This window comes from Pseudophryne corroboree, chromosome 5 (genome assembly GCF_028390025.1).
Source record: "Pseudophryne corroboree isolate aPseCor3 chromosome 5, aPseCor3.hap2, whole genome shotgun sequence".
Taxonomy (NCBI): domain Eukaryota; kingdom Metazoa; phylum Chordata; class Amphibia; order Anura; family Myobatrachidae; genus Pseudophryne; species Pseudophryne corroboree.
The window spans coordinates 345,397,999-345,470,087 of NC_086448.1; the positions used below are offsets into that span (position 1 = coordinate 345,397,999).

The window sequence follows — 72,089 nt, forward strand, 5'->3', positions numbered from 1 at the left end:
ATATATCTATACAATATATATATATATATATATATATACAGAAGCTTGGATGATCAGGGTAGAGTTGTAGGTGGGAAATGTATGACCTAGTGGGATAGTAAAAGCATGTATGTATGAATCCATGTCTGAGGGGCATGTATCATCGTGCTGTATATGTTCTAAATAAGCTTTGAGGTATTGCGAAGTATACATTAAATCCTTCTCATCCCGTACTAAGGGTCTGTAAATGGGCCAACAAACACTACCGAGCTCTTTTCGGCTTTTTGTTCCAACAAGTGGGGTGCACATTTAGTTGATAAGACATGGAGGGGGAACATATGTGAGTGCTAGTATATGTGGATATCACCTGTCGACTATGTGTGCCATTAACTGGAGGTTGAAGAGATGAAGATAAGACACATATATACAAATACATTCACATAAACATTTTGGGTAGTGCTGACATCTTTTCCGGTTGGATGTATCTGGGCAGAGGGGGAGACAAAGAAAAAACGGGTGAAAGAAACAGGCCATGAAATTCATTGCAATCCTTATCATAACACTGTCTCTATGGATGGATCATAAATTAAATCTGCTGCTGTAACAGTGCCCTCGTTCCTTAGACTCATCAAATTTGTGCCGTGCGTGCGTTGCGTTAGAATTTGAACACACCTAAATATTAAACCAATAATTATGATGACTCCCAGGATACAAAGGAGAAACTTCCCCACGCTTATAATGACATTTTGAGCCCACTCTCCTAAACCTGAGAACCATTTGCGTGGGTTCAACCATGAGACCCAGCCGGTCAGTTCATTACTCACAGTCGCTAAGGTAAGGTTGTGCTTCCTCCTGAACTCCCACTTTAACTGCAAGATCTCGTCCATCTTCTGATCGATGATCTCCATGGGATCATCAGTGCTGTTTGTAATATATGTACAGCACTTCACACCATATTGAGTTGCCAGAGTAACACAGTACCCACCTGTGACATAATTAAGGACCATCCTGTGCTGAATCAGTTCCTTCTTGTAGGCTTGTAACTCCCTTCCCGTATACCTGAATGTGTCATCATACATCTCAGTGATATTATCTATCAAGTTCGCTAGCGCATGGATATACTTATAATTTATAGTTCCTCTGGCAGTACGGGTGATGTCTAATGCGAGAAGGAACTGAATCCCGGTGGATTCGTGGATAAAATCAGAGGCTGCGTGCTCTGCCCTATCTATGAGGTGTCTCTTGATGATGTGTTTTTAGTGAGTATGAGTATAAGGAGCCTGAGCACTGCGGTGAACGTCTTTCATTTTATCATGGGTTATGGTCATGACCTTCGGTAGTACTCTCCCAATATAAAACAATCCCTCTGAGCTCGGGGCAAGGCACTTGTACGCTTTCCTCCCACATATGAAATAGGCATCATCTGGGAGAACATATGGGACAAAATATAACATCACCATATTACAAATTTTCCAAGTAAAGAAACCAATACCTAGTTCTCCCATCTGCTCAGTACAAGTATCGGGCTGGATGATATGGGCACAATACCCTGACGATACTTTTCCAACCCACATGGTCTTGCTTCCACGGGTATACCTATACTGAAAATACCTCCCACTGTTGGCTATTTGGCGTACAAGTTCAGAGTCTATGGGTATCCTATCAGCTCTGTGTGAAAAGGTCATTGTCTGGTTATTCCACGTCACTTCCCAATTTCACGGTTTTCGGTAATTGGAAATATTAAAATACAATAAGGACCTGTCTACATGATACTGGTGGAGCTTCAAACTAGGGGGCCTAGAGATATTGAATTTCTTGTCCACCGGTCTCCCACCCCGTAATTCGAGTACCTCATCTATTGCTAAAGGGTATGGTACTAATCCTGACTTACTTTGACCTTGAGGTACCTGTGAGCACACCTAGCATTCTGTCTGGTTTAAGACCTTTCCCACTAGTGAGTCATAATCACTCAACGGATGGCGGTCCATGTCGATATTAAGGTTGGACTGACATCTCTGGATGCACCCATCCTCTACTATATTCTCACAATTCCTACAAATACAATATTCATCAGACAATAACGCTTCACAGTGCCTCCGAGCTCCATGACTACCAGAGCGCTTACTGATATCAGCCTTTTCTCGAGTGATGTGCTGCTCCTGAGATCCTACAAATTCGTACTCGCCATCAGAACCCATTCCAGATCCCCCGCTCGACCTCTCTGGATTCCTCACCAAAACAAATTGTCCTGATCAAAAACAGAATTACTAGTAGAACCCGAAACGCAGTCTCTTGTGATCGGTCCATTTCTTTAGGGGTAAGAAGGAAAATAAGAAGGAGAAAAGAAAGGAAAATGCAGGGGGAGGTGAAAAAAGAAAATGGTGCGACAACCGTTCTAGTTCTTGTTGCTCTCCGTGCTCAGGTGCCTTTCAACAGTCCTGCCTCTCAACTTTCCCGGAACAAACACTCCAGTGATACGAGATTCTTTACACTCTGCTCTTTGTCACGAGTTCTCTCCGGGTCAGCGACCTTCTTGCAGTGGTATGAGTGGACCCAAGTCTCTCTTTCGGTGACCTTCAATGCTGTCGTGCTGGTTAACAAGACTTGATATGGTCCTTCCCACCTGTCTATGAGGCAACCTGAGCGTAAGAAATTTCGAATCATCACATAATCCCCAGGCTCAATGTCATGACAATTACTGTTCGGTAGGTCAGGAATCACCAGCTTTAGATTTCTTTGTTGATTTCTCAGCTGCTGGCTCATCACAATCAAATATTTCACAGTCACTTCATTATTACATTTCAAATCATCCTGGGGGTCTATCATTACATGAGGTTGTCGACCAAAAAGAATTTCAAAGGGTGATAAGTTAAGTGGAGACCTGGGAGTGGTTCTGATGCTGTACAACACTAGTGGCAAAGCTTCTAGCCACAACAATCCAGTTTCAGCCATTAATTTGCTCAGCTTGTTCTTAATAGTGCTGTTCACTCTCTCTACCTTTGCACTCGCCTGTGGACGGTACGGAGTATGCAGCTTTAATTCCCATCGGTTTGCACATGATCTGAAAGACTTCACCTGTAAAATGGGTACCCCTGTTACTTTCAATTACTCTAGGGATACCATATCTACACACAAATTCCTGCACAATTTTCTTTGCAGTGAACGTAGCAGTATTTGTGGCAGCAGGGAACGCTTCTACCCAGTTGGAAAATACATCAATACAGACTAACACATATTTAAAATTCCTACAGGGTGGTAACTATGAAATCGATTTGTATTACCTGAAAAGGTCCGTCTGTCGGTGGGATATGGGATGGCTCTGTTGGTATTGTCTTTACAATATTCTTCCTCAAGCAAGTAAAACATGTCATTGCTCTCTTACCTGCATGAGAAGAGAATCCTGGCGCACACCAGTAGGCTCTTACCAACTTGCATATACCCTCTTTGCCCAGATGAGTCAGACCGTGTACCGCCTCAGCTAGACTTGGAAGATATGCTCTAGGGGCGTCCGGCTTACCGTGTCCACCTGTCCACAGTCCTGAGGACTCCTGGCCATACCCCTTTGCCCTCCAGACCGCCTTTTCCTGTAGGGAACACAAATTTAGCATTTTGATTAATTGTTGTGTGTTGATCGTGTTAAATGTCATCAGTAATGTGATGTTCGTTTGTATGGGGGTGCTTGCTGTTGATTTAGCAGCTTCGTCTGCCCGGCTATTACCAAGTGAAATTGGGTCTTAGTTGTAAGTGTGTGCTTTACACTTGATAACAGCCACTCTGTCTGGTTCCTGTATTGCTGTCAAAAGCCTTTTGATGTGGGATGCATGCGCTACAGGTCTGCCAGCTGCCGTCATTAAATTTCTGAGGTGCCATAGGGCCCCAAAATCATGCACCACTCCAAAGGCGTACCTAGAATCTGTGTATATATTAGCTGACTTATCCTTGGCCAATTCACACGCTCTGGTTAGGGCGACCAACTCAGCAACTTGTGTAACAGTGGGCCCAGGGGTTCAGCTTCTATGATACCTTCGTCATCTACAACTGCATATCCAGTGCACTAGTCTCCCGATTCTTTCTGTCTGTGGCAACTACCGTCAGTGTAGAAGGTAAAGTCTACTCCTTCCAGTGGGTTGTCACTGATGTCAGGTCTCGCTGTGAAAGTCTGATTCAGGTATTCCATACAATCATGCGAATCAGTATCTGCACTAAATCCTCCTTCGCCATCATTCTCATCCTCCACCCTTTGTTCCTGTCCAGGCACACTTGGCAAGTAAGTTGCAGGATTTAGTGAGCTGCATCTCTTAATGGTGATGTTTACCGGGGCCATCAGTGATAATTCCCACTTTGTAAACCGAGCAGATGAGACATGTCTGGTTTGGGCGGAGTTTAGTAAGGCTGATACTGCATGAGGTGTATGAATGGTCAGGTCATGTCCTAACACTACGTCCTCGCTTTTACTTACCAGTAAAGCTATCGCTGCAACACTTCGCAAGCAAGTGGGGAGAGACCGCGCTACAGTGTCCAACTGTGCACTGTAGTAAGCTACCGGTCTGCTGGCATCACCATGTCTCTGAGTTAAGACCCCTGCCGCGCACCCAGCACTTTCAGTACCGTACAATTCAAAGGGCTTCTCATAATCTGGCATACCTAATGCAGGTGCCTGTGATAGGCACTGTTTGAGTCTCTCAAACGCCAGTTCAGACTCATCTGTGTGAGAGATCTGTTGCGGTTTGTTCGAAGAGACCATTTCTTGCAAAGGTAAAGCTAGTATAGAGAACCCTGGAATCCAATTTCGACAGTACCCACACATTCCAAGGAAAGTGCGGATCTGTTGCTGAGTTTGTGGCAGAGTCATGTCGCGAATCGCCTGTATTCTATCAGCAGTGAGGTGTCTAAGTCCTTGAGTAAAGCAATGTCCCAAATATTTGACCCTGGTCCGGCACAACTGCAACTTATCCTTTGAAACCTTGTGTCCCGTATGGGAAAGATGAAACAGTAGCTGTTTCGTGTCTTTCAAGGACGATTCGAGTGAGTCAGAACACAACAATAAGTCATCAACATACTGTATTAGTACTGATCCACTCTCAGGTTGAAAGGATTGTAAACAGTCATGCAAAGCCTGGGAGAAAATACTTGGGCTGTCAATGAAACCTTGGGGAAGACGAGTCCAGGTGTACTGTACTCCTCTGTATGTAAAGGCAAAGAGGTACTGGCTGTCAGGGTGAAGAAGGACAGAAAAGAAAGCAGAACAGAGGTCAATGACAGTGAAGAATTTTGCAGTAGAGGGAATTTGCATGAGGATGTCAGCTGGATTGGGCACTACGGGGAATTGGATCTCAACTATTTTGTTTATCCCCCTTAGATCCTGTACTAGACTGTAACCCCTCCCCCCACTCTTTTTCACAGGGAAGATGGGACTATTGGCGGTGATGGACGTCCTGACTAGGATGCCCTGTTGTAGCAGCCGCTCTATGACGGGGTACACTCCTAATTCTACATCTGGCTTCAGAGGATACTGAGGGATTTTTGGAGCTATCCTACCATCTTTTACTTGTACTACTACTGGAGCTACATTCGCCATCAATCCAGTGTCTTGTCCATCTTTGGTCCAAAGGGAACACGGTATTTGTGAGATAATTTTCTCTACCTTTGATGGACACTCGTCTATTACAGTAGAATGCGACATTAGCCTTTGAGGGGTGTCTAGTATATCTTGTACTTCTTGAGCATGGTTCTCAGGTATATCCAAGAAGACAACCTCAGGAGTACAATATATGACACACCGCATTTTACATAATAAGTCTCTGCCGAGTAGATTAGTCGGAGCCAATGCAGCCAGCAGAAAAGAATGTTTGGTTTGCAAAGGCCCTATCGTAATCTCTGCAGATTATTATTAGGGTATTGTTGCACTGTTCCTGTTACTCCCATTGCCGAAATCATTTTTCCCGTGGTCTTTATACCTGATTTGGAATTCAACACTGACCTGGCCGCCCCTGTATCTACAAGAAATGATAATGGTACACCAGCTACATCAACCGTGACCTCAGATTCACTACCAAGTCTAGCAATCAACTTCACTGGCTGCAGACTACAGGTGTGGCCCAACTCCTATTGAGTATTGGGACCCTCCCGCAGCGATCTGGCAGCTACAATATGTGAGGGGGGTAGCTGAGAATTTTCGGAGGTCTGCCAATCTCTCCTTGGTGGGTACCTCCTTGTTTCCCCTGCATGTGACTCGTAATTCCTCCAAGGTGGTGCCTGATCCCAATTATATGAATTGTAGTGTGGTTCATATACTGGTCTAGGGGGTCAGTATACGTTATGTGTCCCACTGCTCCTACAATCCTGGGCAAAATGTCCTTCCTTTTTACAAATGTAACATATTCTAGGTCTTTTCCAAAAGGAGGGGTCTGGGATTTTGGCTGATGGGGATTTGCGGTAAGAGCCTGTATACTTACTGTCATCAGCTTATCCCCTTGTAACTCCCTGTGCTTACTGATGTTCCTATTGTGCTCGACAGTGGACTCTCTCAATGCAGCCACCGAGATACCTCTCCAGTTAGGTAGAGAGGTTTGTACTCTTGTTCTCAGTGCCTCCTTTAACCCGTCCATTAATACGGAAACAGCTACCTCCCTATGATGTGCATTATCTTTAATGTCATCGATCCCAGTGTATCTAGATATTTCCTGCAGTGCCCGATGGAAATATTCGGATGCCGTTTCACCTTCCTTTTGTCTTATGGAGAAGATTTTATTCCATTTGACAACAGTAGGGAAATACACTCCTAATTGCAGATTGATTTGCTTTACGTTCTCCTGATTGTACTCATCAGTGAGAGGTACTTCTGCATCTAACTTACAGTCTGTTATGAATTTCGTGGTGTCAATATTTGAGGGTAAACACACTCGTAGCACTGTTCACCAATCCTTATTTGTGGGCTCATGGGCGTTACCTTACTCCTTAACAAACTTCTGGCATCCGACTAGATCTTTTCTGGGATTGGGAAATTCTGAAATAATTAATAATTCTGCTCTGGACCAAGGGCAATGCATGGCAATGTTCCTGATGGGAGTTACTCCCTGATTGTCAGTTCTCCCGTTGGGAACTGCAATCACCCTGACAGGATTTAATTCAATTACGTCATTCTGGTTTGACTCTATAATTTGAGGAGCTATTGTTTCTGCATAGTGTATGGTACCGTACTTACCTGTGGACACAACCTCACTTATCCCTCTGCTAGGGTGCCTTGCTACAACTCTTGGTGGTTGGGCCATGCCCACCTGGGTGTCCTGTATGGTGGCTGCTAGAGAGAGTGCCGATATCGTGCTGGGCTCATCTTCCTGATCACAATCCTGGGGAAAATTTAGAACAGGATACAGCTGGCAAGGGTTAGCGTCAGTACATTTATCAATCACATTCCTATTCTGTACCAATGCACCATTGCTTGTAGCCACTTTCTCCCCAACAATATATGGTGGTGGTGGTGCGGTTGCCATTGTTTTCCCGCTAGGTTTGGAAGCTGCTGCATGAGCTAATTCCCTTTGCACATCCCCCTCTTTTTGCCATAGATTTAAGCAATCTGTATGTCTAATCTTTTGTTTTCTGGATTTTATCAGACATATCCTTATCCTTAAGTTCTGCAATACCTCTGGCTCAAAGCTGCCCATCCTAGACAAACGTCTCTCACTTGAGCAACTGGCTCCCATACTCGTGGGTATTTTTAATAACTAAAAAAAATTCCCACAAACACAAAAATACTCAATGTAAGTAGACGGTGAAAGTTCTTAGAGCGCTTTCACCCACTCCCGCCCACGTTGGCTGCTACTACCATACACTGTTGAAAGCAAAGGCGATGTACCCAATTTAGGGCTCATATCAGACCTTACAGCACCGTAATTTCTTTCGGTGGAGGTTCTGTTGGAATATTTTCCTGAGAGAGGCAGCGAAAAATTCCTTTTCGGTATCTTCCTACTGGAATTTTTGTAGGGTGAAAAACAGAGAAATTAGATTACTATTCTTCACCCTTTCCAGTGGGAGCCCACCGTGGAGATTTCCCAAAGTCATCAAAGAAAAACCCCTTTGTCTATACAATCACGTCTGCGTATGCTTTTCCACAGCGCATATGACACAATGGTATCACGTTGTGCTGTGTAGAACAAACGGACATGCAATGCAATCGCACAGCCTATAGATACTAGTTATCTATATGCCCTAGGATTGCTGTAGACCACCTGACCTAGACCACTTCAGATCACCTAGTTGTATGGGACACCTAGACCACTTGAGATCACTTAGACCACTTAGTTCTAATCACGCAAGGTAGCGAACCCTACGCCACCGGGCCTCTACTAACCCAGTGTTACCACTCCAGCCACTTAGACCACTTCAGTTCCTGGGTTCAGCTCCACTCACTCCGCTTTCACTCACTCAAATATGCTTTGTTTTTCTGTACAGAAAATTTTCACTCGTTCTGATTGGCAGCTTTACCCCCAGAGGCAATACAGTTTAAACAAAAGTTTTATACTAATATGCTTTAGAAACCAGATAGTTATGTGCTATTGTAGCATGGCTACTGTCCCGCCTTTTAACTGAACAAAAGTATTGTGTAATTTGTACTTAGCGTCCGCACTCTTACGCACTTTGCATAAACACACGACCGTGCATGTCTTTTACGCTGCGTGCGCAGTCCTGTACTTTGTCCGAGACACGTGTACAAAACCCTGCGTCTGCAATAAAACAAATCACACAACTATAAATGTGAACAATAATTACTATTGCCCACTAGACACAGCTTATTCTGTATAAACTTTTATGCAGACCTGCGTTTGTGTCTTTACACTTACTTCCTTAAAATACTGTTATTTCAGTTTTAACTATATAGCAACAAATGTATCCGATTTCACACAGATCTAAATGAATCTAGCAATCTGAGTCTTGCGGCAACAATGTGAGAGGGTATGCAAAGTATGGGTGCCCTTTGTGTACGCTTTTTGGCACCCAAAAAAAATTCACAGATTTTTAAATAGCTTTTTTCCTGTTTTACAGGTTCTACCAGCACCTCTACAGAGCAGACACAATCTAACAGCATACAAATAGGGTTTTCACCATATCCATCGTCCAGTAAAAGGTTACGTAGGATAACTTCCCGCCCTTTGCTGAAAGATTAATTCTGCTATGACCTGTTAGGCTGTGAGCATGTGAAAACCGGACGATGCCCCCAATTGTAAACGTCGGTTTACATACAGGACTAAAAGCAACACTTTAAAAAAGACATTTAAAACCCTTTAAATGGAGCCGCTGCTATACTTAATCCTCAATCTACGTACTCCATTAGCGTACAGAGCCCCGTACCGTGTACGTACTTTGCGTACAAACGCTGCGCTGGCTGTACAAAGTACACTCAGTGTGTACACACCCAAAGATACTCCGTGAACCCTTAACAGCTACACATGTGATTGTAATATACTTATAACCTTAGCAGGGAAAGGAAACATGACACCAGTTTGTATTTAAAATGTCGGGTTCCGACACACCAACATATAATTACTGAAAGGGGGTTACAATAACAAAACAATACAATACAATAGAATAATGGCTACAGTCAATGGTACATACTTGTTTGTTTTCGCCTGCGCTTCCCAGTCTGGTCCTCAGTCATCAGGGTAGATGACCTTTAGAGTCTGTGTCTGACCAGGCATGCAGCTGGCTCTTTTATACAATCTTCCAAAACTTAACACAATGGATACTGTAATCTCTTTGTCCATTGGACACAGGGATGGTCATTTACAGTACAGGAGAGGTCATAGGTTGGTTTGAATAGGTGGGCGATGTCTGTTCCAGATGCACTTGTGGGTGGTCCCCTCTGGGTTCCCGCCGCATACCAAATGTACAGTAAATACAGTTTATATTCATATTCTGCTCCTGCGAATAACTATTTGCAGGAGCCTGCAATCTTCTGCAAACCAACACCGGAATATTGCCCTTAAAATACCCTACAGCTGGATACCAAACACCACCTTATAACCTTGTTCTGTCCCCTCCTATCCCTTTGTTCTGATACTATTTAAACTGTTGTAACTTGCTGGTGTGGTGCAGGGAGACTATGTGTACATTGTGCACTATTTGGATGAAATATGTAATGTGTTTTGATGGATTTTCATGCGTTCACAAACTCTACCGGAAATACACATACCACGCGCTAATGCGCAGGACCGCGGGAGTGACCCTACGCATATTGGGAATATGCGCACGCACAGCAGAACAAGTACATGCACGGAGGTCATCGGTGTGTAGTTTGTACGTGATGTGTGTATTGCAATATTTTTCGACTTTGACACCCCATAATGCTTGTACACATAATGCTGCCTGAAGTAGTGGGACTTACACACGTAATGCCCCCTGTACCAGTGACGCTTATGCAAGACGCAGTGACGCTTACAAACGTAACACCCCCTGTACCAGTGACGCTTGCACACTTAACGCCCCCTGTGCAGGGCCGGATTAACAATGGGGCGGATGGAGCTGCAGCTCCAGGCCCCCCATTGAAAATAGGCCCACAGCATTTCAGGCAGCGCATTCATTCAGTGGTGACAGGAAAACATTTTTCCTGTCACCACCAGAGACTAGCTCACTCCCCTACCGGCCACCCAAAATTATATCACCTGATTACCCCTTTACCCTAGCCGGATGACAGAAATCTCTCCTGCCTCAGTCTTAAGGGCCAGCCGCAGCACGGCTACTGGACCCGATCAAAGCACCACCTCCCACAACTGTTAGAAGCTCCACCCCCATGCTGTAAGAAACTCCGCCTCCCACCACCATCCGAACCTCCGCATCCCGGAATCGTCCGCAGCCCCGCCTCCCGGAGTAATCCGAACCTCCGCCTCCCGAAGCCATCCGAAGCTCCGCCTCCCTTTGCCGTCCGAAGCTCCGCCTCTCGGAACCGTCGGCAGCCCCGCCTCCCAGAGACATCAGCACCTCCGCCTCCCAGAGCCATCTGAAGCTCCGCCTCTCTGAGCCGTCCACACCCCGCCTCCTGGAGACATCCGAACCTCCACCTCCCAGAGCCGTCCGAAGCTCCGCCTCTCGGAACCGTCCGCAGGCCCCGCCTCCCGGAGACATCCGAACCTCCGCCTCTCGGAATAGTCCACAGACCCGCCTCCTGGAGACATCTGAACCTCCGCCTCCTGGTCCCGTTTGAACTTAAAGCTGCACCTGCATGGTATGGTTGGTTCTAAGAACTTCTGAATCTTCTCTTTGCGCAACTGTATTAGCGGCAGGGCTGGAGGTAGAGCAGGTGGCCAGTGGGGATGCCGGGGGAAATGGAGGTGGCATGGGTAATATATCGTACAGGACAGCGGTGCCAGGAGATTAACAATGCAGATGTTAACACAGAGGTAGCAGCTCTTTTCGTGCACATGCTGCTTCGGTAGATGCTAGATTCAACAGGCCTAAGGGACCTTTTACGTCTGATTTAGAACCAACCATGCTGCTTCCCCTGACCCCATTTCTGCTCCACCTCCTGTCTTTTGCTGCTTTTATTCCCGCCTGATGCTTTCTTACTTAATACCACTTAGAGAAGCATTGGGCTGATTGGGGGGAAGGATGTGTACCATCGGCTTAAGTTTTCACCTAAACGGACTGGGACATCAGATGTAGCTGCAACTGCCCCCTTAGAATATGTCCCCCTTTACCATTTTAGTACCTATGCCTTTTACCTCTCCCCACGTATGTTTCTATTCCTAAACACTTGTGCCACTGCTTATTTTACCATCTGTTCCTCCACCTCCATCCTTACTTGTTTCTCGGCCCGCTCTCCACCTGTATTTCGGCCCCCCTCCCCACCCGTGTCTCGGCCCCCCTCCCCACCCGTGTCTCGGCCCCCCTCTCCACCCGTGTCTCTGCCTTCTCCCTATCTCTGCTTCCACTTCCCTTTTCACTTGTGTCTCACTCTCTGCCACCTTCACTACCTATGTGTCCACACCTCTTACCACCTGTGTCTTGTGCCTCTGCCTCGTTCCTCACTTCTGTCATTGTCCCCTTCACACCTGTGTCTCTGCCTCCATCTTCATGTGTATCTCTGCCCTTTCCACCTGCGTCTCTGCCCCCCTCTCCATCTATATTATTGCCCCCTCTCCACCTGTATCTCTGCTTTCCTCCCCACCTGTGTGTCTGCCTTCTGTGTATCTGTGCTTCCACCTCCCTCACCACCTCTATCTCTACCTTACTCACCACCTGTGTTTCTGACTTCTTTCCATCTGTGCTTCTGCCTCCATCTCCAAACACAACTTTTTCCTCCCTCTCCACCTGTATCACTGCCCACTTTCCACCGGTATCTCTGCCCACCTCTCCACCTGTGTATCTGCTTTCTATCAATCTGTGCTTCCATCTCTCTCTCCAAATATATCTCTGCTTCACTCCCCACCTGTGGTTCTGCTCCCTTCATCTCCTGTGTTTCTGCCCCTCTCGCCACCTGCGCCTCTCACCAGCTGAAGAAAAGAGGTTATTTCTTCAGAAGCGCCTGATGGAGCAAGTGTAGCAGCAGTTTCATTATGGAGACAGAGTGCCTGACATGAGCTTTGCAGGGGAGCCCTGAAGATGATAAGAAGATCAGGGAAGTAGTCTGTGTTGGGGGAGGGAGGTATGTTCCACACACCCCAGTTTTGAGATCCTGTGCACGTCTAAGCCAGCCACCCATAGACTAATGCACTGTAGTGAGTAGCAAACAGCCAAAGTAGCTCCTTCCTGCTCCTATACCCAACTGTCCCCCTTTTTTGTTCTACTCCTCCCATCCTCAGGCCCACCTCTCCGTTTCCCCTATCCTGTCTACTATATTTCCTTACTTGAAACTAAGCCTACTGCCTCTGTACACAGAGACCAGGGCAAAGAGACAGAGAAAAGTGTGTAGAGAGGCAGAGTAGTGACAGGGAACATGTACCAAGCAGTGATAAAAGTGGATAAGCAAGCCAGTGGAGAAATTGTCCATGGCAACCAATCAGCATTGACCTAACATTTATAATTTGCATACTATGAACATATACAGAGCAGCTGATTGGTTGCCATGGGCAACTTCTCCACTGGCTCACTTCTCCACATTTATCACTGCTTAGTACATGACCTCCGTAAGTGTGGGCAGGTAGTGCAGTTATGTAGTGTTGGGAGGTTAGAGAGGTGTAGTGTGGGGTGGTAGCAATGTGATATAGTGTGGGATGTAGTGCAGTGATATAGTGTGGGGAGGTAGCATAGTGATGTAGTGTGGAGTAGTAGTTCAGTTATACGGTATAGTGCAGGGATGAGGTGTGGGTAGGTAATAGTAATGTAGTGTTGACAGGTAGTTTGGTGAGGTATAATGCGGGGATGTAATATAGGGACTTAGCCTAGTGATATAGTGCAGCAATGTAGTATAAGTAGGTATCATAATAATGTAGTGTAGAGCGGTGAAATCTCTCCGGTTAGCTGGTCACTGGGCTCCTGCTCCGTGACCCCGCACCCCCATGCCCACACAGGGAGACATTCTCTGTGGCGCTAATCACATCCACTGCGCAGCACACAACAGGCCTTTCATAAATTTCAGCTCCAGGCCCATGTGGACCTTAATCTGGCACTGCCCCTGTGCCAGTGACACTTATACAAGATGCAACGCCCCCTGAAGTGGTGATGCTTACACAAATTATGCTGCACTGTCACACATACACATATACATACAACACGTACATACTGTACATACATTACACACATACAGTCACACATGCACACACATACATACAGTGGCGTGCGGTGAGGTCAGTGGCTGGTGAGGCACTACAGCCATAATGTCCGCCGAATTCGATGACCCCGATGACCCCTACCGCCGCCGAGCCAATGCCCGCTACTGCCTATGAGCTGATGCCCGCTGCCACCACCAATGGCTTACAAACTCGCCCACCATCAACTGACCCAGCCCTCCGCCACTAATTTGCATCTCAGTCCGATGCCGCCAATGCCCGCTGCCTGCCTGCTCATCATACTTGTGATATATTGTACATTTTTATAGAAAAAAATAATAATTAGTGTTTGGGACTGGGAAGGGAGAGGGAGGAGGACATGAATGCAATTTTGTTGTCCAGGGCTTCCATTATCTTAATGTAGAAGGGTCTGAATGGGTTAAAAAATAAAAAAATGTGTGGGGTCCCCCCTCCTAAGTATAACCAGCCTCGGGCTCTTTGAGCCGGTCCTGGGGGTATATTTACTAAAATGGGAGTTCTATTTAAGATGGGATGTTGCCCGTAGCAACCAATCAGATTCCAGGTATTATCTTCTTGAAGGTACTAAATAAATGAGAAGTAAAATCTGATTGGTTGCTATGGGCAACATCCCATTTTAAATAGAACTCCCATCTTAGTAAATTTACCCCCTGGTTGTTTAAATATTGTGAAAAAATTGGACAGGGGTTCCCCGTATTTAGACAACCAGCACCCAAGGACCAGGGGTGAAGCCCGAGGCTGTCCCCCCCATCCGTGGGCGGTGGATGGGAGGCTGATAGCCATGTGTGTAAAGAAAAGAATATAGTTTTTTGTTGTGGAACTACAAGGCCCAGCAAGCCTCCCCCGCTTGCTGATACTTGGAGAACCTCAAGTACCAGCATGCGGGGAATTAACGGGCCCGCTGGTACCTGTAGTTCTACAACAAAAAAAATACCCAAATAAAAACACAATACATACACCGTGACAGTAAAAATTTATTAAAACACACTGACACACTCACATACTTACCTACATCCCACGCCGGTCACGTCCACTTGTCCAGTAGAATCCAATACCGGTACCTGTAAAAATGAGAGAGAGATTACTTACCTACATCCCACGCCGGTCATGTCCACTTGTCCAGTAGAATCCAATAGGGTAGGGGGACCTGTAAAAATGAAAATTATACTTACACATGAGAGAGAGAGAGAGAGACACTAACCTGCTGCTGGGGAGAAACGCACACACTGCAGGGCCACGCCGGGAGGATGGAGCCGGCGGAGGAGGGGGGAGAGCCGCACGGGGGAGGGAGCCGGCAGAGGAGGGGGAGAGCTGCATGGAGGAGGGAGCCGGCGGAGGAGGGGGAGAGCTGCATGGAGGAGGGAGCCGGCGGAGGAAGGGGAGAGCCGCATGGGGGAGGGAGCCGGCGGAGGAGGGGGAGAGCTGCACAGGGGAGGGAGCAGGCGGAGGAAGGGGAAAGCCGCACGGGGGAGGGAGCTGGCGGAGAAGGGGGAGATCTGCATGGGGGAGGGAGCTGGCGGAGGAAGGGGAGAGCCGCACGGGGGAGAGACACAGAACGCTGCTCTTGTCAGCGGCGGAGGACGGGGGCGAGAGCCGCACACACTGCAGATGCCTCCCGCCGGGACCCGCCGCCTCCAGCGCCGCATGTGGGTGATTGGACAAGCAGATCCAGCCCTGGATCCGCTGTCCAATCACAGGTGCCTCGCTGACATGGGGGTGGTGTCCCTGTCAGCGAGGCACTTGTATAAGTGCCGCTTCCCCATCTGTTTTGAATGGGCTTTTACAGCCCAGTGCTTGGCTGCGCCCCCCCACTCAGTCCCGTTTCAATTCTGTATGGGAGGCACCTGCTGTCAGTGCCTCCCAAACACATTTAAGACGCAAAAATTATTAGAATGAATTAAAGAAGATACTTATGACACAGAATATGTGTCATAAGTATCTTCTTTATATTATTTTCTCTAACGTCCTAGTGGATGCTGGGAACTCCGAAAGGACCATGGGGAATAGCGGCTCCGCAGGAGACTGGGCACAACTAAAGAAAGCTTTAGGTTACCTGGTGTGCACTGGCTCCTCCCACTATGACCCTCCTCCAAGCCTCAGTTAGATCTTTGTGCCCGGCCGAGCTGGATGCACACTAGGGGCTCTCCTGAGCTCCTAGAAAAGAAAGTATATGTTAGGTTTTTTATTTTACAGTGAGACCTGCTGGCAACAGGCTCACTGCACCGAGGGACTAAGGGGAGAAGAAGCGAACCTACCTACTTGCAGCTAGCTTGGGCTTCTTAGGCTACTGGACACCATTAGCTCCAGAGGGATCGACCGCAGGCCCGTCCTTGGTGTTCGGTCCCGGAGCCGCGCCGCCGTCCCCCTTACAGAGCCAGAAGCAAGAAGAGGTCCGGAAAATCGGCGGCAGAAGACATCAGTCTTCACCAAGGTAGCGCACAGCACTGCAGCTGTGCGCCATTGCTCCTCATACACACTTCACACTCCGGTCACTGAGGGTGCAGGGCGCTGGGGGGGCGCCCTGAGCAGCAATAATAAGACCTTGGCTGGCAAAATAATCACAATATATAGTCCCAGAGGCTATATATGTGATAAATACCCCTGCCAGAATCCATAAAAAAGCGGGAGAAAAGTCTGCGAAAAAGGGGCGGAGCTATCTCTCTCAGCACACTGGCGCCATTTTCTCTTCACAGTCCAGTTGGAAGACAGCTCCCCAGGCTCTCCCCTGTAGTTTTCAGGCTCAAAGGGTTAAAAAGAGAGGGGGGGCACTAAATTTAGGCGCAATATTGTATATACAAGCAGCTATTGGGGAAAATTCACTCAGTTATAGTGTTAATCCCCACATTATATAGCGCTCTGGTGTGTGCTGGCATACTCTCTCTCTGTCTCCCCAAAGGGCTTTGTGGGGTCCTGTCCTCAGTCAGAGCATTCCCTGTGTGTGTGCGGTGTGTCGGTACGGCTGTGTCGACATGTTTGATGAGGCTTATGTGGTGACGGAGCAGATGCCGATAAATGTGATGTCGCCCCCTGTGGGGCCGACACCAGAGTGGATGGATAGGTGGAAGGTATTAACCGACAGTGTCAACTCCTTACATAAAAGGCTGGATGACGTAACAGCTGTGGGACAGACGGCTTCTCAGCCCGCGCCTGCCCAGGCGTCTCAAAGGCCATCAGGGGCTCAAACGCCCGCTCCCTCAGATGGCAGACACAGATGTCGACACGGAGTTTGACTCCAGTGTCGACAAGGTTGAGACATATACACAATCCACTAGGAATATCCGTGACTTGATCCCGGCAATAAAAAATGTGTTACACATTTCTGACATTAACCCAAGTACCTCTAAAAATGGGTTTTATGTTTGGGGAGAAAAAGCAGGCATTGTTTTGTTCCCCCATCAGATGAGTGAATGAAGTGTGTGAAAAAGCGTGGGTTCCCCCGATAAGAAACTGCTAATTTCTAAAAAGTTACTGATGGCGTACCCTTTCCCGCCAGAGGATAAGTTACGCTGGGAGATATCCCCTAGGGTGGATAAGGCGCTCACACGGTTGTCAAAAAAGGTGGCACTGCCGTCTTAGGATACGGCCACTTTGAAGGTACCTGTTGATAAAAAGCAGGAGGCTATCCTGAAGTCTGTATTTACACACTCAGGTACTAGACTGAGACCTGCAGATCGTGCTGATGCAGCGTGGTCGGTGACCCTGTCAAACAGGGATACTAGTTTGCTAATATTAAAGACGTCGTCTTATATATGAGGGATGCACAGAGGGATATTTTGCCGGCTGGCATCCAAAATTAATGTAATGTCCATTCTGTCAGGAGGGTGTTAGAGACCTGTCACTGGACAGGTGATCCTGACTTTAAAATAGAGATTCTGCCTTATAAGGGTGAGGAATTATTTGGGGATGGTCTCTGGGACCTCGTATCCACAGCAACAGCTGGGGAAAAAAAATAATAATTTTTACCTCAGGTTTCCTCACAGTCAAAGAAAGCACTGTATTATCAGGTACAGTCCTTTCGGCTCCAGAAAAGCAAGCGGGTCAAAGGCGCTTCCTTTCTGCATAGAGACAAGGGAAGAGTGATAAAGCTGCACCAGTCAGCCAGTTCCCAGAATCAAAATTCTTCTACCGCTTCCTCTGAGTCCACCGCATGACGCGGGGGCTCCACAGGCGTAGCCAGGTACGGTGGGGGGCCGCCTCAAAAATTTCAGCGATCAGTGGGCTCGCTCACAGGTGGATCCCTGTTTCCTTCAAGTAGTATCTCAGGGGTACAAGCTGGAATTCGAGATGTCTTCCCCCCGCCGTTTCCTCAAATCTGCCTTGCCGACAACTCCCTCAGGCAGGGAGGCTGTGCTAGAGGCAATTCACAAGCTGTATTCCCAGCAGGTGATAGTCAAGGTGCCCCTACTTCAACAAGGACGGGGTTACTATTCCACACTGTTTGGGGTACCGAAACCGCACGGTTCGGTGTGACCCATTTTATATTTAAAATCCTTGAACACATACATAAAAAATTCAAGTTCAAGATGGAATCGCTCAGGGCGGTTATTGCAAGCCTGGACGAGGGGGATTACATGGTATCCCTGGACATCAAGGATGCTTACCTGAATGTCCCCATTTACCATCCTCACCAGGAGTACCTCAGATTTGTGGTACGGGATTGCCATTACCAAGTCCAGACACTGCCGTTTGGACTGTACACGGCACCGAGGGTGTTTACCAAGGTAATGGCCGAAATGATCATACTCCTTCGAAAAAAGGGAGTTTTAATTATCCCGTACTTGGACGATCTCCATATAAAGGCGAGGTCCAAGGAGCAGTTGTTAGTCGGGGTAGCAAAAGTGCTACAACAGCACGGTTGGATTCTAAACATTCCAAAGTCACAGCTGGTTCCTACGACACGTCTACTGTTCCTGGAGATGGTTCTGGACACAGACCAGAAAAAAGTGTTTCTCCCAGAGGAGAAAGCCAAGGAGCTGTCATCTCTAGTCAGAGACCTCCTGAAGCCAAAACAGGTATCGGTGCATCATTGCACGCGAGTCCTGGGAAAAATGGTAGCTTCCTACGAAGCAATCCCATTCGGCAGGTTCCATGCAAGAACTTTTCAGTGGGACCTGTTGGACAAGTGGTGCGGATCGCATCTTCAGATGCATCGGCTGATAACCCTGTCTCCAAGGACCAGGGTATCGCTACTGTGGTGGCTGCAGAGTGCCCATCTTCAAGAGGGCCGCAGGTTCGGCATACAGGACTGGGTCCTGGTGACAACGGATGCCAGCCTTTGCGGCTGGGGGGCAGTCACACAGGGAAGAAACTTCCAGGGACTTTGGTCAAGTCAGGAGACTTCCCTACACATAAATATTCTGGAACTGAGGGCCATTTACAATGCCCTGAGTCAGGCAAGGCCTCTGCTTCAAAACCAGCCGGTACTGATCCAATCAGACAACATCACGGCAGTCGCCCATGTAAACCGACAGGGCGGCACAAGAAGCAGGATGGCGATGGCAGAAGCCACAAGGATTCTCAGATGGGCGGAAAATCACATGTTAGCACTGTCAGCAGTGTTCATTCCGGGAGTGGATTACTGGGAAGCAGACTTCCTCAACAGACACGATCTACACCCGGGAGAGTGGGGACTTCATCCAGAAGTCTTCCAACTGATGGTAAACCGTTGGGAAAGGCCGCAGGTGGACATGATGGCGTCCCGCTTAAACAAAAAACTAGATAAATATTGCGCCAGGTCAAGAGACCCTCAGGCAATAGCTGTGGACGCTCTAGTGACACCGTGGGTGTACCAGTCGGTTTATGTGTTCCCCCCTCTGCCTCTTATACCAAAGGTACTGAGAATAATAAGAAGGCGAGGAGTAAGAACGATACTCGTGGTTCCGGATTGGCCAAGAAGAGCTTGGTACCCAGAACTTCAAGAAATGATATCAGAGGACCCATGGCCTCTACCGCTCAGACAGGATCTGCTACATCAGGGGCCCTGTCTGTTCCAAGACTTACCGCGACTGCGTTTGACGGCATGGCGGTTGAACACCGGATCCTAAAGGAAAAGAGCATGCCGGAGGAAGTCATTCCTACGCTGATTAAAGCTAGGAAAGAAGTAACCGCAAACCATTATCACCGTATTTGGCAAAAATATGTTGCGTGGTGTGAGGCCAGGAAGGCCCCAATGGAGGAATTTCAGCTGGGTCGATTTCTGCACTTCCTACAGTCAGGAGTGACTATGGGCCTAAAATCGGGTTCCATTAAGGTCCAGATTTCGGCTCTGTCGATTTTCTTTCAGAAAGAACTGGCTTCACTGCCTGAAGTTCAGACTTTTGTAAAGGGAGTGCTGCATATTCAGCCCCTTTTGTGCCTCCAGTGGCACCTTTGGATCTCAACGTGGTGTTGAGGTTCTTAAAATCACATTGGTTTGAACCACTTAAAACCGTGGATCTAAAATATCTCACGTGGAAAGTGGTCATGTTATTGGCCTTGGCTTCGGCCAGGCGTGTGTCAGAATTGGCGGCTTTGTCATGTAAAAGCCCTTATCTGATTTTCCATATGGATAGGGCGGAATTGAGGACTCGTCCCCAGTTTCTCCCAAAGGTGGTATCAGCTTTTCACTTGAACCAACCTATTGTGGTGCCTGCGGCTACTAGAGACTTGGAGGATTCCAAGTTACTGGACGTAGTCAGGGCCTTGAAAATTTATGTTTCCAGGACGGCTAGAGTCAGGAAAACTGACTCGCTATTTATCCTGTATGCACCCAACAAACTGGGTGCTCCTGCTTCTAAGCAGACTATTGATCGCTGGATTTGTAGCACAATTCAGCTGGCGCATTCTGCGGCTGGACTGCCGCATCCTAAATCTGTAAAAGCCCATTCCACAAGGAAGGTGGGCTCATCTTGGGCGGCTGCCCGAGGGGTCTCGGCTTTACAACTTTGCCGAGCTGCTACTTGGTCAGGGGCAAACACGTTTGCAAAATTCTACAAATTTGATACCCTGGCTGAGGAGGACCTTGAGTTCTCTCATTCGGTGCTGCAGAGTCATCCGCACTCTCCCGCCCGTTTGGGAGCTTTGGTATAATCCCCATGGTCCTTTCGGAGTTCCCAGCATCCACTAGGACGTTAGAGAAAATAAGATTTTACTCACCGGTAAATCTATTTCTCGTAGTCCGTAGTGGATGCTGGGCGCCCATCCCAAGTGCGGATTGTCTGCAATACTTGTACATAGTTATTGTTAACAAAAGGGTTATTGTTGAGCCATCTGTTGAGAGGCTCAGTGTTTTCATACTGTTAACTGGGTATAGTATCACGAGTTATACGGTGTGATTGGTGTGGCTGGTATGAGTCTTACCCGGGATTCAAAATCCTTCCTTATTGTGTCAGCTCTTCCGGGCACAGTATCCTAACTGAGGCTTGGAGGAGGGTCATAGTGGGAGGAGCCAGTGCACACCAGGTAACCTAAAGCTTTCTTTAGTTGTGCCCAGTCTCCTGCGGAGCCGCTATTCCCCATGGTCCTTTCGGAGTTCCCAGCATCCACTACGGACTACGAGAAATAGATTTACCGGTGAGTAAAATCTTATTTTAATAATTAATCACAGGGGAGGCACTGCCTCCTCTGACTGCACGTCCCTGCATACACACACACACACACACACACACACACACACACACACACACACACACACACACACACACACACACACACACAGTATACATATACACTCACACACACTTTCACTCTTTCCAGCCACTTATTGTACATAAAGAAGCCTGGCAACTCGTCCTCCTGTGTTGCAACTGCAGCCTGGTCCTGTGTAGCTCCGCCCCCTTATCCCTGTGTAGCTCCGCCCCTTATCCCCGTGTAGCTCCGCCCCCTTTTCGATCCGGCAGCACACTGCGTGACTGCGGTGAGTTTGTGACAGCGGAGGGTGATAGGAGTCTTCATGATGCTGGCGCCGCTGCCTGTCATAGAGTGTGACAGGCGCTACTGCTGGCATCACAGGGGAACTCAGCACAGGGATGCCGAGTGGATGGAGCGCCTCTCCCCCGTGGCGCCTACCTGCACTGCATCCCTTTGCTGAGCGGTAAGCGCCGGGCCTGGTGGGGACCACCGGTGGATTCCCCTGTGGGCCAGTCTGACCCTGTGGGGAGGGGAGATAAAATGCAGTCACCCTTCCCCCACATTTCACGCAGAGGGAGAGAGGGCTGACTGCTTCTGCAGCAGCTCAGCACATAGCAGGGATTGTGCTGCTGCCTGAAACGGAAGGGGGGCTGCGGTACCTGGGCCCCCCCAACAAGCTCCTGCTCCCACTCCCCCTCCTTGGCGCCTCTGTTCTCTTTTATGGTGCTGTTTTTCTGCTTGCAGTTGTGAAAGTAACTGGAATAGTTTTCGTGTGCAATGTGTACTCTGCCTACTATTTAATTTCCACCTGATGTTTCAGCAACATCATGATTAATGCTGGGTAAACAATAAAAAAATGTGTACCCAGCGCGACATCGCAGGCTACGAACCTGGAATATACACCTACCGATGTCACCCAGTCATGACTCTAGATGGTCTAGACTCTATACCAGCTATAGGGCCTGATTCTGATTAGTATGGAACTGCACAACCGCAGTGAAGCAGCTGTGCAGTTACATACAAATAAAATGAAATGCAGGAGTAGTCATCTGTAGGAGATACTGTAGATGCCTCCAGAATTCATCTGGAAGATCTTAGTACTGCAGATGTCAAACACCACTTACAGCGATATCGCACACTCTTTCTGCATATGCGCAGGACAGTTCTTGTGCCTGTACAGACCCACAAGCATCAGATTTGTATGTAAACTATCAGGCTTGCATACAAATTCAAATCAGGCCCATAGCGCAGACGTCATTTAAGACACTGCCTGGCAGTGCAGACCTGCTCTGGTGTAAAACGAGACTGCAGCTGGAGTGATTGGCGACCAGAGCCGGCCATAGGCATAGGCAATTGCCTAGGGCATTTGATATGCCTAGGGGCAACAGCAGCTTCTGCTGATTAAAGTGATATGCGGCATGCCTATATTCTGTGTGTAGCATTCCGTATGCAGATACAGCCACAGTCTCACACAGTATAGGCATGCTGCATATCATTTTAATCAGCAGAAGCTGCTTGTGCATCCTAGCCACATAGCAATGCAAATAAGATGCATTTTCATAAAAAAAGGTGCCCGACGTTAGCATTGAGGCAAGATTTATGAGGACACATATGTATCCAAGCAGAGGCAGAGGTCACAGTGTTCATGGCAGTGTGAGTGCTGTGTGCATGTGAGTGGGTTGGTTGTGCAGTAGTGTTCAGAATATGTGTAAGGAGCATTATGTGTGTCATGTAAAAATGCATTCATAATGTGCAACATATCTGTAAGGGGCACTATGTGTGTCATTATGTGTATATGGGCATTAATAATGTGCGGCATATGTGTAACAGGGTACTACTGTATGTGTGTCATTATGTGTATAGGGGCACTAATAATGTGCAGCAAATGTGTAGGGGGCACTATGTGTGTCATTATGTGTATAAGGGCATTAATAATGTGTGGCATATGTGTAAGGGACATTATGTGTAAAAGGGCATTAATAAAGGTTGTCATAATGTGTAAGGTGTATTACTGTGTGGAATTATGTGTATAAATGCATTACTAATGTGGTGTTATGTGTATAAGGTGCTCTACTATGTGGCATTGCGTATAGAAAGGGCATTAATGTCTGCTGTAATGTGAATAAAGAGCAATATGGTGTGGTGTAATGTGAATAAGGAGCAATTCAGTGTGATGCAATGTGAATAAGGGGCTCTACTGTGAGGAGTAATGTTTATAAGGTAAAGTGATACTACTGTGGGATGTAATATGAATTATGGACACTATCACATGATCAAATGTGAATAAAGTTGCAGTACTGTGTGGCGTAATTGGAATTGGGGGTACTATTGTGTGGCCATGCCCCTTGCCAGCAAAAACACACCCCTTTTTGGGCTGTGCGCCAAATGTGCGAACTGTTCCTATTTAAAATATAGGGGGTACAAATACCAAAATAAGGACTGTGATGGGTGAGGGGTGATGGTGCTGGGAAAGAGGTGCAGGGTCAGAGGTGGAACCAGTCTTGGACTGGCCCACAGGGGTACAGGGGAAACCACCGGTAGGCCCCACTGCCTGGTGGGCCCTCCTCCTCTAGGGATCAGGTTCTAGACTGTGCACTTGAATTATATATTATACATATGTTACCTTATACTGCACAGGACTATGATGTATTCTCTACAGTACATTGCTGTCATTAATTTGGCACATTATCATGCATGCACTAGCAGTCTTTACTATATAAATTATCAAGGAGTCCAGACCAGGTACTCTATAATGGTTAGCCAAACCTCTGTGGTGGCTGGCCACGCCTCCTTTGGAGGCTGTCCACACCTGTAATCATGGGCCCCTACCACTGCATACCCCAGGTGGGCCCTTCATGCTCCAGTCCGACACTGGGCGGAACCAGCGGTGGTGCTAGGGGGCACCAGTCAAAATCTTGCCTAGGGCATCATATTGGTTAGGGCCGGCTCTGTTGGCGACTACAGGAAGACTGAAACAGCTGAGATAAGGAAGAACTTGAGACTGGTGAAAAAAAAGATCAGATAAGATAGTTACTGCAGGGGGAATGGGGAGCAAGATTATACAGCACAAAATACATGGATGGGGGACCAAAATAATAGGTACAGATAAGGGAGAGGGGGACAATATTGTATACATAATGTATACATAAATAGGAAAGGGGGCATCAGCGCCGTAACTACCTATGTGTCAGGTGTGCCTGGCACACAGCGCAGTTCCAATGAGGGCGCACGGCCAGCGGCATGTAATGAGTCAAATTGTCTCATTACATTTCGCCTCTGCTGGGTGCCGTGTGCCACGCTGTGTAGGAGAGAGCAGCGCTGGAGGCAGAGAAGGAGGAGGAGGGAGGGGGACTTGAGCCGCAGCAGCGCTGTCTCATTGATAGCGGAGCCGCTGCAGCACTCCCCTCTCCTTCTGTATTGGCTGCCCGGCGCTGCTGTGAATGCTGGGATGCGGTTCCCTCATCCCAGCATTCTCAGCAGCGGGCAGCCAATGCGGAAGGAGAGGGGAGTGCTGCAGCGGCGCCGCTACCAATTACAAAGTGCTGCTGTGGCTCAAGTCCCCCTCCCAACTTCTTCTCCCCTGCGGCTACCCGGGATCTCTGCCAGCACGAGGAGCCTGACTGCCAGCGGGAGAGATGGTAAGTATATATCTCTCGCTCTTTCTGTCTTTCTCTCTCTCGTGTCTTTCTGCCGCAATGTGTAAAAAGGGGGACTGGCTGCCGTAATGTGTACAAAAAGGGGACGCTGTCTGCCGTAATGTGTAATTACGGGGACGCTGTCTGCCATAATGTGTACAAAGGGGACGCTGTCTGCCGTAATGTGTAATAAGGGGGACTGTCTGCCGTAATGTGTAAAACGGGGGATGCTGTCTGCTGTAATGTGCAAAAAGGGGGATGCTGTCTGCCGTAATGTGTATAAAGGGGGACGCTGTCTGGCGTAATGTGTAAAAAGGGGACGCTGTCTGCCGTAATGTGTAAAAAGGGGGACGCTGTCTGCCGTAATGTGTAAAAAGGAGGACGCTGTCTGCCGTAATGTGTAAAAAGGGGGACGCTGTCTGCCGTAATGTGTAAAAAGGACGCTGTCTGCCGTAATGTGTAAAAAGGGGGACGCTGTCTGCCTTAATGTGTAAAAAGGGGGACGCTGTCTGCTGTAATGTGTAAAAAGGGGGACGCCGTCTGCCGTAATGTGTAAAAAGGGGACGCCGTCTGCCGTAATGTGTAAAAAGGGGCTCTACCTGGTGTAGTGGCACTACTGTGCAGCGTAATTTGAATAACAGAGATTACTATGCACCGTAGTATGAATTGGCATTATTTTGTGGCCACGCCCCTTCCCCATGAAGCCACGCCCCTCCTGTCTTGGGTGGGGGGGGGGCGGGCGCCTATGCCGTTTCTTGCACACAGCGCTAAAATACCTAGTTATGGCACTGGGGGGCACAAAACTGCATACACAAATAGGGCGTGAGGCACAATAATGTACGAGGGTGGTTCAATAAGTAAGGTAACAAGATCTGTCACGTGTATAATGTTCTCTATTTCATTCTAATGTCCCATTAGGCCATAGCAGGTAGGCCGATGCTTCCCCTCATGGCCATTAGACTGCGCCTCATATCAGTCATACTGCCCCAGCGCCAGTTGTAAGATGGCAGGGCTGACGGAAACGTGATCAAACATTGAGATGTGTAGTGTGATCAGATTTGTGTGTCTAAACAGCATATCAGCAGCTAAAATTCATCACCCACTTGTAGAGGTGTACGGTGATACCATTACGTCACGGAAACAGGTTTGGGTTTGGTGTACTACTGCCTTTGATAACACCAGGATACGCATTCAAAACGAGCAGCGATCCATCTGGCCAAGCAAGTCCACCAAAGGCAAGTGCATCATACACTTCATTTCCGGGACTTGACGTTATCACCATACACCTTGACAAGTTGGCGATGAATTTCAACTGCTGATGTGCCCTTTAGACATAGAAACCTGACCACTACTGTAAGATGCATTTTCAAAAAAGACAACAAAGAAGCCCTGTGCTTCACAGGGGCTGTTTGGCACGACTACGACAATGATATATGAGGACACATTTGTAGTTAATAGCTTTTGTGACTTTAAATGTACACTCTTACATAAATAGAACAGAAAAATATAGTTTAGTCATGATAAAACAATAACTCGCATTTAGATCCCATGCCAGTTTGTAAGTATGGTACTGCCATGAGCAAGTTGTTGTGACCAGGCTTTTCCTATTGCTAAATGAATCTCTGATGTAGCAAGCATTTCCCTTCTGGTACACTAAACACGTGCTACCAGTGTCTATTAATAGTGTTATGTTGTTGAATATCTTCCCATTGTAACTTCTGTTTTAAACTTCCAGATTGACAGCACTTTCTGGACTAAATGAAGAAAAGAAATAATTATTTTATTTACCAACTTGAAGTGCCATCTGCACAAAACATCCAACATGGGCCTTCATAGACAGAAATATTCCTATTATTCATTTGATCTGAGTGTCATTGTAATTTTAATTGAAAACAAAGGTAAAATTTCACAAATACAGATGGAGCAGTTTGTTAATATCAGTATCAGAATCCATCACATGACAGCGTGAGGAAGTTGAGTTGGATGGTCTATAAATAGAGCCACCCATTAGAAACTTCAATTATGGGAGCCCACTTTAGAGCTACAAATATTCTATTTATTTAATGCACCTGTAGCATCCAGAGTACCAGTGTTTTACCCCTGCATGGGGGGGCGGGGGTGGTGGTGGTAATGGTCCGGATTATAAACACTATTTGGATGAACAGACCGTTTATTAGGGGGAATATGGATAACAGTCTGAGTGTTGAAATGGCAGCAACATTGTGCACTTAGATGATTGGAGGTATAAACATTTTGCCCGCAGCACCACAATGAAACCCCCCTTTTTCTGTTTGTTGTGTGAAATGTGTCGTCACCGGCAGCACAGACCTGACTGGGCCCCCTGCAGAGCTGGAAAAAGCCAGGGACGTGAGCAACAGAGATGGTAAAAGTAGGAGCAGCTGGCGGGAAGAGGTGTGACGAGCCGCGTGTGAGGAGCACAGATCGGCTCCTGAAAGACGGCGGCGTCTACATCCCCACAGCCCAGCGCAGATAGCGCTATCAGTGGAGACACAGTGGAGACAATCCTAGACCCCACATCTGACACAGGGGGAGTGTGGGAAATCTACCAGTGGTGGCAGGGAAGGCTCCAGCGTGCACCGGAGAGGCGGAAGGAGGGGAACGCGGAACAAAGCTCTACAGTGACGGACCTGGCCCTGCACGAGAGGCAGATGCAACAAGGGAAGTTCCCGGCAGGGAGAGTGAGTCCAAGCAGCCGAGCCAGCGCATCACAGTAGCTCCAAGCACCAATAAGTAACCTGTATTGTACAGAAGCACATATAAACAGAGGCGTCTTGGCCAAACAGGGAGAGAGGGATCCATCAGGGAGGCAGTACTGGTAATGAACTGTAACTGCCCAAGCAGAGACACTGATATAGATGAACTGGGACACTTGTGTGATATTTGCCACCCATATGCTTTGAAATTGAAACTGACCCCACAGTAGCTGCAGTTCAGATAAACAACAGCTCATTGGGGAATCTTCCCAACAGACCACCCTCGGCCAACACTATACAGGGAAGATCCGGTTCAGTGATATTGTGCCATTGCCAGACGGTGCAAGGCTCCCTAGAGCTCAGAAGCTAGGTAGAGACATTGGTGGGGAGCACCCTAACCCTCAAGCAGCAAGGAAAGGGAAATTGGGAGGATTGCGCCATCTGGTGTCTCAAGTTTAGATTGTAACCCTGACCATTCTGCACAAGTTAAACTGGATAATTGCGTTGCAGGATAATTGCATTCCACTACATTACGGGATAATTGCATTCCACTACGTTGCAACTAATAAATGACTCACTTGTTCATTGGATTTACATACCCTGACTCAAACCACATATACGTGTATATAGATAGATAGATAGATAGATAGATAGATAGATAGATAAAACCTCTAGTTACACGACTTTATTACCGTGTGATTATTGAATCTGGGCCCAGGTAATAGGACACAACTTGAAATAAGCGAAAGGTGAATTTAAATATATAATCTGTTGTGTGAAGCCTCGAGTTACGAACGGGATTTATACTCAAGGTGTCAGATGTTTATTGTCTATTGCAATTTAAATGTGATGTGATGTTGGTACTGTTTATTCAGTTATCTATAACAGTGACGTATTTAGTGTGTCCGACTAGTATCAGTGATTACGTATAGATGTATGTCTTGTCTAGACTATAACGTTTGCATTAATAAATATATATTGTGCTTTAATTGAATGTCTATAAATAAAGGGTCATCTAGCTGAGAATTGCTCTTTCAACCCACACTCAGTGTAGACTTACCTTTATTCCTCCAACTTGCTGGAAGAGAGTGAACAGTGTGTGTAGCCACGTAGCAAATCAGGACGGTGCCGTGTGAAAGTTCCATCCATCATTCGGTGAGTGAACATTACACATACACCTGTCTACTTACCTTGTCCCTGGGTACAACACACTTATATGAATGCACCATCTAAAATGTATAATTCCCTTTTTAACTACGTGACCACAGGATGTTTCTACTCCATGATAAACAGACTCAAATTCCTTAATTGTGATGAAAAATTTGGAGTTATTTCATTATGGGGCATATTCAATTAGCTGCGGGTTGAGTAAGGCTACAGGCGTCACAATGGGAGTGCGGGCTGCACTCAGCTGTCACCCTTCCAGGGGGTGACACCAAAATGCCATCTGCTCCGCAGTGACAGGAGTCAGGTGCTGTAGTGTGATATTATCCTACAGCAACTGGCTTCTGCCACTGAAGGAGCCAGCATTGCAGGCACTAGTCTCTGAGGTAGTCCAGCACCTGGGGATGCTGGACTTGCTCCCTGGATGATGTAACTGGAGGGTGTAAATTGCAGACCCGAGATCGACCATGAGATCCCCTGGTAGCAATTAATGGCGGTATGATGTACAGGTGTTGGACAATACTTACACCTATGTCCTTCGGGTTGTTGCATAAGCAAAGAAAGATTCTGGTCTGGATTGGAAACCCTTGTTCTTCTTTATCCCAGCCGTTGTTTTAGGGGCTTCTGTTAGGGTTACTCCGATGTTTTGGGATCCTACTTCAATGTTTAGACCCTGAGGTAGGATTCACTGTGGCAGTGCCCTCCAAAGTGTCCTTTAGACAATCCAGACAGACACCCTACTATCTCATAATGCTCTGAGTGGTGCTGCACATCCCAGTATTTGACGTCTTGGCCCCCTTTATACAATATCATAACGTCATGTGATTAGGGCTGAGGTTTGCATAGGGTAGCATAGAGCCCTGTTACGACACTGCCCCCACTGCACTCTCCACCAAAACACCACCAGTGGCCCCACTTACAACCCTTCCCACCTAACCGGGGGAGGTGTGCACGATCAAAGAGAGAGAGAGAGAGAGAGAGAGAGGTGATTGGGGGAGGGGTACAGAGATGAGGGAGAAAGAGAGATGACAGAGAAAGAGAGATTGAGGTCAGAGAGACACAGGTTTGCCTGAGGATAGAGAGACATGGGTCAGTCATGATGCACAAGCGTCACAGAGGATTCAGTAGTCTGGAGAGACACAGGGATGGTCATGAGGCTGGAGAAACGGGGGGGGGGGGGGGGGGGGGGCATGAGCCAGCAGAGACACTGGGGAGGTGGGGGGTGGAGGGGATGAATCTCCAGAGAACATTGAGGGATGGGGCTGAAGGGTTAAATCTCCTCTGTCATTGTGCATTGTGTAAATATTGTTTCTTTTTCTTTTGCCTTGGATTTAGCTTGCATTGCATAAAATAAATATAGTTCCACCCATAGTTTGTTGAGAACTGTGTGAAATCCCCACCCCTAGATGAAGTACTAGGCTGTATCCTACATCCCCCCCCCATGTAGCCTGTTTTATCCCTCCTATGCAGTAAAGTTAAACCAATAAAATATTTACTTTTGCCTACCCCTCCCTGGACATTCCAATCCCTCCCTAGACAATGATGCCTTATATACCATTGTTATGAACAATAAACGCAGAGTGATTCTTAATTACATGGTGTCGTGTATAATCTGTAATTTTAAGGATTGCTCTCACTGACGTCAGTGGCCATCAAATCGAGGGGTACAAGAAGAGGCTGATATCCTTTCAAGTGGGGGCTCAGTCCTGGATTCAGTTGATCGCCCCCGAATCGGTAAGATAGAGAATTCATTGTCTGTCTTTTCCGTAAGGGATTGCGTTCAAACACTGAATTTGAACTCGCTCCGTGTTCCGGGAACACGTGACAAGGTAATATTTAAGTCCGGGACTTAATATTACGTAGTTTTATGTAAAGCCATAAAACAGGTATCAGGGATACCATATAATCTTTAATGTCTGGGACTTAAAGATACGTCTGAGAAAAGCGCAATTCTCCAAAGACGTTAGTATCTGGGATACTTAAAAAATAGACCTGGGGTCTATACGTAACGTAGAAAATACCCCGATTTGATCGCCTATATATTCTTGTATGTTTGTAGTGTGATAAGTTCTTATATTTGGTTCAGACGGCTGGTAAGTTTTCGTCTGCCAGATATCTTACTCAAACACTTTTCTTGCTTCCTGTTTAAAACGCTGTATTTTTTCTGACATCTTGTACGAAGGTAAGCGTACCCGTCAAAAGATTTCATGTTCTCATTATACAGATAATATTGTGATATTGTCAATGACTAATTAACTGGTGTTAGCTAATGCATGCATAGAAAGTCTTTTTGTTGTGAAATTGTATAGAAGGTTTTTTTTAAACTGCATTTTTGTTGTGATATTGCATAGACAGTTGTTATAAGTTGTTGTAGAAATTGCGTAGAAAGCTGGTGTAGATTGTATTCTTTACTATGGGAGGGGGTCAGAGTAAGACAGTCATTTATCCTCCACCTTTACCAGGAGAAACATGTAAGGAATATGTTGCCCGTAACTCCACCACAGATTATTATTTAGTTAACCCTTGGGTAGATAACTTAGCGGGGTGGACAGAGAAAGTTGGCAGCCCCAGTCCATTCCCCCGTGACGGTATTAATTATCCCTTTTATATGGACATGGTCAAAGGTCTTTGTCTGGAAGATAAGGAAGCCTGGCCGTGGTATGATCATGACCCACAATGGGACATGACATATATGCGCGCTGGAGGAGAGCAATGGCTCACGATAGCACCTCATTGGTATGACAAAAATATCAAGCAGAAACAGCGTAGAATAAAATCTGTAACTTCCCGACTACACAAAGCTGAGGAATTTAGAAGCAACAAGTTTCTAAAAAACTCTTCTCCTCCGCCCTACAGTCCCCTATACCCCTCCTTAAAAGACACAGATCTGTTAGCTGCAGTTGCTTTGTCACGAATTCCGATGCAAAGGGGAGGGGGAGGAGGGGAAGGGGAAGGAGAAGGAGGCTCAGGAGGAATAGCCCCCCCTGACAGTACCCTCCACATAGACGTAACCACCCCCGCCCCTAGTGCCCCTACTCCTAACAAACAAATCACCTCCCGCCGTAACGCTGACTCAACTGTTATCATTCACCACCCTCTTACCCCCTCCATAACGCGATCCGGCACTGGTTTCCTTGAAAACAGTGCTGATGCCAGCAGTGTCGCCACCCAGCACCTGCCCTTTATGACAGTAGGGGATCAGTTGTTAAAGAAACCCATTGAAATAGAGGATTTAGACAGAATTGTTAAGAACTGTCCCAAACCCACTGTTGCACCTGACGGCTGCATAGCTTACTTGAAAAAGGCTTGCACAGGACGCAGCTATACTCAAGAAGATATGAAGCTGATCATAGATGGGGTTATAGACCATTACAACGGGTGGGATTGGAAAAAGATTCCCACCATAAACACTCCTACCACCCTTAACGATGCCGTTCGCTACCCTCTCAATACTGGGGACGGTGTAACGGAGATGTGGAAGGAAATTGAGACCCATATGAAAGAGATTTTTAAAACCCGAGCTTCTCTTCCTATTGCCGTAGCATGTAAACAAAAGCCCACTGAAACTGTCACTGAGTTTTGGAAGAGGTTTAAAAAGTGTTGGTCTGAAGATGCAGGTCTTACTCTTGTAGATACAGACCATTTACTAATTTCTACCTTTGTAAATAACTTGTTGCCATCTGTTATGGTTCCTGTTAAGCAAGGTGTTTCTTCCTGGACCTCTGATAATATTAAGGAATTTGAAAAGCACTTATATGAAAAGGAAGCTGCAGGATGCTTTGATGTTAAAAAACCCTTGCAGAATGCCCCAACTCATAATTACCAAAATCAGAGAGGTCGGGGAGATAGACGCCAGCAGCACTCCACTGGCCCACCCCGCAATCCAGCCCGATATCAAAACCCACAAGCCAGGCCACCCCACCCCCCTGACTCTGCCAGCAGGAAACAAACCTCCTGCTTCAACTGTGGAAGGGACGATCACTGGGCAAGGGATTGCCCTTGTCCCCCACAAAACCACCGACAGCCCCAAGCTCCGGCTCCCTCCCGGGATCATCCCCGACAGTCACACAACAACCCCTTTCAGGATCATGTCCGATTCCGAGTTGACTGGCAGGATCCCTCCCACTGACGGGGCCCGGAGGAGGGTATCCCAGCCTTTGCCCAACTCACCAGACACTGGAAGGACCCACCGCTACTAACCTTGATTATAGGAAAGAGAGCAATCCCTTTCCTGGTAGATAGCGGGGCAACTACTAGTGTTTTGTGTGTCGACCTGTACGATGGTCATTTGGAAAAGACTGCTCCTTCAATGGGAATCAATGGGATACCCACAGATGCTTACCTGACAGATGCCCTTAGTGTCAGAACCACGGGAGGCACGTATATGGGTAAACACAATTTCACTGTAATACCTGAATGTCCAATTAATCTTCTGGGAAGGGATCTTCTTAGCAAACTCGAAATCTCCATTCTCCCTTCACCCACTAGCAGTGGCCTGGAGGTCGAGTCCCCACACCTACCGGTGTGGGAGGCAACAGACATTACACCTGATTTTGACAAAGTGAACCCTGCTCTATGGTCGGAGGGTCCCTATGACACTGGCCTCATTCCTTGCACACCATATAGAGCAACCCTGAAACCTGACACACAACCTGTCTATCAAAAGCAATACCCCTTGTCACAAGAGAAGGTTGAAGGTCTTAGACCAATGATACAACAGTTTCTCCAACAAGGCATTCTCAGACACATAATCTCACCTTACTGCACACCAGTCAACCCTGTTGCTAAGTCAGATGGTAGTGTAAGGTTTGTACAAGACCTCAGGGCAATTAACCAACTCATTGTGCCCATAGCACCCATTGTACCTGACATTAACTCACTCATTTCAGCTATCCCTGCAGATGCTGCAATTTTTTCTGTGATTGATTTAAAAAATGCATTTTTTAGCATTCCAGTGGATGCACAGACACAGTTACTTTTTGCATTTTCTTTTGAGGGCAAGCAACTCACCTGGTGTCGTTTACCCCAGGGCTATATTGACGCACCCGTTGTCTATAGCATTGTACTCCAGGCCACATTGGGGCCCTGGCAACCTCACCATGGTTCAGTCCTGCTACAGTATGCAGATGATCTGCTGCTCTGTAGTCAAACTGAGGAGGCCTGCCGGGAGGATGGTATATCACTGTTAAACTGGCTCTGTGAATGTGGACACAAGGTGTCCAAAACAAAAATGCAATGGTGTAAGAAGCATGTGGATTACTTAGGTTTTGTGCTCACTCAGGGGGAAAGGAAAGTCAGTCCACAGCGCATTCAGTCTGTATTGGGCCTGGTCACCCCAACTACCCAGAGAGAACTGCTGTCTTTTCTGGGTATGGTAAATTACTGCAGACAGTGGATATCTGATTGTTCCTATTATGATAACATTTTGAGACAAGCCACACTGAAAGACAAACCTAATATTGTACAATGGTCACAAGAAATGTTAACTGCATATGAAAGCTTAAAGTGTATGTTAATGAAAAGTCCGGCACTTGGCCTCCCCAACTATGTACTACCTTTTCATTTGTTTGCAAGGGACAATTGTAAAACCATGGCGGGGGTGCTCACACAGTTTCATGGAGGAAAGTTGCGCCCAGTGGCATTTTTTTCCAAAGTAATGCCTGTCACTGTGCAAGGTATGCCTGCTTGCCTCAGGGCACTTGCAGCCTGTGCAATGGTAACTGAAATGGCCACCACACTCACCCTAGGCCACACAACAATACTTCACACCACTCATGATGTTCTAACCATTTTAAAAGGGTTACACACACAACACATGTCAGCTCAGCGCCTCAGTGGATATGAGGTTCTCCTTTTAAACAACCCCTCACTCACCATTAAGTATGCCACCAACTCTTCAGGTCCTGCACCCATTCTCAACGCTCTCCTGGGGCTCAAAGGTCCTGAAGACCACCCTCCTGAACCCCATGACTGCTCAGCTTCCATTGAGTCAGAAACATCCCCCAGACTGGACATGTCCCCTGTCCCTGTCCCCGACGCGGATGTCATTTTTGTAGATGGTTCCTGTAGCAGACCCAATGACACCACGTACCAAGCGGGTTATGCTATTGTCACTCTCCCTGACATTATTCTGGAAGCACAGCCCATTCCTTACCAGTCAGCACAGGCTGCAGAGCTCATTGCTCTCACAAGGGCTTGTCACCTTTACCGGAATAAACCAGTCACCATCTACACTGACTCCAAATACGGGTACGGCGTCGTGCATGACCATGGGGTCATTTGGCAACGCCGTGGTTTCCTTGGAGCTGATGGAAAAGGCATATCACATGCCCAACTCATCTCTGACCTTCTGCATGCCATAACCTTACCCTCTGACATTGCAATCCTCCATTGCAGGGCACACACCGGGGGGAAGGATGCAGTCTCCCTTGGAAATGCCCTTGCTGACTCTGCTGCCAAACATGCAGCCTCACAGCCCATCACTCAGGCCCACATGACCATCATGACCCCCCCAGCTCTCGACAACCATTACCTGATCACCCAGTTACAGGCCTCAGCCTCCACTGCCGACCTAGCTGACTGGACTTACCCAGTTTTGCAGAAGAATCCTAAAACAGGATTAATCTGCAAAGAGGGGAAACCTTGTATACCCCAGTCCAGTGCACCCTTGTTTATTGCCCACTACCATGGCATAGGACACCACAGTAAGGCAACAACTACCTTACTCTTACGTAATGATTTCTATGTCACGGATGCCAAGTCATTAGTAGATCAGTATGTCAGTAGATGCATCACTTGCCTGCGAAACAACCCCAACAACCCTGACAAGGCAAAACATCAGCATCTTGAATATCCCACCACACCCTTTACACACCTGCAAATTGACTTCACCCATATCCCAGGTACTGGTAAACAGGAGTATGCCCTGGTCATTGTAGACATGTTCTCTCGATGGCCAGAGGTATTCCCCACTAAATCTGAGGATGCGAAGACAGTTGCTAGGATCCTAACTCAGGAAATCATCCCCAGATGGGGGTGCCCATTGCAAATCAATAGTGATAAAGGCTCCGCCTTTACAGCAAAAATTACACAGGCCTTGGTAAAGGCCCTGCAGGTGGAATGGAAGTTCCACATCCCGTATCACCCGCAGAGTTCAGGGGTCGTAGAACGCATGAATAGGACCCTCAAAGACAAGCTTAGGAAGGCCACAGGAGGCACCTTCCACAAATGGAAGCAAGTCCTTCCCATTATCTTGGCAGAAATTAGAATGACACCACAAAAGACTTTGGGTTACTCCCCCTTTGAAATATTAATGGGTAGGCCCTTCCCTACACCTTGGGCTAAGAAACCATTAGTAATACAGGAGGGAGATCTAGAACTTATCAGAGAAGAGTATGTCAGGTCCCTGATAATAAAACTGAATGAAATTGAACATGAGGTTGTTTGTAAAAACCCTTTGAATCCACAGGAACCTACACACCCCTTTAAAGTCGGAGACAGAGTCGTGGTGAAGGTGCTCCCCAGGAACAAGAGCCCAGGAGACTTTACCTACGGTCCAGAGACAGAGGTCGTAGCAGTAACCAGAACAGCAGTCCTGACAGAGGAAAGCCCCACCTGGATCCATGCATCCCGAGTGAAAAAGGTTCCTAGACCAGACCTAGAGAGGGAAGCAAGTGATTCCAGCGAGGTACAAACGGGGGCAGACAGCCCTGACCTCCCACCTAGCGAAGACAGAAGAACAGAGGAGGATGAGGAACCTGTCCCCTACCTCTATCCTGGGGACTATGTTGATAATCCTAATGGTCCTCACTTGCCAAGCTACAGCTGAAGTAGACATTACACAAAAATCCGGCACCTACACATTTTGGTATAACTCCTCCAATACTGAGGTTGCCGCCTATAAAATAGATTTCTGTACCATTGCTCCCTGTCTTAACAAACATTATGCCTGGCAGTGTGATCAGTATGGTACACGTAATACCCCCACTGAAGCCTATATTTGTGTTACTAGTAAATATTGGGGAAATAAATGTGCGTATTGGGGATCAGTGGGATGGAATTCTGGCCATAGTTATGGATACCAGCCCAAAGAGGCTCTCTCAAGAAAAGACAAATATGGTGAGTCCCTGCTTACCCGTCTTACCCTTCATAGACAAAACAGATGTGATAGTAAATTCATATTAAGCATAAAACATCCCCAGTCTACTGATGCAGGCACCTATGTCCTAGGTGAATCCTTTTTTTTAAACCCATCCCTTACACCATTCTTGTTACAGGATATGTTTAACAATGAAAAGTATGCCCAGCTCAAGCCCCCTAAACCACGCCCCAACCTCTTGAAACCTCATATAACCACCTTCAAGGATATGATGGCCGTTAACAATCCCACCTTTAAAGACACCCTAGCTATTGAAACTGGTTTCTCTGACATCAATTTCTGGTTAGAATGGATGAAGTATAGTGCTAGCAAACATAATAAAAGTAACTGTTATGTCTGTGGCAAATCTAGGCCCCACCTAGGTACAGTGCCCCTTAATATACCCCTAGAACAGGAAAATTGTTTTTTCAGCCTTTTTAATGACACCAAAACAAATGACAGTCAGTGCGAAATGTGGAAAAGGGAATATCCCATATTGTCAAAAAATCCCAACCCAGGAAGCACCATAACCATATATCCTGGAAACTATACCTGTTATACATCTAACACTACCACAGGTAGAAATTTAAAAACCTTCCCACCAGGGTATTGTGCAAATAAAAGAACAACTGTTTTAGTCAACCAAACTAGATCATTAGGCGACATTTATTACATATGTGGGGATATGAAACTTAGAAGTAAATTAGACACACCATGGTATGGTGAGTGTGCCCTGGCCAAAGTCATAATGCCACTCCTAATGATCACCGATGACCCCACTCCTCCCTCTAATACTCCTGCTAATCGAAAGAAAAGAGCACTCCCAGGAGGTAGCTTTGACCCCCACGTATACATTGATGCTATAGGGGTCCCAAGAGGTGTTCCAAATGAGTTCAAAGCTAGAGATGAGGTGGCTGCGGGTTTTGAATCATTGTTCCCTATAGTAACTGTAAATAAAAACGTAGCCTGGATTAATTATATATATTATAATCAACAAAGATTTGTTAATGATACCAAAGATGCTCTTAAAGGTATAGCTGAACAGCTAGAAGCCACTTCCCAAATGACATTTCAAAATAGAATGGCCCTTGACATGATTCTAGCAGAAAAAGGCGGTACATGTGTTTACATTAGTAAGGTGGAAGGCTGTTGTACATATATTCCTGACAACACTGGTCCCAATGGTAAGGTTACTTTAGCCATAAACAAGTTAGAAACCTTATCCATAGAACTCAAAAAAAATTCAGGTATTGATAACCCATGGAGCCAATATTTTGGGTGGTTTGAAAATTGGAAACAGGCTCTTGTGCAAATAAGCATATTCATACTTGTAACTTTAATTCTTTTAGGCATTATAGTTTATTGTGTAATTCCCTGTGGAAAGAAACTTACCTCCAAAGGCATTGATAAGGCCCTGATGTACTATGATATAACCACCAGTCCTGTCACCTCCTCTGATAGTAAGGGACCCGACGATTATGCCCAATATCTCAAGAACTGGAGGAACAAGAAAGGAGCCTCACTTAAGAATCATGTCATATAACAATCATGATTCTAAGAGGGGATTGAAGGGTTAAATCTCCTCTGTCATTGTGCATTGTGTAAATATTGTTTCTTTTTCTTTTGCCTTGGATTTAGCTTGCATTGCATAAAATAAATATAGTTCCACCCATAGTTTGTTGAGAACTGTGTGAAATCCCCACCCCTAGATGAAGTACTAGGCTGTATCCTACATCCCCCCCCCATGTAGCCTGTTTTATCCCTCCTATGCAGTAAAGTTAAACCAATAAAATATTTACTTTTGCCTACCCCTCCCTGGACATTCCAATCCCTCCCTAGACAATGATGCCTTATATACCATTGTTATGAACAATAAACGCAGAGTGATTCTTAATTACATGGTGTCGTGTATAATCTGTAATTTTAAGGATTGCTCTCACTGACGTCAGTGGCCATCAAATCGAGGGGTACAAGAAGAGGCTGATATCCTTTCAGGGGCTAAAGAGATTCAGAAGAGATAAGCCTATATGGTTGCCACGACAGCTAGCGACCCAGGGAATGACAGGTTGCAAATGCTAGTATGAAATATATTATACTAATATTATACTAATATATATATAATTAACAAGGAATATGATTTATACTGTATGATAATCAGGACATTCCATATCAACATATATTATTAACAATGGAACAATCTTTCTCTGAGCAAAATACTGCATAGTGACACAGAAATATTGCACACACACATCACAAAATATGAGTGTAATTTATTGCTACTATTTCTGAGTCAGAAAACTTGTTTTAGGTTATCTAAAAGCTCAAAATAGCTTAGATGTTAGGTAATCCCGTTGTAGCCTGTTAGCTATCTTTTCCTAATATTTTTGCAACATAATCTTCAAATGCCTCCCCGGCAGCTTATACTAGCCATGCACGGTTCTCTTGTTTGAGCCCTCTTAGCTAGGAATGCCCAATGCAAAGTCAAGTCAAGAAGTCAATGCCCCTCCTGGTTTCCCTGATGTTTGCACACCTGCATTGTTTACAAAAAATAAATTGTGTGGTCAAGCTTGGTTAAATGTAATAATATTGCCCCCATACGATCATTATTATGTATTATATATGCTAACATTCATAATGCCTCCACATTGTTTTATATATATATATATATATATATATATATATATATATATATAATAGAGATGTGCGGCTGGCACTTTTCGTGTTTTGGTTCTAATTCCACTTTCGTGTTTTGGTTTTACCAAAACCACCCTTTCGTGTTTTGGTTTTGGATCTGGATAATTTTTGAAAAAAACATAAAAATGGCTAAAATCATAGAATTTTGGGGTAATTTTGATCCTACGGTATTATTAACCTCAATAACATTCATTTACACTAATTTCCACTCTATTCTGAACACCTCACACCTCACAATATTGTTTTTAGGTCAAAAGGTTGCACTGAGGTGGCTGTATGACTAAGCTAAACGACACAAGTGTATGGCACAAACACCTGGCCCATCTAGGAGTGGCACTGCAGTGTCAGGCAGGAGGGCAGATATAAAAAAAGGTCCCAAACAGCACATGATGCAAAGAAGAAAAAGAGGTGCACCGAGGCTGCTGTATGACTAAGCCAAGCGACACAAGTGTGCGGCACAAACACCTGGCCCATCTAGGAGTGATACTGCAGTGTCAGACAAGATGGCACTTTTCAAAAACTAGGCCTCAAACAGCACCTCATGCAAAGATGTAGAAGAGGTGTAATGAGGTAGCTGTATAACTAAGCCAAGTGACACAAACAATTGGCCCATCTAGGAGTGGCACTGCAGTGGCAGACAGGAGGACAGATATCCCCCAAAAAAGGCCCCAAACAGCACATGATGCAAAGAAGAAAAAGAGGTGCATCGAGGTTGCTGTATGACCAAGCTAAGCGACACAACCACCTGGCCCATCTAGTAGTGTCACGCAGTGGCTGAATGTCGAAAGTGGGCCTCAATTGTTCAGTCCACTGACAGCATCTCCTGCACGCCCGTGTCATTTAAAAAAAAAATCTGCAATTGGTGGACTTATACGGCAGTACCCCTGGACTCATACGGCAGTTTTCAAAAACTAGGCCTCAAACAACACCTCTTGCAAAGATGTCGAAGAGGTGCAATGAGGTAGCTGTATGACTAAGCCAAGCGACACAAACAATTCCCACTGGAATTATACGTCCAAACCACTGGAATTATACATCCAAATCACTGGAATTAAATGGCAAAATCACTGGAATTATACGTCCAAATCACTGGGATTAAATGGCAAAATCACTGGAATTATACATTCAAATCACTGGAATTAAATGGTAAAATGGAGGTTGAGGGCTTCCATCGTCATGTGAAGCTGAACCACTAGTCACGAACATAGGCCAGGGCCTTAGCCGTTCCTTGCCACTCCGTGTCGTAAAATGGCATATTGGCAAGTTTACGTTTCTCCTCAGACCATTTAAATTGATTTTTGGGGTCTTTTACTGAACTTTGTCTTTTTGGATTTGACATGCCCTCTACTATCACATTGGGCATCGGCCTTGGCAGACGACGTTGATGGCATTTCATAATCTATGTCATGAGTAGTGGCAGCAGCTTCAGCACTAGGAGGAAGTGGTACTTGATCTTTCCCTATTTTATCCTCCAAATTTTTGTTCTCCATTATTTTTTTGGAGTTATATAACACAATATGCAGCACAGGAGAGCGTACCCCTACACCTCACAGGGCAAACCCTGTAAAAATGATTTGGATTAAATATTAATAACCCCTTTATTTGGAGTAAATAATATACAGCACAGGACAGCACCACTGGACTTATATGGCAGCACCACTGGACTGATGCAGGACAACACAGCACCACTGCAATGGACTGGATTTATACAGCAGCACTGGACATATGGCAGCAGAGGACACCACCACTGTGAATGATCACTGGACTGACTGATGCACAGGACACTACCACTGGTCTGATGCAGGACAACACAGCTAATTATACAGCAGCACTGGGCATATGGCAGCAGAGGACACCACCACTGTTAATGGTCACTGGACTGACTGATGCACAGGACACTACCACTGGTCTGATGCAGGAGAACACAGCAATGCTGTAAGGGACTTGTTGTTATTATTATACAGCAGCACTGGACATATGGCAGCAGAGTATACCACTGTTGACTGCCTAGTCACTAGAATGACTGATGGCTGATGCACAGGACACTACCACTGGTCTGATGCTGGACAACACAGCAACACTGTAAGGGACTTATTATTATACAGCAGCACTGGACATATGGCAGCTGAGTATACCACTGTGACTGCCTGGTCACTGGAATGACTGATGGCTGATGCACAGGACACTCCCACTGGTCTGATGCAGGACAACTCAGCAACACTGTAAGGGACTTGTTATCATTATACAGCAGCACTGGACATATGACAGCAGAGTATACCACTGTGACTGCCTGGTCACTGGAATGAGTGATGGCTGATGCACAGGACACTACCACTGGTCTGATGCAGGACAACACAGCAACACTGTAAGGGACTTGTTATTAATTATTATACAGCAGCACTGGACATATGGCAGCAGAGTATACCACTGTAACTGCCTGGTCACTGGAATGACTGATGGCTGATGCACAGGACACTACCACTGGTCTGATGCTGAACAACACAGCAACACTGTAAGGGACTTGTTATTAATTATTATAGAGCAGCACTGGACATAGAGCAGCAGATTATACCACTGTGACTGGTCACTGGAATGACTGATGGCTGATGCACAGGACACTACCACTGGACAGGCGCAGCACAATACACCACCACTGAACTGATGCAGCACAACACAGCACCACTGGACCGTACTTATACAGCTACACTGGACATATGGCAGCAGAGGACACAACCACTGTGACTGGACAAATACAGCACAAGACACGGACACTGAGAGAACGGAGACATGTCCTCTCTATACACTCTCCAATGCTGGAGTGAAAATGGCGGCAACGTGCGGCTCCTTATATGAAATCTAAACCCCGCAATAATCCAACAGCGGGATGATGATGTTTTGCCTCGTTCTGGTTTCCGAGTCAGGCAGGTAAGCCCGACTCGGATCCGGCCTCGAATGGTGAAGTCCGGTAGGGTTTGGTTCTCTGAGAACCGAACCCGCTCATCTCTAATATATATATATAGTAAATAGCATCTTCATATAGTTTTTCTTTTTTTATATTTTTCCTGTGCTTTATGTTATAATGTTTCCAGTACCTACTGTACTGGTCCCTAAACTTTCTGTAGTGTAATGGTATCAGTTAGAGATGTGTGCCGGACCATTTTTGCTGGTTTTAGTTCTAATTTGTCGTGTGGTTTTGGTTTTGAATTTGGTTTTGGATTTTGGCCCTCATTTCGAGTTGTTCGCTCGCAAGCTGCTTTTAGCAGCTTTGCACACGCTAAGCCGCCGCCTACTGGGAGTGAATCTTAGCATAGTAAAATTGCGAACGAAAGATTTGCAATATTGCGAAAAGACTTCTCTGTGCAGTTTCTGAGTAGCTCGAGACTTACTCTTCCAGTGCGATCAGTTCAGTGCTTGTCGTTCCTGGTTTGACGTCACAAACACACCCAGCGTTCGCCCAGACACTCCTCCGTTTCTCCAGCCACTCCTGCGTTTTTCCCAGAAACGGTAGCGTTTTTTCAAACACTCCCATAAAACGGCCTGTTTCCGCCCAGAAACACCCACTTCCTGTCAATCACATTACGATCACCAGAACGAAGAAAAAACCTCGTAATGCCGTGAGTAAAATACCTAACTGCATAGCAAATTTACTTGGCGCAGTCGCAGTGTGAACATTGCGCATGCGCAGTTAGCGGAAAATCGCTGCGATGTGAAGAAAATTACCGAGCGAACAACTCGGAATGACCACCTTTGTCTGTAGGTTTGGTTTTGTATTGTTTGCAAAATTTGAAAAGCTAAAATTGCATAATTTGGGCCTTTTTTGTGCTCCTAGAGCAGTGATCACCAAACCGTCGCTCGCAAGCTAACGGTAACTCGCTGTAGCATTTTTGGTAGCTCGCAGAGCGCACGGTCTTGGACAATCACTGCAATTCATCCTCCCTTCATTTTTAATATGTTGCTGGCTGCCGGTTCGCAAGCTTTGATTGGCTTACTTACCGGTGCCATATTTCAAATGTCTGCCACCGGAGACTCTGTCACTCTCAGCGCAGCCTCTCTCCGGATATCGCAGGAGAGGCACGTGCTGCGCTATCCTCCCCTTCTGTCCCTCATACAGGAGGAGCAACACCGGCAGCGCTAGAAGAAGCCAGCAGCGGTGAGCACTGTGTGGAGGGCATTGCTTCTGGAACTGCAGGGTGCACTGTATCTGGTACTGTATCTGGCACTGTGGGGAGGATTGTATCTGGCACTGCGGGGGGCACTATATCTGGCATTTCAGCGGGCATTGTATCTGGCACTGGTGGGCGTATTGTATCTGGCACTGCAGGGGGCATTGTATCTGGCACTGGTGGGGGCATTGTATCTGGCACTGGGGGAACACTATCTGGCACTGTGGGGGGCAATGTTTCTGGCACTGTGGGGGCATTGTATCTGGCACTGCGGGGGGTATTGTATTTGGCACTGCAGGGGGCATTGTATCTGGCACTGGTGGGGCACTGTATCTGGCACTGCTAGGGGGCATCACATGTATCTGGCACTGTAGGGGGCATTATTTGTGTATATGGTACTGATGGGGGGCATGACTTGTGTATCTGGCCCTGCTGGGGGGCATTATTTGTGTATCTGGCCCTGCTGGGGGGCAATATTTGTGTATCTGGAACTGCTGGGGGGCATTATTTATGTATCTGGCACTTCTGAGGAGCATTATTTGTGTATCTGGCACTTCTGAGGGGCATTACTTGTGTATCTGACACTGCTGAGGGGCATTACTTGTGTATTTGGCACTGCTGAGGGGCATCATTTGTGTATCTGGCACTACGCGGGGGCATTACTTGTGTATCTGGCACAAAGTTAAGGGAAAACACTTGTAGTTGTGAGGCCACACCCACATCTGTGAGGCCACACCCACTTTCGCAGGAACGCAGTGAGGGGGTAGCTCTTTCAGAGGTTTTATTTTAAGAAAGTAGCTCACACCCCAATTAAGGTTGGAGACCACTGGCGTAGAATCACAAAGCTTGTATATGCATGTTAACAAAGCTAGAGTAAAGCGCAGCAAACAGTACAAACAATATATATATATATATATATATATATATATATATATCTATCTATCTATCTACAGTATATATATATATTTTATTATTATTATTTATTTCCTTTTAAATCACAGCTTGGTTCAAACTGCATGGACTTACAGTGTTTTGAGCAAATTGCACTCGGTTAAAGTGCACTTTAACAGTACAAACAATAGATCTATATATTTTTTATTTTTCATTGTTTGAACATGCAGCTTGGTTCAAACTGCGTGGAGTCACAGGTCTTTGAACAAAGCATACTAGGTAAAGCACACCAAACAGTACAAACAATAGAAGAATATATTTCTTTTTCACTTCGCTGCTCAACTCTCACTGCGGAAATTTAAAAGACTTTTATTTTATTATGTACATGAATAATAAATGCCCAGAGGTACAGCGCACACAGGTTGTGCAAACTTAAAATATATTTTTTTTACTTTTTAGATATTTTTTTAAATTTACTTTTTTGCAAATGAGAATGACTATACACGTCATGCTACTGCCCAATTGTGTTGCAGGTGATTCGATGCTACGTCCGAAGACTCATGGGTTACTATTGCAAGCAGGAGGAGTGACGCCTTCTGCTGCATTAACATATTAGTGCTATCACTGCTGCTTCCATGTAAGCAGAAGCGATAGCACCTCTGTCCACATCTTAATCAGGCCCACTGTGCATTTGCTGAATCTCACAGGCTGCTTAAATCACTGAAGAAAGTCACTTTCCAAGGTGGGAAATAAAAAAATAAAAATCTAACATTGGCAAAAGACATGGTAGCGGAGGATGGCAATTATGCAGGTCTGCTAAACTAAGTGGTGTGTGGAGTTTTATTTTGTTTCTTTTTACAGCAAAATAAATAGTAAAAACTGATTTATGTTTCAAATTTGCATTCACTGTGTTTAATGCAGGGACAGAAAAAAATCCCCAGTGGGTTCCTCCTCCTCCTCCCATATGAGTCAGGATACAGACTGTGAACTCAAATAATACACGGTTATACCCCATTTCCAATAAGATTCCAGATCCAGCCTGGTTGTTGAACACGATTTCAAGCTGTGTCACTGTTGTCACAGCGACTTGAAATCTCGTTCACACCGCAGGCTGTTTCCAGGTTATTGCCGGCTCCTCAGTTTGCCAGCGTTTGGAGATGATGTCATTTCCAAGCACTAGTGATCTGGCTCTCTGCATGCTTTTAGCATGACTTGGGTTGGAGGAACCGAGTCACACTGTTCACACCACGGTCTACCCGGGTTTGTTCCATGTAACATCCTTTTACACAAATCTTGGAACCGGTTTCCCTGGCAATACCTCGGGTTATAAGTTTGGTGGAAAAGGAGTATTGTTCTATTAGTGGGTCTTTTACCTAGAAGAGCAGGAACACAGACTGATGGCTGACATGGGTCCTTACTGCTGCATTCTTCTTGGTGGGCCCAATATTAGTTTAGTGTACCAACATCACTCACTCACATTTCAATAATCATATCTTAGAGGGTTTTCATTTTATATGCTCTAGTCAACATCATTGTGTTTAAGAATTGTTGGCAAATGTAACTCATTACAGCATTTTACAGTGCAGTAGAAATGCCTTTACGTAATAAAGGGAGACTGACGTGAACAGATGTTATAATAACAATTATAACAGTTATAACAGTTATAATAACAATTTTTTTTTTGTTTGGTTTCCTTAACTGTTGTGACATTTTGTAGCCTAGTTACTGCAGTGCATATTATGTACTACAAAAGAAAGCAGAAAGAACAAATGAAATACCTATATTTCCAAGACATAACTTCATGCTGGCTGTGTGTAATGTATTTGAACAGAATCACTTTCTTTCCTTGGATTTAATCAGTGCCAAGATAAGATGACCAGATGCTGATGAGTTTATTTGCTCAGATCTTTGACATTCCTACACTTGTAATTTATTTTTGCAGAAGTTATCAAATTCCTTGCAACTGTGATCCTACGTTGAGGCTGAGATTGCTTGCACGAAGAAATGATGGAAAATAGTCCATCAGGTTACTTGTTACATCTTATGGTGACATTAAGGTGCGTTTAAAGTTTGTCATCAAAGTGTTGACATTCAGCCCGGCATCCTTTGCTGTGTTCATGAGTCAGTGCAGGAATAAAGTAAAGATTTACTATTTTGCATAAAAAATAAATATTGTTCAGCCATCAATTTCTAAAGTGCAATCAAGTATGCGCATAAATATCTTATCAAAATATAAATGCAAATCGTAAGTGGTATTGTTATGAAATAGTTACCTATGCAGAGAGGCTCCCCGGCTTGTAGTGTGAATACAGCAGAAGTCTTGGGGCACGAAACATTCATACTGTTTGACAGTGACATGTGGTAAGGTCAGTGGTTCAGGAGGCACTGGCTAGTATTAGAGTCGTATTACACACTCGTATAAGATCCTAATGGTTCATGTGGTTCATGTGGGCATTATACAAAGGTGCAGCAGTAAATCCAGTGTGTTACCCTATGGATCCAGTCTACACTATGCAGTATTACTAGTGTATGCCCCTATGGATCCAGTCTACAATGTTTTCTTTTACATAATAAGAATAAATAAGTACAGTAAATATTCATACGCAAATATGAAACACATCTACAATATACATGAAATCCAATTAGCTGAATAAAGTTATTTCACTCCCAAACAAACACTATTTGGCCACACCTGTTAATTATTGAATTCAGGTGTTTCAATCAGACGTGTTGCCACAGGTGTATAAAATGAAGCAGTCTCCATTTGCAAACATTTGTGATACAAAATTAGTCATTTTAAAGAAGTCAATGACTTCAAGTGTGGTACTGTTATAGGATGTCACTCCCTGCTGGATATCCCATGGTCAACTGTAAGTGATATTATTAGAAAGTAGAGATGTGCACCGGAAATTTTTCGGGTTTTGTGTTTTGGTTTTGGGTTCGGTTCCGCTGCCGTGTTTTGGGTTCGAACGCGTTTTGGCAAAACCTCACCGAATTTTTTTTGTCGGATTCGGGTGTGTTTTGGATTCGGGTGTTTTTTTCAAAAAACCCTAAAAAACAGCTTAAATCATTGAATTTGGGGGTCATTTTGATCCCATAGTATTATTAACCTCAATAACCATAATTTACACTCATTTTCAGTCTATTCTGAACACCTCACACCTCACAATATTATTTTTAGTCCTAAAATTTGCACCGAGGTCGCTGGATGACTAAGCTCAGCGACCCAAGTGGCCGAAACAAACACCTGGCCCATCTAGGAGTGGCACTGCAGTGTCACGCAGGATGGCCCTTCCAAAAAACACTCCCCAAACAGCACATGATGCAAAGAAAAAAAGAGGCGCAATGAGGTAGCTGTGTGACTAAGCTCAGCGACCCAAGTGGCCGACACAAACACCTGGCCCATCTAGGAGTGGCACTGCAGTGTCACGCAGGATGGCCCTTCCAAAAAACACTCCCCAAACAGCACATGACGCAAAGAAAAAAAGAGGCGCAATGAGGTAGCTGTGTGACTAAGCTCAGCGACCCAAGTGGCCGACACAAACACCTGGCCCATCTAGGAGTGGCACTGCAGTGTCACGCAGGATGGCCCTTCCAAAAAATACTCCCCAAACAGCACATGACGCAAAGAAAAATGAAAGAAAAAAGAGGTGGAATTGTCCTTGGGCCCTCCCACCCACCCTTATGTTGTATAAACAGGACATGCACACTTTAACCAACCCATCATTTCAGTGACAGGGTCTGCCACACGACTGTGACTGAAATGACGGGTTGGTTTGGACCCCCACCAAAAAAGAAGCAATTAATCTCTCCTTGCACAAACTGGCTCTACAGAGGCAAGATGTCCACCTCATCATCATCCTCCGATTCATCACCGTGTACATCCCCCTCCTCACAGATTATCAATTCGTCCCCACTGGAATCCACCATCACAGCTCCCTGTGTACTTTCTGGAGGCAATTGCTGCTGGTGAATGTCTCCACGGAGGAATTGATTATAATTCATTTTAATGAACATCATCTTCTCCACATTTTCTGGAAGTAACCTCGTACGCCGATTGCTGACAAGGTGAGCGGCGGCACTAAACACTCTTTCGGAGTACACACTTGTGGGAGGGCAACTTAGGTAGAATAAAGCCAGTTTGTGCAAGGGCCTCCAAATTGCCTCTTTTTCCTGCCAGTATACGTACGGACTGTCTGACGTGCCTACTTGGATGCGGTCACTCATATAATCCTCCACCATTCTTTCAATGGTGAGAGAATCATATGCAGTGACAGTAGACGACATGTCAGTAATCGTTGGCAGGTCCTTCAGTCCGGACCAGATGTCAGCATCAGCAGTCGCTCCAGACTGCCCTGCATCACCGCCAGCGGGTGGGCTCGGAATTCGTAGCCTTTTCCTCGCACCCCCAGTTGCGGGAGAATGTGAAGGAGGAGATGTTGACAGGTCGCGTTCCGCTTGACTTGACAATTTCCTCACCAGCAGTTCTTCGAACCCCTGCAGACTTGTGTCTGCCGGAAAGAGAGATCCAACGTAGGTTTTAAATCTAGGATCGAGCACGGTGGCCAAAATGTAGTGCTCTGATTTCAACAGATTGACCACCCGTGAATCCTGGTTAAGCGAATGAAGGGCTCCATCCACAAGTCCCACATGCCTAGCGGAATCGCTCTGTTTTAGCTCCTCCTTCAATGCCTCCAGCTTCTTCTGCAAAAGCCTGATGAGGGGAATGACCTGACTCAGGCTGGCAGTGTCTGAACTGACTTCACGTGTGGCAAGTTCAAAAGGTTGCAGAACCTTGCACAACGTTGAAATCATTCTCCACTGCGCTTGAGACAGGTGCATTCCACCTCCTATATCGTGGTCAGATGTATAGGCTTGAATGGCCTTTTGCTGCTCCTCCATCCTCTGAAGCATATAGAGGGTTGAATTCCACCTCGTTACCACTTCTTGCTTCAGATGATGGCAGGGCAGGTTCAGGCGTTTTTGGTGTTGCTCCAGTCTTCTGTACCTGGTGCCTGTACGCCGAAAGTGTCCCGCAATTCTTCTGGCCACCGACAGCATCTCTTGCACGCCCCTGTCGTTTTTTAAATAATTCTGCACCACCAAATTCAAGGTATGTGCAAAACATGGGACGTGCTGGAATTTGCCCAGATATAATGCACGCACAATATTGCTGGCGTTGTCCGATGCCACAAATCCACAGGAGAGTCCAATTGGGGTAAGCCATTCTGCGATGATCTTCCTCAGTTGCCGTAAGAGGTTTTCAGCTGTGTGCGTATTCTGGAAAGCGGTGATACAAAGCGTAGCCTGCCTAGGAAAGAGTTGGCGTTTGCGAGATGCTGCTACTGGTGCCGCCGCTGCTGTTCTTGCGGCGGGAGTCAATACATCTACCCAGTGGGCTGTCACAGTCATATAGTCCTGAGTCTGCCCTGCTCCACTTGTCCACATGTCCGTGGTTAAGTGGACATTGGGTACAACTGCATTTTTTAGGACACTGGTGAGTCTTTTTCTGAGGTCTGTGTACATTTTCGGTATCGCCTGCCTAGAGAAATGGAACCTAGATGGTATTTGGTACCGGGGACACAGTACCTCAATCAAGTCTATAGTTGGCTCTGAAGTAACGATGGATACCGGAACCACGTTTCTCACCGCCCAGGATGCCAAGGCCTCAGTTATCCGCTTTGCAGCAGGATGACTGCTGTGATATTTCATCTTCCTCGCAAAGGACTGTTGGACAGTCAATTGCTTGGTGGAAGTAGTAAAAGTGGTCTTACGAATTCCCCTCTGGGATGACCATCGACTCCCAGCAGCAACAACAGCAGCGCCAGCAGCAGTAGGCGTTACACTTAAGGATGTATCGGAGGAATCCCAGGCAGGAGAGGACTCGTCAGAATTGCCAGTGACATGGCCTGCAGGACTATTGGCATTCCTGGGGAAGGAGGAAATTGACACTGAGGGAGTTGGTGGGGTGGTTTGCGTGGGCTTGGTTACAAGAGGAAGGGATTTACTGGTCAGTGGACTGCTTCCGCTGTCGCCCAAAGTTTTTGAACTTGTCACTGACTTATGATGAATGCGCTGCAGGTGACGTATAAGGGAGGATGTTCCGAGGTGGTTAACGTCCTTACCCCTACTTATTACAGCTTGACAAAGGCAACACACGGCTTGACACCTGTTGTCCGCATTTCTGTTGAAATACTTCCACACCGAAGAGCTGATTTTTTTGGTATTTTCACCAGGCATGTCAATGGCCATATTCCTCCCACGGACAACAGGTGTCTCCCCGGGTGCCTGACTTAAACAAACCACCTCACCATCAGAATCCTCCTTGTCAATTTCCTCCCCAGCGCCAGCAACACCCATATCCTCCTCATCCTGGTGTACTTCAACACTGACATCTTCAATCTGACTATCAGGAACTGGACTGCGGGTGACCCTTCCAGCACTTGCAGGGGGCGTGCAAATGGTGGAAGGCGCATGCTCTTCACGTCCAGTGTTGGGAAGGTCAGGCATCGCAACCGACACAATTGGACTCTCCTTGTGGATTTGTGATTTCGAAGAACGCACAGTTCTTTGCTGTGCTTTTGCCAGCTTAAGTCTTTTCATTTTTCTAGCGAGAGGCTGAGTGCTTCCATCCTCATGTGAAGCTGAACCACTAGCCATGAACATAGGCCAGGGCCTCAGCCGTTCCTTGCCACTCCGTGTGGTAAATGGCATATTGGCAAGTTTACGCTTCTCCTCCGACGATTTTAATTTAGATTTTTTAGTCCTTTTTTTACTGATCTTTTGTGTTTTGGATTTTACATGCTCTGTACTATGACATTGGGCATCGGCCTTGGCAGACGACGTTGATGGAATTTCATCGTCTCGGCCATGACTAGTGGCAGCAGCTTCAGCACGAGGTGGAAGTGGATCTTGATCTTTCCCTATTTTTGGAACCTCAACATTTTTGTTCTCCATATTTTAATAGGCACAACTAAAAGGCACCTCAGGTAAACAATGGGGATGGATGGATACTAGTATACTTATGGATGACGAGTGACTGACGACACAGAGGTAGCTACAGCCGTGGACTACCGTACTGCGTCTGCTAGTATAGAGATGATAATTAATGATATAAAAAAAAATATATATATAACTACTGTAGGTATATATAATATAATGACGGACCTGGTGGACACTGTCAGCAGACTCCTAAACTACTAGTATGAAGAAGATAGAAAAAAAAACCCCACCACAGGTAGGTAGGTATACAATTATGGACGAGCACTGACGACACAGAGATAGCCACAGCCGTGGACTACCGTACTGCGTCTGCTAGTATAGATAATATAATAAATATATTACTACTGTAGGTATATAATATAATGACGGACCTGGTGGACACTGTCAGCAGACTCCTAAACTACTAGTATGAAGAAGATAGAAAAAAAACCCCCACCACAGGTAGGTAGGTATACAATTATGGACGAGCACTGACGACACAGAGATAGCCACAGCCGTGGACTACCGTACTGCGTCTGCTAGTACAGATAATATAATAAATATATTACTACTGTATTTATATAATATAATGACGGACCTGGTGGACACTGTCAGCAGACTCCTAAACTACTAGTATGAAGAAGATAGAAAACAAAAAACCCACCACAGGTAGGTAGGTAAACAATTATGGACAAGCACTGACGACACAGAGATAGCCACAGCCGTGGACTACCGTACTGCGTCTGCTAGTATAGATAATATAATAAATATATTACTACTGTAGGTATATAATATAATGACGGACCTGGTGGACACTGTCAGCAGACTCCTAAACTACTAGTATGAAGAAGATAGAAAACCCCCCCCACCACAGGTAGGTAGGTATACAATTATGGACGAGCACTGACAACACAGAGATAGCCACAGCCGTGGACTACCGTACTGCGTCTGCTAGTATAGATAATATAATAAATATATTACTACTGTAGTTATATAATATAATGACGGACCTGGTGGACACTGTCAGCAGACTCCTAAACTACTAGTATGAAGAAGATAGAAAAAAAAAACCACCACAGGTAGGTGTTAGGGTCTCCTGCCCTGTGCTGCCACGTCGTCATGGCAACCGGGAGACAAGTGCTAGTGGTGTAACCTGAGCGCAGCTGATACTCCGGTTCGGGTCTTTTGCTGTGCAGTGGTTATAGGCTCTGTGCACGGCAGGGGATCCGGTGCTGGTTTTTGTGCTCACAGTCTGTGAGGTCTGAGTGGGGCGTGGACAGCACCTGCTTTATAAGGCCTCTTTTCAGGGTAAGCAGATGCTGCTGAATCTTTGTTGGTTAGTCAGTTCATGAAAGTTAGCCAGTACTGTGTAGCTTTGTATTTGTTTGTTGCTTACTGCAAATAGGCCTGGGGATTTGGTATTACACTCTGCCAATCCAGACCTAGCAGTAAGACTGGAGTCAGTCGTTTAGCTTGCTGGGGTTCTGTTACTACTCTGTGAACTTAGCAAGTTTGCGGCTGTATTCTAAGACTTGCCTGTCTAATCCTGTCTCACTGTGCTAGGTGTCAGGGGTCAGTTTAGTGGCAGTAAGCTAAAACCTGTGCACTGCAAGTGAGAATTAGGATTGTGGAGATTCTCCTTGTGTCTATCATTCCATCTCTGACCAAGGAGTTTACTGCCACACCCGTTGGTAACCCTTTAGGGTTTTGCTGTTGCCCTTAGCAACAGCATTTCGGGTTCTCTACGTATTAAAACACAACATCTTGCTTTTCCATCTGAGCAGTTCTAATACAAGGGAGATACCCAGTTCCTTAGCCTCTGGGCTTCTCTGTTCACTTTGTGTGTATTTTGTTACCCTATCACCTTCTGTGTACATTATGTCATATCCCCCAGTTTGTCTGTGAGTCCATCTGTTTTGCATAACAGTTCAAACACCAGTACATTCCTGCAGACACTGGAGTGCATAACAGTTCTGACACCAGTACTTTCCTGCAGGCACTGGTGTGCATAACATATTCAGCAGCCTAATACTCCTGTTGAAATTTTGTGGGAATATGGAGCATACCCCTCAAAATACGTTGCAACAGGTGGTCGATCAGGTGCAGGTCCTGACTCGACAATTTAATGATTTGTCCATTAAAATGCACACCTCCCAGGCTGCTGGCGGAGCTCCCGCAGCAGCAGCACCTGCAGGGGTTAAGGAGCCGAAAGTAAATCTCCCGGATCGTTTTTCTGGAGATCGCTCGCAGTTCTTTTGTTTCAAGGAGAGCTGCAAGCTATACTTCCGGCTTAGGCCTCAGTCTTCTGGGTCGGAGATTCAGCGGGTGGGCATAGTGATTTCCTTGCTACAAGGAGACCCACAGGTCTGGGCATATGGGTTGCAGCCTGACTGTCCATCGCTTAAAAGTGTTGATGCTTTTTTTACGGCACTGGGCATGTTGTATGATGACCCTGACAAGACGGCCTCAGCCGAGGCTCAGATTTCGATCCTTAAGCAAGGGCGAAGGCCAGTTGAGGTTTACTGTACGGAGTTTCGGAGGTTGGCCCATGATACCCAGTGGAATGACCCAGCCCTGAGACACCAGTACCGAAGAGGTCTTTCTAACCAGATAAAGGACCAACTGGTACAATATCCCTTGCCTGATAGCTTGGATCAGCTCATGCAGTTATCCATCCGGGTGGATAGACGGCTGAGAGAGCGTAGGCTTGAAAGGGAGACTGAGATTTCCTTCCTTCCCAAGGGAACCTCAGACTCTGAGGAATTTTCTGAGGAGCCTATGCAGATTGGGGCTACCCGCCTCTCCTCACGTGAGAAGACGCGGAGGAGACAGCAGGGGTTGTGTTTGTACTGTGGGAATAAAGGTCATGTGGTAGTATCATGCCCAGAAAAGCCGGAAAACTTCAGGGTCTGAGGGTGATGGGAAATATCCTGTCAGGCCAGAAGTCAGAATTTCCCAAGAAGACTTTTATCATTCCGGTGACCTTGAAGATCCTCGGTCAAACTGTCAAGACTGAGGCCTTTGTGGACAGTGGGGCCGACGGGGTTTTTATGGACCGCCAATTCGCCCTGAAACACTCTGTTCCCTTAGTACCCTTGGCATCGGAAATTGAGATTTGTGGGTTAAACGGGGAACCATTATCCCAAGGTAAAATTACCTCTTGCACTAGCCAGATTTCTTTGTTTATTGGAGCCACACACTCTGAAAAATTGTCCTTTTATGTGACTGTCTGTACTTTTGCCCCATTGGTGTTGGGGTTACCCTGGTTAAGGGCCCACAATCCTCAATTTGACTGGGTCTCTGGGGAGATTCTTAATTGGGGTACTGATTGTTTCAGGAGTTGCTTGAGCCTTCCAGTCAGGCTCTCGCAGCTAAGTTTGCCAGGATTGCCAGGGTGTTATGTAGATTTTGCGGACGTGTTCTCCAAAAAAGTTGCAGAGGTACTACCTCCCCATCGCCCCTATGACTGTGCCATTGATTTGTTGCCAAATGCTAAGCTTCCCAAGAGCAGGTTGTACTCCCTGTCACGTCCTGAGACTCAGGCTATGGCAGAGTACATTCAGGAGAACTTGGCTAAGGGATTTATCAGACCTTCACAGTCTCCAGTTGGGTCGGGGTTCTTCTTCGTGGGTAAAAAGGACGGTTCGTTGCGACCCTGCATCGACTTCAGGGAATTGAACCGTATCACGATTAAAAACTCATACCCACTGCCTCTCATTTCGGTCTTGTTTGACCAGCTTCGTACTGCCACCATTTTTTCTAAGATTGACCTACGCGGTGCGTACAATCTAATCCGAATAAGAGAGGGGGATGAATGGAAGACTGCCTTTAATACCCACTCAGGGCATTATGAATATTTGGTGATGCCTTTTGGGCTCTGTAATGCCCCGGCAGTCTTCCAGGATTTCATGAATGATGTGCTCAGGGAATATTTGGATAGATTCTTAGTTGCATACTTAGATGACATCCTAATCTTCTCCCATTCCCTGGAGGAACATCGGAAGCATGTACGCTTAGTCCTCCAGAAACTCAGAGACCACCGGCTTGGGGCGAAGCTGGAGAAGTGCGAATTTGAAGTTCAGCAAATCGCATTTCTTGGGTGCAGCCCACTAGTTTGAAGGCGCTTCAGCGTTTCCTGGGCTTTGCGAATTTTTATAGACGATTTATCGCTGGATTTTCGTCTATAGTGGCGCCCTTGGTGGCACTCACTAAGAAAGGGGCGGATGTTGCTCACTGGTCTTGTGAGGCTAAAGCGGCTTTTGCCCGTCTCAAAAGGGCATTTGTTTCGGCCAAGGTGCTGCGACACCCAGATCCAGAGCGTCCTTTTGTGGTGGAGGTGGATGCCTCTGAGATGGGTATTGGGGCAGTGCTTTCTCAGATGGGAGTGTCTGATAATCGCCTTCATCCCTGTGCTTACTTTTCCCGTAAATTTTCGCCTGCCGAGATGAATTATGACGTGGGTAACCGGGAATTGTTGGCTATTAAGGATGCACTCGAGGAGTGGAGACACTGGCTTGAGGGGGCTAAGTTTGTGGTCTCAATTCTCACTGACCATAAGAATCTGGCATATTTAGAGTCAGCGAAGCGTCTCAATGCCAGGCAGGCACGATGGGCTTTGTTTTTTGCTCGCTTTAATTTTTTGATAACATATCGCCCTGGGTCAAAAAACATCAAGGCTGATGCGCTCTCGCGGAGTTTTGCTCCAATACAGGAGACCACCGAGGAGCCGTTGCCCATTGTTTCCCCATCATGTATTAAAGTGGGCATTACCCAGGACCTCTTATCATTAGTCCTTAGAGCACAGGAGCAGGCTCCTCCAGACCTTCCGGTAGGTCTTTTGTTTGTGCCTCCTAGGTTAAGACAGCGAGTGTTCCTGGAATTCCATGCCAAGAAGTCGGCAGGTCACCCGGGTATTGCCAGAACTCGGGAGTTGCTATCTAGGGCGGTGTGGTGGCCCTCGGTGGCTAAGGATGTGGATCAGTGGGTTCGGGCATGTGACATCTGTGCCCGAAATAAGACTCCTAGAGGGGTTCCTGTTGGCCCATTACATCCACTCTCTATCCCATCTAAGCCATGGACCCACATTTCAATGGATTTTGTGGTGGACTTGCCCAAATCCTCGGGGATGACAGCCATCTGGGTTGTCGTTGACAGGTTTTCGAAGATGGCGCACTTCGTTCCACTGGTTGGGCTGCCATCAGCCAGACGCCTGTCTGAATTATTTATGCTGCATGTTGTGCGTCTCCACGGGTTGCCACTTGATGTGGTCTCTGACCGCGGATCCCAGTTTGTGGCCAAATTCTGGAGGGCATTTTGTTCCGATCTCCAGATTTTTGTCAGCTTGTCGTCAGGCTACCATCCGCAGTCTAATGGGCAGACTGAAAGGGTGAACCAGTCCTTGGAGCAGTTCCTCAGGTGTTATGTCTCCAAGTGTCAGACTGACTGGGTTGCTCATCTGTCCATGGCGGAGTTTGCCTATAACAACGCGGCTCACTCTGCTACAGGGATCTCTCCCTTCCTTTGTGTGTATGGGCATCATCCTAAGGCCAATTCTTTTGACCCCCTGGACTCCACGCCTGGTGGTTCCTCTGTGGTTTCGGTCCTTAGAGGTATTTGGCGGAAAGTGAAGAAAGCCCTTGTGTCTGTGTCATTAGTGACCAAAAGGGTTTTTGATAAGCGGAAAAGACCCTGCAGCTTCAAATTAGGAGACTTCGTCTGGTTGTCTACCAAGAATTTGAAGTTGAGACAGCCATCTCATAAGTTAGGGCCCCGGTTCATCGGCCCTTATAAGATCACCAGGGTTATCAATCCGGTGGCATTTCAGTTAGATCTGCCCCGTTCTTTGGGTATCAATAAAACATTTCATTGTTCCCTTTTAAAACGGGCGATTAGTAATCCTTCTTCCAGTGGAAGACCTTCCCCTCTTCTGATACGTGGCCAGAGGGAGTTTGTTGTTGAAAGGATTCTTGACTCCAAGGTGGTTCGGGGTCGGCTGTCATTTTTGGTGCACTGGAAGGGGTATGGCCCGGAGGAGCGGTCGTGGGTGCGCAGTTGTGATCTTCATGCCCCCAGACTGATACGCTCTTTCTTCTCGCAGTTCCCCGATAAACCCGGTGGTAGGGGTTCTTTGACCCCTCGTCAGAGGGGGGGTACTGTTAGGGTCTCCTGCCCTGTGCTGCCACGTCGTCATGGCAACCGGGAGACAAGTGCTAGTGGTGTAACCTGAGCGCAGCTGATACTCCGGTTCGGGTCTTTTGCTGTGCAGTGGTTATAGGCTCTGTGCACGGCAGGGGATCCGGTGCTGGTTTTTGTGCTCACAGTCTGTGAGGTCTGAGTGGGGCGTGGACAGCACCTGCTTTATAAGGCCTCTTTTCAGGGTAAGCAGATGCTGCTGAATCTTTGTTGGTTAGTCAGTTCATGAAAGTTAGCCAGTACTGTGTAGCTTTGTATTTGTTTGTTGCTTACTGCAAATAGGCCTGGGGATTTGGTATTACACTCTGCCAATCCAGACCTAGCAGTAAGACTGGAGTCAGTCGTTTAGCTTGCTGGGGTTCTGTTACTACTCTGTGAACTTAGCAAGTTTGCGGCTGTATTCTAAGACTTGCCTGTCTAATCCTGTCTTACTGTGCTAGGTGTCAGGGGTCAGTTTAGTGGCAGTAAGCTAAAACCTGTGCACTGCAAGTGAGAATTAGGATTGTGGAGATTCTCCTTGTGTCTATCATTCCATCTCTGACCAAGGAGTTTACTGCCACACCCGTTGGTAACCCTTTAGGGTTTTGCTGTTGCCCTTAGCAACAGCATTTCGGGTTCTCTACGTATTAAAACACAACATCTTGCTTTTCCATCTGAGCAGTTCTAATACAAGGGAGATACCCAGTTCCTTAGCCTCTGGGCTTCTCTGTTCACTTTGTGTGTATTTTGTTACCCTATCACCTTCTGTGTACATTATGTCATATCCCCCAGTTTGTCTGTGAGTCCATCTGTTTTGCATAACAGTTCAAACACCAGTACATTCCTGCAGACACTGGAGTGCATAACAGTTCTGACACCAGTACTTTCCTGCAGGCACTGGTGTGCATAACAGTAGGTAGGTATACAATTATGGACGAGCACTGACGACACAGAAATAGCCACAGCCGTGGACTACCGTACTGCGTCTGCTAGTATAGATAATATAATAAATATATTACTACTGTAGGTATATAATATAATGACGGACCTGGTGGACACTGTCAGCAGACTCCTAAACTACTAGTATGAAGAAGATAGAAAAAAAAAACCACCACAGGTAGGTATACAATTATGGACGAGCACTGACGACACAGAGATAGCCACAGCCGTGGACTACCGTACTGCGTCTGCTAGTATAGATAATATAATAAATATATTACTACTGTAGGTATATAATATAATGACGGACCTGGTGGACACTGTCAGCAGACTCCTAAACTACTAGTATGAAGAAGATAGAAAAAAAACCCCCACCACAGGTAGGTAGGTATACAATTATGGACGAGCACTGACGACACAGAGATAGCCACAGCCGTGGACTACCGTACTGCGTCTGCTAGTATAGATAATATAATAAATATATTACTACTGTAGGTATATAATATAATGACGGACTTTGTGGACACTGTCAGCAGACTCCTAAACTACTAGTATGAAGAAGATAGAAAAAAAAACCCCACCACAGGTAGGTAGGTATACAATTATGGACGAGCACTGACGACACAGAAATAGCCACAGCCGTGGACTACCGTACTGCGTCTGCTAGTATAGATAATATAATAAATATATTACTACTGTAGGTATATAATATAATGACGGACCTGGTGGACACTGTCAGCAGACTCCTAAACTACTAGTATGAAGAAGATAGAAAAAACCCCCCCACCACAGGTAGGTAGGTATACAATTATGGACGAGCACTGACGACACAGAGGTAGGTACAGCCGTGGCCTACCGTACTGCGTCTGCTAATATAGATAATATACTAAATATATTACTACTGTAGGTATATAATATAATGACGGACCTGGTGGACACTGTCAGCAGACTCCTAAACTACTAGTATGAAGAAGATAGGAAAAAAAAACCCCACCACAGGTAGGTAGGTATACAATTATGGACGAGCACTGACGACACAGAGATAGCCACAGCTGTGGACTACCGTACTGCGTCTGCTAATATAGAGATGATAAAGATGATAGAGATGAAAAAAAATATATAACACTACTGTAGGTAAATATTTATATAATATAATGAATGACGGACCTGCTGGACACTGTCAGCAGAATGCGTTTATAGAATAAAATAAAAAAAACACCACAGGAATGTTTAACTTTTTCAGGCAGACAATATACTGGTGGTCACTGGCAGCAAAAGTGTGCACTGTACTCCTGCTATAACTGCTCCCCAGTCTCCCCCACAATTAAGCTGTGTGAGCAGTGAGCACTCAGCACAGTCAGATATACATAGATGATATATCATGCAGCACACTGAGGCTGAGCACAGATATGGTATGTATCGTTTTTTTCAGGCAGAGAACGGATTATAATAAAACTGGTGGTCACTATCAGCAAAACTCTGCACTGTACTGAGTACTCCTAACAACTGCTCCCCAAAATTAGTAGTAAATCAAATGTCACTCGTCTCTATCTTCTAATCTAAACGGAGAGGACGCCAGCCACGTCCTCTCCCTATCAATCTCAATGCACGTGTGAAAATGGCGGCGACGCGCGGCTCCTTATATAGAATCCAAGTCTCGCGAGAATCCGACAGCGGGATGATGACATTCGGGCGCGCTCGGGTTAACCGAGCAAGGCGGGAGGATCTGAGTCTGCTCGGACCCGTGCAAAAAAGGCTGAAGTTCGGGCGGGTTCGGATTCCGAGGAACCGAACCCGCTCATCTCTATTAGAAAGTGGAAGTGTTTAGGAACAACAGCAACTCAGCCACAAAGTGAAAGACCACATAAAATCACAGAGCAGGGTCAACGACTGCTAAGGTGCATGGTGTGTAAAAGTTGCCAACACTCTTCTAATTCTATAGCTGAAGAACTCCAAACATCCACTGGCATTAATGTATTCACAACAGCTGTCTGCAAGGCTTACATCACCAAGTCCATTGCCAAGTCTTGGGTGGAGTGCTGTAAATCACACCGACACTGGACTGTGAAGCAGTGAAAACATGTTCTGTGGAGTGATGAATCACGCGTCTCTGTTTGGCAGTCAGATTGGCGAGTCTCAGTTTGACGATTGGTGGGAGAGCGTTACCTGCCTGACTGCATTATGCCAACTTTTAAATTTGGTGGAGGAGGAATAATGGGGCTGTTTTTCAGGGGTTGGGCTAGGCCCCTTATTTTCAGTGAAGGACAATCTTAATGTTTCAGCATAACAAGACATTTTCGACAATGCTATGCTTCCAACTTTCTGCTTCAAACTTTCTGGCAACGGTTTGGGGAAGGCCCTTTTCTATTCCAACATGACTGTGCCCCAGAGCACAAAGCAAAAAGTCATGGTTTGATGAGTTTGGTGTGAAAGAACTTGACTTGCCTGCACAGAGCCCTGACCTCAACCCCATTGAGCACCTATGAGAGGAACTGGCACGGAGATTGGGAGCCAGGCCTACTCATTCAACATCAGTTCCTGACCTCATAAATGCTGTACAGAATGAATGGGCACAAATTCCCATAGAATCACTCCAAAATCTTGTGGAAAGCCTTCCAAGAAGAGTGGAAGCTGTTATAGCTGCACAATTATAGTATATGCATTTGAATACAATGTCCTTACAGACCTTGTTGGTATAATGGTCAAACGTCTGAATACTTTTGTCCATATAGTGTATATTGCATTGTAGAAAATCTTTGCAGAATACCATCACATGGGTTTGTTGCCCACAGGAGGGTAGTGGGTCAGCCCAGTGCCCCCCTTGCTCAGCCACATCAGCCACTCACCAGCATGTTCCCCTGCATTTTTGTAGTCTTGATCATCAGCTTCTCCTTCATGTCGCAGCTTCTCCTTCGTGCAGGGTCTCTGCCTGACAGTCCCTGTATTTCCAGTGGAACACTACAAATTTGTTGAGTTTTGAATATAAAAATTATTAGAACAAAACAAAGATTATATTTATAAGTTATAAATATCTATGTTGTATTATTCTAATCATTTATAGTCAAAACTCTGGAGTATATGCAGGACCTGATTAACCACTTAACTGATGATTTCCCCCCCCCCAAAAAAAATGCTCAGAAATTGTCGTTTTTTTTGAGAGAATTAGGTGAAGAACATGAATTTAACCCTATGCAAAATGATTTTAGTTAAAAAAAAGGAAAAACTAAAAAAAAAGTTTCCTAATTTTTTCTTTCAAACATTGGAACATCGGTAGGGAACATTGAGACCATCGGAACATCGGTAACATCATGACCATTGCAATTTTACCTTTTAGAGCCCGGACAGCCCGCAGGTACACGGAGGGCTGGGGGTGGCTTGGGGGGGCTGTTTTACACATTCCGAGCAGCTGCTATTGCCTGCAGCCGCTGGGGAATGAGGGATCCTGCCGTGCAGCCGGCAGCACAGCAACATTGTGGGGAGGGTGCAGGGAGGGAAGCAGCAGCGGAGGGAAGTTTCCCTTCCTTGACGCTGCTAGCACTGTTTATCTGACTGGTTGTTTCCTGTGCGACTAGGGCAGTTAAAACACTGCATGGTGTGGTCGCATCTGATGCAACCATGCCAGGCAAGTGGTTAAGCCATGGGGCAGTGGCGGATTTAAAGGGGGACAGAATGGGCGATAGCCCCCCTACACCTGCCCGCCACATTTGAAATGCCGGCGCCGGGACAACTCCCGTACAGTACTTCCACCACGGCGTGGCCGCCGGCTGAGCCTGCAGAGCACTGTACCCCCGGCAGCTGAGTCTGCACTACATGGGGGCTACTGCTGCCTGGGAGACCCACCGCCGCGGCCTCAGCCATGATGCCCCAGGCCTGGGATGTGATAGTAACCAATCAGCCCTGGGCTCACTCCAGGCTTCGTGTGCAGCTATCAGTGGTGGAAGAGCCAGGTGCGGGTGAGCAGCAGCCGGCTGTGGGTGAAGACCACTCCCAGGCCTGTGCAACCAGCGTGAGGAGGAGAGACAACAGGGGCCAGAGGTAAGCAGCTGCCGTGTCTGTCGTCATGTAACACAGGAGGAACGGAACTACAAGTGCCAGCTGGTGTGGCAGGCACAGATCACAGTCTCAGCTGCAACATAAATGGCAGCATCTCTAGGATTGGTAATAAAATCTGCCGGGTGTCCAGGGAATTGTACCTGCCATACACCCATGTCTGGCAGTGGCTGCCTCTATGTACTAGCACTGTACTGTCCTCATCATGTACTGCACTAGTGTCCATGATAGAGGTAGAGGCAGTGCTTTTGTGGACTCATTGCTGTACATTATATACCAGCAGTTATATGCTGTCCATGTGGGTTTGGGGTGCAGGATTAGTGATTCTGTAGCCACAGTCACTCTGATAATCTACGTAAAAATGGAAAATACATTAGAAGTACCATAGTTGCCAAACTATCTCTAAATATGTGTTTGGGGGACACTGTGTGGCATATAATGTGTTTGGGGGCACTGTGTGGCATATAATGTGTTTGGGGGCACTGTGTGGCATATAATGTTTTGGGGGGACACTGTCATGTAATGTGTTTGGGGGACACTGGCATATAATGTGTTTGGGGGATACTGTGTGGCATATAATGTGTTTGGGAGACACTGTGCGGCATATAATGTGTTTGGGGGACACTGTGCGGCATATAATGTGTTTGGGGCACTGTGTGGCATATAATGTGTTTGGGGGCATTGTGTGGCATATGTGTTTGTGGGACACTGGCATGTAATGTGTTTGGGAGACACTGTGTGGCATACAATGTGTATGGAAAACACTGTGCAGCATTCAATGTGTTTGGGGGACACTGCAGAGCCGGCCTTAGGCATAGGCAATTTAGGCAATTGCCTAGGGCATTTGGTATGCCTAGGGGCACAAGCAGCTTCTGCTGATTAAAATGATATGCGGCATGCCTATATTCTGTGTGTAGCATTTCGTATGCAGATACAGCCACAGTTGCACACAGTAGATAAGCTGAAGGCTGCATAAGCCTGAGGCCATATAAGCGATCAACTTTTTGTGATTGGTTGTTAAATGACTAAGCAGTTGCTAGGCAGATCAGTTTTCCCGGTTGGGTTTTTTCCTATTGGATTAGAGGGTTGTGCATCAATATGAAGAGGAGGGTCTTAGGTTAGTATATAAGGGGTGGCCATTTTGCCAGACTTCCTCTTGCCATTCAGTTTTGCCCGCCCGCCCTCCCAGAATGCGTCTAGGTTTTTGTTCTTGCTGTGGGCTATTGAAAGCCAGATTGGCGGGAAATCGCTGCCAACCAGCTGTCACACAGGCATAAGTGGTCATTGTGGGGCTCCCTCTTTAAATGGACGGCAGGTGTGTCCTTTTCTTGCGGTTGGACATTTAGACGTTCCCCTGCGGGAACCGAACGTTTGCCAGAGAAAGAGGGGTAAGGCCAGCACAATGCGGGTTATGCGGGAAGGAGGCGGGGTATGTGTACTCCCCTCCTTGGTTTGGTGGTTTTCATCTAGGTGACGGGTGCTGGTGTTTGGCAGCGGTTTTCTGTTTTTGCCATCCTCCAAACTAGAGTTAAATATATATTCAATTCAATTCTAATTCGGCCTCAATTATTAGTTTAAAGAGTTGGTCAGCGATTAATAAACATCATCTGACCTTTAACTCCAGCTACTGTGTCCGTGTCTTTATTTCAGTGTGTGGTGTGGTTTTATTTAGTGATAAGCTAGCTTAAATAAAAGGTTTATGTAATCACAATAAAGTTATGAGCAGCTTATATAGTCATGACATATATAATTTTAATCAGCAGAAGCTGCTTGTGCATCCTAGTCACATAGCAATGCAAATAAGATGCATTTTCATAAAAAATAGGCACCCGACGTTAGCAGAACTGCCAGTTGACTCACACCAGGAACTATATGTTTCATTATGTGTATAAGGCCATTAATAATGTGTAACATATGTGTAAGGGGCACTGTGTGTCATTATGTGTATAAGGGCACTAATAATGTGCGGCATATGTGTAAGGGACATTATGTGTGTCATTATGTGTATAAGGGCATTAACAATGTGCGGCATATGTGTAAGGGAAATTATGTGTATAAGGGCATTAATAAGGGTTGGCATAATGTGTAAGGTGCATTATGTTTATAAGGACATTAATAATGTGTCATATGTGTAAGGGACATTACTGTGTGGTATTATGTGTATAAATGCATTAACAATGAGTGGCATTATGTGTATAAGGTGCTCTACTGTGTGGCGTAACGTATAGAAAGGGCACTACTGTGTGGTCTAATGTGAGTAAAGAGCAATATGGTGTGGTGTAATGTGAATAAGGAGCAATTCAGTATGATGTTATGTGAATGAGGGGCACTACTGTGAGGAGTAACGTATATAAGGTAAAGTGGTACTACTGTGTGATGTAATGTGAATAAGGGACACTATCGTATGGTAAATTGTGAATAAAGTTGCACTACCGTGAGGCATAATTTCAATTGGGGGTACTATTGTGTGGCCATGCCCCTTGCCAGCAAAAACAAATACTTTTTTGGGCTGTGCGCCGAATGTGCGCACTGTTCTTATTTAAATTCCAGGGGGTAGGAAAAAAAAAAGGACTGCTATGGGTGGGGGGTGATGGTGCTGAGAAGGGGTGCAGGGTCAGAGGCAGAACTAGCGGTGGTGCTAAGGGGCACCAGCCAAAATCTTGCCTAGGGCATCATATTGGTTAGGGCCGGCTCTGGGACACTGTGACATACAATGTGTTTAGGGGACACTGTGTGGCATACCATGTGTTTGGGGGACACTGTGGCATACAATGTGTTTAAGGGAGACACTGTGTGGCATATAATGTATTTGGGGGACACTGTGTGGCATATATTGACCGAAAATGGGAAGGGCAGGACTGTAAGTGGGAGGAGCAATGAGTAGAGTGGGGAGGAGTTGGTATTCATTGTTACCCCCCCCAAAAAAAAACTAAAGTCTGGAGCTGCCATTGCAATATGGAGGGGGGGGGGGGGGGGGGCTTGGGGGGGGTTGTCTGGGAGGATCCGATTGGGAATGCGACCTAAATGTCAAAAACTTCATTTTCTGAGTTTTCAACACATTTTCCTACATCCAGCTATAAAACATTTAGAAACAATCCATGTGACTAAATAAAAAAAAAGCCTGCAAAGGGAAGAGTTAAAATAAATCATTAAATTGCCCCCACCTAAAAGAAAAGTCTAAATCTCCCCCTGGCCGTGCTGCTATGCAACGGCCAGCAGCAGTGGCTGACCCAGGCTCCACACGGTCCCGCTAAGTAGTACCCACCCTCTCCCACTCCGCTCCCCAGCTCATGTCTTAGATTTTATTAGGGTTTACCTTATATAAACCTATGCTGGTAATAGTTTTGTCTGACTGTGTGCTGAACCTGAGATCCTGTGCATTTGCCTTGTCTTTGATTCTTCTACTGTCTCTTTGCCATAACCTTGCACTGTTTACTGGACTTGTTCTTGCCTGCTGCCTGTGCGACCTGTCACCAGTCTTTGCCATAGTAGCAATTCATCCAATTATAAAATTCTGCGTGTTGCATTCTCTGCCTAGTGCATCTACACTGGGATCCTGCACTTTTAATGTCCTTAGGAATTTTTTAGTTGGTGGGATCATATGCAAAACATCTTTTTCTTTTGGACAGCTGACTTTCTTTATAACAACCAAGAGATCTGTCATGTTTGGGAAGATTATCAATCTGGCTACTTTTGTATCTACATAATCATCTCAGCACAGTGTTTAGCATTGCTGCATGAGGGCTTAAGTATGAGGGGCCGTTCAAGTCAAAATTACAGCTTTCTGGATATAACATATAGCTAATTTTAAAAATATTAAATATTTTAAAAAATTAGCTATATGTTATATCCAGAAAGCTGTAATTTTGACTTGAACGGCCCCTCATACTTAGGGGCACAGCAAAGAAACTGTATATAGCACTTCTGTTGCTTGGTGCCTATTATATCCTCTTGCTGCTCCATTACTACAGTCACATTGCAGCAGGAGAGGAAACCACAATATCATAACAAAGTTACAAAGATGGCAGGCTATTATGGATTGCTGCTGATACATTTCTTGCAATCATCTCATTGTTCATGGGATTTAAACAAGCAAGTTTAGACTTCTTGCTGTACCACGGGACACTTATACGCCTTTCACACGGCACAAATAACCCGGTATCGACCCGGCATATTGCCGGGTCGACATGGGTCGGTGAGCTGTCTGAAAGGGCCATGGTTTAATTCCCAGGTCGCCTGATCCGGTAATTCAACCTGGGAATAAAGCAGTAGTTATTCCCAGGTTGAATACCGGGTCAGTTGCAGCGTGAACGGGTTCCCGGGTCGATGCGACCCGGGACCCATTCACTACATAGGAAGAGGCGGTGCAGAGATGAGCTCATCTCACAGCGCCGGCTCCGCCCCAACTGCTATGGCAATTTACCGGGTCGGGAAGCCTGCAGTTAGGGTCCAATCCCGGATCCCACCCGGGAAGGACCTGTTTCCAATTCCCGGGTGGGATCCGACATTGGAGGTGTGATAATAGGATTTTAATTACCTACCGGTAAATCCTTTTCTCATAGTTCATAGAGGATGCTGGGGTCCACATTAGTACCATGGGGTATAGACGGGTACCTTGGGAGCCATGGGCACTTTAAGAGTTTAATAGTGTGGGCTGGCTCCTCCCTCTATGCCCCTCCTACCAGACTCAGTCTAGAAACTGTGCCCGAGGAGACGGACATACTTCGAGAGAAGGAAATACACAGATAGTGGTGAGAGTCACACCAGCTCACACATTACAACAGAAATCCAAGCTAACCAGCTTGAAACAATTCAGCAACGGCTGAACAACAGTACTTAACCAAGTAACAATGCAGTACTTAACCAAGTAACAACGCAGTACTTAACTAAGTAACAAATGCAGGAGAAAGAAGCGCTGGGCAGGTGCCCAGCATCCTCTACGGGCTACGAGAAAAGGATTTACCGGTAGGTAATTAAAATCCTATTTTCTCTTATGTCCTAGAGGATGCTGGGGTCCACATTAGTACCATGGGGATGTACCAAAGCTCCCAGTACGGGAGGGAGAGTGCGGGGCTCCTGCAGAACCGATTGACCAAACTTTAGGTCCTCAGAGGCCAAAGTATCGAACTTGTAGAACTTAGAAAACGTGTTCGATCCTGACCAAGTAGCCGCTCTGCAAAGTTGTAAAGCCGAGACACCCCGGGCAGCCGCCCAGGAAGAACCCACCTTACGAGTAGAGTGGTCCTTAAGAGATTTTGGACACGGCAAGCCTGCCGTAGAATAAGCATGCTGGATAGTACACCTGATCCAGCGAGAAATCGTATGCTTAGAAGCAGGACACACAATCTTGTTGGGATCATAAAGGACAAACAGAGCGTCTGACTTTCTATGATGAGAAGTTCTCTTCACATAAATCTTCAAAGCCCTCACCACATCCAAGGACTTTGAAGTAACTGAGGAGTCAGTAGCCACTGGCACCACAATAGGTTGGTTGATATGAAAAGCCGACACAACCTTCGGAAGAAATTGCTGGCGCATCCTGAGCTCAGCTCTATCTTCATGGAAAATCAAGTAGGGGGTCTTGCAGAACAATGCCCAGAAATTCCAACACACGTCTAGCAGATGCCAATGCCAATAGTGTGACTGCCTTCCAAGTAAGAAACTTGACCTCAACCTCCTGTAAAGGTTCAAACCAATCCGACTGCAGGAACTGCAGCACCACATTAAGATACCAAGGCACAAAGGGAGGCTGGATGTGCAGAACCCCTTTCAAAAAAGTCTGAACCTCAGGGAGAACAGCCAATTGTTTCTGGAAGAAAATGGACAAGGCCGAAATCTGGACTTTTATGGAGCCCAAACGTAGGCACACATCCACACCTGCTTGCAGAAAGAGGAGAAACCGTCCCAGTTGAAACTCCACCGTAGGAAACTTCTTGGATTCACACCAAGACACGTACTTTTTCCAAATTCGATGGTAGTGTTTAGACGTTACTCCTTTCCTAGCCTGTATCAGGGTAGGAATAACCTTGTTTGGAATGACCTTCCGGGCTAAGATCTGGCATTCAACCTCCATGCCGTCAAATGTAGCCGTGCTAAATCTTTTTTTTTTTTCCAATAAATGTTTATTGATTTGTAAAGTAATAACAGATTATAGAAGACAGCATACATCTTTCAACTAATAATACAGAAAAACACAATTCGGTACGTATGAGCAAAGACAGTTAACATAGCTATCGTGGCCAGTAGTACTTCAATACCGTGTCTAGGTCATTGCCTCTAATTCGAGGTGAAAACCGGTCTTTAAAAAAAAAAAAAAAACTGTCTTGATACAACATTTCTTAACATTAAAAGAAATAAAGAAGAAGGAACAGAAAAGAGTACAGGGTGGAAAATAGAGATTCAAGAAAAGAGAGGTCGGGGAGGGGGGGTGACTGTGTGGACCTTTCCGGTCCAGTCAGGTTAGGAAGCTAAAGTAATAACATCTGTCTCCAATTGTCAATACTAAAATAGTTAGGAATCGGAAGTAGAAGGTGACGTGCAGGGCTCAAGTTAGGACATCAGCGACAGGTAAGCATGTGAGGTTTTAAATTCCAACCAAGGGGACCAAGTGGTCGTGAATCTCCTATGTGTCTCCGGTGTCACCCGCAAATCCTCCATAGTCATATACCAATCTACTCTAGCAACCCATTCCCTCATATTTGGAGGTTCAGTAGACCTCCAGCGAACCGGAATGACCGCTTTGGCTGCGCTATTAAGAAACTTTAATATGGAATTTTTATATGTCGACAGGGGCCATGTAACACAGTTAAGAAGCCAAAAGGCTGGCTCAGAGGGGACCTCCGGACCCACTATCAATTTTGAGGTTGCAATTACTTTATCCCAAAAGGGCCGAAGTTTAGAGCAGTCCCACCAAATATGCTTCGGGGAACCTGTTTGAGTATTGCATCTCCAGCATTTATCTGATACATTGGGGAACATTTTAGCCAGTGTTTGGGGACATCTGTACCATCGAGACAGAACTTTGAAATGTGTTTCGAGGACTGAATAACTTGAGGAACTTACAAAGGTGGCTTGAAAACACTTCTCCCAGTCCTCATCTGACAGATCTATTTGTATGTCGGGGTCCCAGTCCCTGGCATATTTAGGGAGATCCGGGAATTTGTTCACAATCAAAAATCTATAGCATTTTGAGAGGAAATGCAGTGGGCGAGAGGGTTCTGAGCATAAATTCTCGAAAACCGTTAATGGTCTAGTCATGCTTGGGCGGACCATACTCCCCAGGACAAAATGTTTCAATTGAAGGTACCTCCAAATCTCTGAAGGCGAGAGATTCCACTTCGATTGCATCAAGGGGAAGGGGATCATCTCCCCATGCTCCACCAGCTGGCCAACACGTGCCACCCCCTCCCGTCGCCATGAATCAAATCCCCGGCCCAAGACTGCCGGTGGGAAATCTGGGTTATAGTACAGTGGGGTCAGAGGAGAGTATTTAGAAGAAATATACGGGAGAGTCCTAAGTCTACCCCAGCGTGAAAGTGTAGGTCCAATAGTCGGGTGATCTATGTGTGGAATCCTAGAGCACCAGGGGTAGTAGGCAATGGGGATGGGTAGCCCCGCTTCCTCAATATGGACCCACTGTTTTTTGTCACGTGGGCGTGACCATTCCAAGATTCTGTGGAGAACAATAGCCTCATAGTACAGTGAGAAATGCGGTAGCTGAAGACCGCCCTTATGTTTGGGACGAAAAAGAATGGCATGTTGAAAGCGGGGCCGTTTTCCCCCCCACACAAAGTCCCTAACTAAATTATGGAGATCCCTGAACCGAGTTCCAGGAATGGAAACCGGGAGCGCCTGGAGGAGATAAAGGACTCTCGGTAAAACATTCATTTTAATGGCACTGAGCCTCCCCAGCCAGGAAAGCCGCCTGTTACCCCAGTCCCGGAACTCGGAGCGGAGTGAGACAAGCAATTTTTTTAAGTTTAGCTCAAAAAGACGTGATAGGTCTTTATGTAGGGTGACCCCCAGGTATTTAAAGCTAGAGGGATGCCAGTGAAAGGGGAAAGATTGCTTGAGGCCGTCAAGAGCTTGGGAGGGCTTTGATACAGTCACTGCCACTGATTTAGAAAGATTAATCTTAAAGTTTGACAGGGAGCCATATCTATCGAGTTCAGACATCAAATTAGGGACAGAGACCACCGGGTTCGATATAATAGTTAGCAGATCGTCCGCGAACAGTGCAAGTTTGTACTCTCTGCCCCCCACCATGAGTCCCGAGATATCTGGATTAAGCCTAATGGAGCTTGCCAAGGCCTCCATACAGAGGACGAAGATGAGGGGCGAGAGAGGACATCCCTGTCTAGTGCCGTTCCGAATCAGAACTGGGTGGGACAGGTCTCCGTTAATTTTGATCCTTGCAGTAGGGAAATTATATAGTGCCAGAACGCGGTTCAGGCTAACAGGTCCCAATCCCAAGTGACGCAGGACCCCCTCCATAAACACCCAATCTACTCGATCAAATGCCTTCTCGGCATCAGTCGAGAGCACCACTATTGGGTTTTGACTATGCGAAGCTAGATACATCAAGTCGATAATTTTGGTCGTATTATCCCGGGCCTCCCTACCAGGGACGAAACCCACCTGGTCCGAATGCACAATGTTGGGGAGTAACAGCCTCAATCTGTTTGCTATAAGTTTAGCAAACAGCTTGATGTCTGTGTTGAGGAGGGAGATCGGGCGATAACTGGCACATTGTGCTGGGTCTCTCCCCTCCTTTGGTATAACCGTGATGAAGGCCTCTAGTGATTGTGGGGAGAAACCTCGATTATCGGAGATCTCGTTGAACGCCAATAGCATTTTAGGCAGGAGAGAATCCTTAAAAAGCTTATAATAAGAGATGGGATAGCCATCCGGGCCCGGACTCTTCCCGGAGGGAGTCTCCTTAAGGGCTTGTTCCAGTTCCGGGAGAGAGAAGGGGGATTCTAGCCAGGCGCTATCATCTTCTGATATCTTAGGAAGTCCTGCGTCACGGAGGTACCCTGCCACCAATTCCTTGGTTACCGATAATGATCCCGGGGTTTTAGGTTCCTGAAGATTGTATAATTTAGTGTAATAAGAGTGGAAAGCCTCTGCAATATCCTTGGTGAGGGTGCGGCGGGTCCCCGCCGCATCCTGTATCGACTGGATAAATAGAGTGGCTCTCTGCACGCGAAGCGCCCTGGCAGAAG

The 72,089-nt window shown here is 46.3% G+C and overlaps 1 protein-coding gene across 1 annotated transcript; it reads left to right on the top strand.

Moving 5' to 3' along the window:
- The first annotated feature begins 27,045 nt into the window (after window positions 1-27,045).
- Window positions 27,046-38,873, top strand: LOC134927729 (ERV-BabFcenv provirus ancestral Env polyprotein-like). Its single transcript, XM_063922610.1, has 2 exons — window positions 27,046-28,830; window positions 36,308-38,873. The coding sequence occupies exon 2, from the start codon at window positions 36,588-36,590 to the stop codon at window positions 38,517-38,519; it is 1,932 nt and encodes a 643-aa protein (XP_063778680.1). The 5' UTR covers window positions 27,046-28,830; window positions 36,308-36,587; the 3' UTR covers window positions 38,520-38,873.
- Window positions 38,874-72,089: the final 33,216 nt, after the last annotated feature.

Coding starts and splice junctions, on each gene's coding strand:
- LOC134927729 (XM_063922610.1), top strand. CDS start 36,588: ATGAGGAACCTGTCCCCTACCTCTATCCTGGGGACTATGTTGATAATC.